This window comes from Tauraco erythrolophus, chromosome 6 (assembly GCF_009769465.1).
Source record: "Tauraco erythrolophus isolate bTauEry1 chromosome 6, bTauEry1.pri, whole genome shotgun sequence".
Classification (NCBI taxonomy): Eukaryota; Metazoa; Chordata; class Aves; order Musophagiformes; family Musophagidae; genus Tauraco; species Tauraco erythrolophus.
The window spans coordinates 33580980-33651815 of NC_141470.1; the positions used below are offsets into that span (position 1 = coordinate 33580980).

At 43.5% G+C, this 70836-nt stretch overlaps 3 protein-coding genes across 3 annotated transcripts; all 3 read left to right on the forward strand.

Moving 5' to 3' along the window:
* Positions 1-9812: 9812 nt before the first annotated feature.
* On the forward strand, positions 9813-27908 carry MED6 (mediator complex subunit 6). Its single transcript, XM_086614196.1, has 8 exons — positions 9813-9901; positions 13948-14107; positions 16223-16314; positions 23204-23286; positions 24014-24122; positions 24587-24702; positions 25470-25497; positions 26082-27908. Exons 1-8 carry the CDS (start codon positions 9880-9882, stop codon positions 26210-26212), a joined length of 741 nt encoding a protein of 246 aa, XP_086470322.1. The 5' UTR covers positions 9813-9879; the 3' UTR covers positions 26213-27908.
* Positions 27909-32920: 5012 nt separating this feature from the next.
* Positions 32921-35197, forward strand: LOC104383759 (disintegrin and metalloproteinase domain-containing protein 21-like). Its single transcript, XM_009991994.2, has one exon. The coding sequence runs from the start codon at positions 32921-32923 to the stop codon at positions 35195-35197; it is 2277 nt and encodes a 758-aa protein (XP_009990296.2).
* A 4658-nt stretch (positions 35198-39855) lies between these two features.
* On the forward strand, positions 39856-47820 carry SYNJ2BP (synaptojanin 2 binding protein). Its single transcript, XM_086612783.1, has 4 exons — positions 39856-39964; positions 43768-43904; positions 45428-45523; positions 46558-47820. The coding sequence occupies exons 1-4, from the start codon at positions 39895-39897 to the stop codon at positions 46696-46698; spliced, it is 444 nt and encodes a 147-aa protein (XP_086468909.1). The 5' UTR covers positions 39856-39894; the 3' UTR covers positions 46699-47820.
* The last annotated feature ends 23016 nt before the right edge of the window (positions 47821-70836 follow it).

Sequence of the window (70836 nt, forward strand, 5' to 3'; positions counted from 1 at the left end):
TCCCTCCAGCGTGTCCACAACACCACACAACTTGGTGTCATCTGCAAACTTGCTGAGGGTGCACTTGATCCCACTATCCATGTCACTAACAAATATGTTAAATAGCACTGGCCTCAGTACTGACCCCTGAGGAACACCACTCGTTACAGGCCTCCACGTGGACATTGAACCATTGACCACAACTCTTAGAGTGCGACCATCCAGCCAATTCCTTATCCACCGAGTGGTCCATCCATCAAAACCATGTCTTTCCAGTTTAGAGACGAGGATGTTGTGTGGGACAGTATCAAATGCTTTGGATAAGTCCAGGTAGATGATGTCAGTTGCTGTTCCCCTATCCATCAATGCTGTAACCTCATCATAGAAGGCCACCAAATTAGTCAGGCAGGATTTGCCCTTAGTGAAGCCATGTTGGCTGTCACCAATCAACTCCTTATTTTCTATGTGCCTTAGCACAGATGCCAGGAGGATTTGCTCGATGATTTTGCCGGGCACAAAGGTGAGACTGACTGGCCTATAGTTCCCTGGGTCTTCTTTTTTTCCCCTTTTTAAAGATGGGGGCTATGCTTCCCCTTTTCCAGTCAGTGGGAACTTCACCAGATTGCCACGACTTCTCAAATATGATGGATAGTGGCTTAGCAACTTCATCTGCCAGTTCCCTCAGGACCCGCGGATGCACCTCGTCTGGTCCCATGGACTTGTCCACCTTCAGGTTCTTTAGATGGTCATGGACCTGATCTTCTCCTACAGTGGGCAGTTTTTCATTCTCCCAGTCCCTGCCTTTGCCTTCTGTGACTTGGGCTGTGCAGCTGGAGCTCTTGCCAGTGAAGACTGAGGCAAAGAAGTCATTGGGTACCTCAGCCTTCTCCTTATCCCGGGTAGCCAGGTCCCCCGTTTCCTTCCGGAGAGGGCCTACATCTTCCCTAGATCTCTTTTTATCACTGACATATCTATGGAAGTTTTTCTTGTTGCCCTTGATGTCCCTGGCCAGATTTAACTCTATCAGGGCTTTGGCTTTCCTAACCTGATCTCTGTTTGCTCAGACAATCTCTCTGTATTCTTCCCAGGCTACCTGTCCTCGCTTCCACCCCCTATAGGCCTTCTTTTTGTGTATGAGTTGGTCCAGGAGCTCCTTGTTCATCCATGCAGGCCTCCTGATGTTCCTATCTGACTTTCTCTTTGTTGGGATGCACCGCCCCTGAGCTTGGAGGAGGTGATCCTTGAATATTAACCAGCTTTCTTGTGCCTCTCTTTCCTCCAGGGCCTCGTCCCATTGTGCTCTACCGAGGAGATCCCTGAAGAGGCCAAAGTCTGCTCTCCTGAAATCCAGGGTAGTGAGCCTGCTATGCACCCTCCTTGCTTCTTTAAGTATCTTGAATTCTACCATTTCATGATCGCTGCAGCCAAGGCTGTCCTTAAGCGTCACGTTCCCCACCAGCCCTTTTTTGCTGGTGAGAACAAGGTCCAGCAAAGCACCTCTCCTTGTTGGTTCCTCTACCACTTGGAGAAGGAAGTTATCATCCATGCATTCCAGGAACCTCCTGGGTTGCCTATGCCCTCTTTGTAGCTTCATAGATGATTTTTTTTTTCTTCTATGTGAGTGGTGCTATTCTGACACATTCTTGCACTCATAAACCCAGTGTTTATCTGCTCAACTGACTGTGGTCTCAGGGTTACGGAAATGAGAAACACAGCTCCTAAAAAGAACTGGACACTGGATATCATTGAGACAAGCCATTGCTTTGAAAATTTGTATGGGATATGACACAGTTAGTATCTGGAAAACAAATGGTGTAGCTAGTCACTTCCACTTCACCAGCAGAGAAAGGTAGTCAGGCTTCAGAAACATAGTATTCACAAATGGGAGAGTCAATGTCTCCTGACCTGAAAAGCCTGAGATCTTTGAGGTGAAAACCAAGAATTTACCACATTTAATATATTCTGTAGTTTTCCTGTAGACAGACTGAAAGATATTTTCAAATATTCTGATAAATAATGACTATAAAACATAGGTAGACATATGAATTTTAACACCTTAGGTGCAGTTTGAAATGACCAGTTATTCTGTCCAGAATGGAGTCCAAGGATTTGTCTCAAAGGCTAGTAAGACAGAAGCCATAAAATGTTCCTCTCCACTCACCCTTCCCTTGTAGAAAGGAACAACCATCCTGAGTTGCATAGATGGATAATATATATGGAAAAGATGTTGCAGTCAACCTGGAGCTGAAGTCTGAAGGATATTGTTCACCACAGCTCTGATAGTGGATTTACAAAGGCAAGGAAACTCATTTAGCTCAACTTTCCTTAAATCTAAATCTTGTTATAACTTGGAATTAAAAAAAATAATAATAATTATTGTGATTGAGAGATTTAGTAAAGCAGCAGAGACTAAACAAGAGTTAATGATATATTTTGGGGTTGGGTGAACAAGACCGTGTAGCTTGGTAAGGCTCATGATGTCCTTCATCAGTATGGAGCCCAGGCTGATTATGTAAAGGCATTTTCTGCTGGGTGAGAATGCAATTTTTCACAGAGGCAATTTTTTACTGATGCAGTGCTCAATATGTGAATGAAACACTTTGCTGCTGATTTGTCCCATACTGGGGAAGCCTGTTCTGGAAAAACAGCCCTATTGATGGAGGGTGCTCATTGCCCTGCCTTTTTTTCTATTCCCTCAGACGATGATCTACACTTCATGGCGCTGAATCAAGCTATGAAGGTCAGTCATGTGGTGTATTGCTGATGGTAAATGTTAATTTTCGACAGATTTGTAGGGCATATAGCTTGTCTGTATTCATCTCCTGATGTTCCTATTAGCATTATTTATCATGATAGCTTCTGAGTCCCAGTAGAGCCCCACTGTGCTAAGCACTATAGAAACACATGCCTGACTTTGCTATTTTGGCTTCTTTCCAGTAGATCAGCTATATTTGTGTGTCTCCTGCCTTGCTATCCTGATTTTTCCCTGTTCGACAAAGGGGATATTTAAAACACTGGGGAGAGAGAAGCGAGGGGAATGATCACATAAGATCTTTTGCTTGTTAATCTGCAAGTGTCCTGGCTCCACTCCCCATTGCACTGACAGAAAAACATGACTAGTTCTTTGCTGGATGTGTAACTGTCCCAGCATATGCTGTAAGTTGCCACATACCTACTGACTTCAGTGTGATCTGCAAAGCGGAGAGGTGCTGCGGTACTTTCAACTATACAGATGAAGCTCTGGTATCAGTGCAGGTTTGTCACTTGTTTGAAGCACATGCTGAATCTCCATGATGTGAGCTTAATTCATCTAACCTACTCTTTCCTATCGAGCTTTAATGTAAAATACTCACAACTGGTCCACTCTTGGCTGATCTGGTCAAGAGAATATGCTCAGGGATAAACCTGGCTTCTTTAGGACCATTCTGAAGCCAAAGATGAGATAATCTGTATTTGGAGAGGAAAACCTGTCATTTTTTAATGTAGCCTGTGATAGGAATTTTGCTACTCCTGCAGGAGAAGGGATGAGTGCTTCTGAGAATGGGATTCCTCTGCAAATTGCAGTGCAGACTATTTGAGCAGACTTAACGCACCTGTGTTAGTTCCCAGAGCCCATACTGAGCACTGATTCACTAGTTGTTTCCTACCATGTAGGAGACCTTCTATCTTAGAGGCTATAGGGCAACTAGGTGAAGCCTATAGTGATGCTCTCCTCAGCAGCTTCTGAATGGAAAAGGGAGAGGAACTCATACCTTCCCAGTCACACTCGCAGTGACCGAGTAAATCCTCTCTCTGAAAATACCTTGTGCAGATTAAGCAGGCAAAAGCCCCATGTAGCTGTTGAGCTGAAAGGTCCCCATAAACTCATGCCACCTGTACCAAACTGGAACTTTCCTCTCTCCAACACAGTGTCCAATTACCTCACAGATAACCTTTGATGATGCAGTATTACCTGGTAGAGAAAGAACACTTTGCTGTAGCTCATTTTTCACAGCCTCAGCAAATGCACCAAATTCTCCACCTTAGGTTAGCTCAGTCGTTAGCGTTAATTCTCTCTCTCTCTCTCCCTCTCTCTGGGTGCGGGGATGAGCAGCCCTGGCTACACGGAGATCACTAGCCTGGGGTCAATGCTTGGGTGACTTGTCTGCCTTCAACCTTGCGCAGTGTGGAGGCAGAGATGAAGAAGGGACCTAGCAGTCAGGATGGAAATAATGGGGTTTTATCACTATCTGTTGGAGGGGGAACACATAAAATTCCTGGGCAGGAAGCAGAGGTGTTAGGGTTACCAGGCAACCACCGGTAGGAAAAATAATGTGTAAGGAGAATGGGGAAGAAGGGATCCAATCAAGGACCTCCCTGGCCAATTAGGTGCCTTAGACAGTGGTGGAGTGAGAACATTAAGATTTCATAGTAGGTGAGGAAATCTGTTTCAGGTAGACAGAGGGTGCAGGGAAAAAAATGGGTATGTGACTAAACGGATAGAGCAGGGATAAAAATTCTTCACTGAAATGAAATAAAATCCTTTATTTTAAGCATTATAAGGCCTGAGCTTGTTCAAGCAGAGAGGTTTTTAGAAGTTTTGTTCATATTCTGCCACTGATGCTGCTTGTTGGATTTTGCAGCTCTCTCCAGTCTTGAAACACTGAAATTAAGCATTTCTTTTTCACTTCCTGATCTGGTCAGCCCCTCCGCATTTTGCATCCTCCCACCGGGTAGCACAGGGCTCGCTGCCAAACCAAAGCCCTGGTTTTTAATAGAAAATACAGTAAACCAGGAAAGCAAATCCTGATTTTGTTCATGAGACTAGAGAGACTCTTTATTATATTAAAACCTTCTTTCATATCAGCCAAGTGCCTGACTAAGGGCATAAAAATCAAGGACTTTGCAATTTGGCCATATTAGGGTTTATAACACACGGTAAAATGATGGCAGTCAAGGCTTGCTGAGGGGTGTTCTACAAACGCTAAATCTATAGTACGGTCGGGCGATTGGGATGATTAGGTTGTTAGGCATGTTCAACGGGGAGGCAATTGCTTTGCATTTGTTCCCTTCCTTCCCCTGGGCAAGCCTTGGCTGACAGCTGTCACTCACTGCCTGCTCTTTGGCAGCGAGCGGGGCCAGGGCTCTGATCTGCCCTGTGGAGACTGGGTGTAAATAAAACACCAGTTGACTCCCAATCCAGCAAACAAATGCAGACAAATAGAGCCGTCCAGGATGGAGGCCATGCTCCGGGGCCACCCGACAGCTTCAACTGCCTCTTTCCTAGACATGGGTCTGCGTCTCGCCCGTGCGGCTGTGGGGACACGGGGCAGCTTCTGCTTCTTCCACCGGTCCCCTCGGGTGATCCAACACTTGCAGATCGGACTTGTTGCATCCTTCTCTGCCATGGGCTTTTGCGTGGATAACGCTGATGGAGCAGCGAAGATGCTAACGTCAGAGACGTCCGCAGAAACACAAAAGCCAGCACCCCGACCTCCAGCGTGGTTTTAGTGCGTGACTGTGCGCGAGATGACTTAGCCAGTGCTTGCTTCTTTGCTTGGGAGCTCATTTCCCCTCCTGCCTGCAGTTCTTAGCAGCCATGTGGCACCCTGACATTTTGTCTTTATTAATTTCTTGACAGATAGCCCTTTGGGGTTTATTGGGAGATTAATTGGTTTTGGGAAGCTTTTAGACTGTTAGCAAGGTTTTATCTTTTTTTTTTTTCCCCATCCCTTCAAACAGGTGACTCTAATACAGCACTATGCGGTGTGTTAAAATGCTCTGAGGATGCCAGGAGCATCACTCTTCTCACTGTCCCCCAGCTTCTCTGCTCTTTGCAGCCCAGGGCTGAGAGCAACAAGAGGAGACACGGTTTTGAAGAGGGCACCAGCTGCAGCCATCGTTGCTGCCACTTCAGTTAGATCTTCCCCGTGGCATTTTTCCAGGAGAAAAAAAAAGAGCACACAAGCCTGGCTATTTTTTTTCTATAGTCAATGCATGTGATTAGTGGTATTTATAAAAACTGTGCAGAAAACAGCATCTCAGGAAAAGGAAAAGTACAGGCAGATGCACTGAACGAAAGGAGAAATTAACAGACTTTGAAGTCAGCAAAAGTGCCTGATTAGGGATTTGAAAAACAGAATTTTGCAATTTGGCCATGCTATGGGTTTCTAAAGCACAATTCAACGACAGGTTTTGAGGACTACTTGAAGCCATTCTGTAAATGACTGCATGTGTAGTGCCATCTGATTATACTGGCAACATTGTCATCATTTCCAGGGTGGAAAGAAGGAAACTTTACCAGCAAAAATGCAAAAAAAAATGAGGGGATGAACTCATAGTAGCCCACTCAAACCATCCCCTCTTTAAAACTTATTGATTTCAGCATTTTCCTTGCATTGCCCATGATTTTCTGTCACTAGCTTGTTCATTTTTCATATCTTTCTCCCAAACCAGAAGATAAGCATTTAAAAGAACATTTCCCCATTCCTATTTACTATACAACCAACAGCAAATGTCTCATTTCATAAGTAATTCAAGCCCAACAATTTTGCATTAGCATAGGCATTGAAATTTCTTGTGCAATTCACTGGAGAACTAGATTTGCCCAGAACACTGAACAGGACCTGGAGCTTGTTACTATTAAGCTGCAAATTTAGATGTAGGTTGGCAGAATCCAAGGTGCCATGATGATCTCGTCATTCAGCAGCCTCTAACATGTTTTGGAAACTGCCTGTAGTATGGTAAGGATACAGAGGCAATGCTTTTTACCTGCTGTGCACAGAGATGCTTTTCCTTCCATTTGTAGACATAGTTCTCTCAATTTAGTTGTGTTCATTCAAGACTATAGAGGGAGTCCTGGCTAGTGTCAGCACTGTATCCATAACATGATCGGAGTGCTCAGCGCTACCAATCCTGCAGCCACTGCAGATAATGAACGTTGTAGATTAGGGGCAGTCTCTTTTGGCATGTGTATGTGTAGTGCCTAGCAGAGAGGAGCATAGCAGGACGAGATTCCTCATTAGCTCTGATCAGAGAAATACTTAAAAATAATTCCACTGCGGAGAGGGTGACACTAAATGACATCCAAACTCTGGGGCATGAAAAGCTGTCAGTTTTTATCCAAGTATTTTTTGCGTTTTAAAAATACACAAATAAAATGAATATGTCTAAATATTCATTGCTTAAGGTGCCTTTCTTTGACATTAAAAGCAGTGTGCATAAATTCCTCATTTTACCTGATAGCTTTCACTAGATCTCTGTCCGTAATCCACACCTCCTGCTAACAAGGACAGAACCGCAATACTCATTAGGACTCTCTCTTTAGAGGAAGCCGAGTGAAAAAGCCCTAGACTTTTATGCTGCAGTAGAAGGTGAAAATATTACCAGATGAACAATTCTTTCCAGCAGTGCTTCGGCTCGTCTCATCATGTAAGTCAAGATTTATTGTGAGCCATCAAACCCCACTATTTCCCATCCAGGAGTCTTTGCTTTTCAGCCCCTCACTCATCCGAAGATGTACTTGCTGAGGAGAGGTGCAGAGTCAGCGGGAAAGATGGACAACATGAATAATTTAAATGGAGGTTGAGTTCCCATTTGCTGCTGAAGAGAAATGGTTTGCACAAAAATAGAATGTGACAGGACATCAGAGATGCTCCAAAAGGGCGACTGTTGTGTCTTTTGGCATTTCTGCACTCCGGGAGGATTGTTCATGACAGGGATACTTAAATATTGGGTTTTGAATGGCAAGCTATTAAAATATTATTTGGAAACACTCTGCTATGGATAACGCTAGAGAGGTATATTTGGCAAAGGTAGAAACTGCTAACAAGTAGTAGTTAACTAATTAGCGGGGATCTGCAGTGTGTGCACACGTGAACTATCCAGTGCAGAAGTATGTTATACAGGGTATTATCTCAGTAACAAAGACAAGCACTCAAAAATTAGAAAACCGAAAAATTAGTGTTAGCTTTGATTTTTAATGTAGTTGTGCCATTAAAGACTATCAAGAGCCATGTTTTCATGGCTTCCTTCTGTATTCAACGTTAAGGATGGACAGTGCTCACATGTTCAGTACTTTGTTTTCTTCCACTGTTCAATCTTGCTTACTTATTTTTTGCACATTTAGCAAATCCTGTTTTGAAGCAGAGGTTATTAATTTTCTCGTGACACTAACCACTATCATTATATTTTTGCAGACGTTATTAAATTTATTTTCACAAACTACTCTGAGTTAAGGGACCTGTTATCGCCCTCACCCCGTTTTAGAGATGCAGTCTTGAGGCACAGAGATTACAAAAATCTTATTTTGAGTGCTTAATCTTAGAGGGATTTTGGAGAACTTGATTTCTCAGAGTGCAGAGAATGATAAAACACAAAAAGCATGACCACCATTACTTCATTTGCAGTAAGGGCTCAGCACATCTATAGATCATATCCCTGGTTTCAGTCTCCCAACAAATGAAGGACTGAAATTACTGGATAACTGTGAAATGTTGAAGGCTGAAAAAACTTCACTAATATAATGTATGCCTATATCACTGGCAAGAATAGAGTCCAGTTTTCCAAAGCAGCATTCTTCTGCCTTAACTATTTGACCTCGTCACTTTCTGTAACCTTCACTTGATACCTTGACATCTTTCAACATCTGAAACACGTAAAGCAAGTGTTCTGCAGGCGGCTCTCCTTCACAGAAAACAAACCCAGTATACCTGCGAGTCATATAGTGACTCTAACATACTGAACGAGACAGGAATCCTGGGGAAAAAAAAGAAGAGTGTGGTTATGCAATTAAAGTCCATCTTCTAATGCATTGGTACGAGAGCACAGAGTGAAGAGCAAATAAGCAGCATCAGCTCTGGTTGCTCCTAACTTTATGACTGCTCTCACACAATAATAGTATTCCTTTTTTGTACCTTATACACACTGTACACATCTCTAACAGAAGAGGAAGAAAATCTGTGACCAGTTGCCATCCCAAGGTGCTGTCAGCAAGGTGACAACCTCTAGGCTCGCTTCACAGACCCTGCTGCTCCCAGCGAGGGAATGGCTGACCTCGGCAGCCCTCTGCAAAGGCTCGGCTGAGACAGGCACATGGAGCTATGCTAGTGGGACGCGGGAGTATTCGGTGCTCTGTACAGCTGACTGGTAGATTATGGTTGTCCACCCAGATCAGATAAAAAGCTTCCTAATCTTCAGTGCATGTATATTCTTCCACGCACTGAATGGTGTTCTTCACCCTATAAATGACTGCTGATATCACTTGAGTCAAAGTGCCAAGGACCAAACCTCAGGACAGGAACTGCGTGGTGTTCTGACGGTGTGATCTCAAGCATCCCGTGCTGTTCCCACACGTAATCTAAATCAGGGCTCCCCCAGCCGACTCGACCAGGGCGGGTGTGATGCTCAGCACGGGCCTGCAGCCCACATCTCTGTCACTGTGAAAGTGACCAGCAACTGCCAGAGGGACAGACCAGGTGAAAACAACCGTAAAACGCCTGTATCTCTGTTTTTGAAGAAACGGCTCGGATTTAGCCTTTAAAATGCACTTAATTTTCATCACTACTGCCAACGTTCTGCTTATGCATCACTCACGGGTGGAGAGCAGGTCACCCTGCGGCTGTCGTGGGAGGCTGGGGCAGCACAGCCCTTTACTTCACGCTTCCGTTTCCCCGTCCAGCAGCTGCGTGGCGGGACGAGGGGCGTTCTCCCATCGCATGCCACCCCACGGCACGGCGGGACGGGCCGAAGACCGCCTTTCCCCCCGGCCCCGCCCCGCCGCCGGAGGCCCCGCCCACCCTTCCTCCCGCCCCGCCCCTTGCGTCGTGCCGCTCTAGTCTCCCGTCTCGTTGACGGCGCCGCTCTATCCCGCTTCCTGTCCTCGCCGTCTCTCCCCGCCGGGCGGAAGTGCGCGGAGGGGACATGGCGGCTGTAGATATCCGAGGTAGGGCCGGGGTATGCGTGGGCGCTCGGGGCTTCCCGCGGCTCCGGGCCCTGGGAGGGAGGGCGGGCGGCTCCGTGTCGCGCTGTGGGCCCTGCCCGCCCCGCTGGGCTGAGCTCCGTCTGGGCGCCGCGAAAGCGTGAGCTCCCTCCGCGGGGCTGAGTGCGACGGGCCGGGCTGCCGGGGGCAGCTGCGGCTGGGGGAGCGGGCTGGGGTAACGGCCACTGTCCGTCCTGGCTGGCTGGAGGTGGCCCTGCTGACAGTATTCGCTCCAAGGAGCGTCCAGGTTACTGGATGATGAGGTGCGGCCAAAGGTGCGAGGGTGATAGAGCTGCTTCCTTTGTGGGTGGTCTGTAGGGCAATGGAGGTACTAAATTTGTTTGTCCGTCTTTGAAAACAATGCACAAGAGAGTTTAGGAGTGTTGCTGATGCATCTGTGTCATGAGAAGGATCTGGGAGGAAATGCTGTCCAAAAAGCAGGCTTTTTGGACGTGAGGTGGGTTAGGAGGGTGTGTTCAGGGCCACCTGGGAAGAACTAGCCTCCCGTCTGGTACGTTTCTGCCTTTTCAGGTGGAATAAGGAGGTTCTGGGGTGAGAAGGTAACATGAGGGAACAGCTGAAAAAGAGAGTATTAGCTCTGAAGTGTGGGGGAAAGTGGGAAACACTGACGTGTGGATTTGCATGAGGGACCAAAGCAGTGAGTTAAGCTGCTAATTTTAACAGCACTTCGGGTGGGTGTGATGACACAGGCCAGGTGTTAGAAAAGCCAGAAAAAAAGGTGAAGTAACTGAGAACAAGAAAGGTTTGGATGAGAATTCAGGGATATGAATAGAAAGAGAAAGTATTTTGAAGAAGAGGAGGTGATACCTGAATGAATTATTAAAGAAGATTTACATTGTAAACAAAATACAGGTTAAATTACTGTGAAGAGTTTGAACTTTGAGAGAGGAAGAGGGGGTTGAGAGGGGATGAGAAAGGAAATTATTTTCCTCCGTAAGAGTGTCTGAATAGAATCACACCAGAAGCCTGTGTGATGGAGTCGCAGGGAATGACCAAAACCAGATATTTAAAGGATAGCTCATGAGGGGTTGATTTTGCTACTGCCACAGATGTTACCCCCCCCCCCCCCCTTTTTTTTTTTTCCAGGTTCTTACTTAATGATGTCTGCAGTCCTGTTTGCTTTTCTGACTGCTTTGTTTCAGGTTGCAGCAGGGAGCTATGTGGACAATTAATGGCAGGAGTGCTGTATTAAGTTATTAGCTGGTGTGAGAACTTTCTGTCTTAATCTGGATCATTTAAACTTCCTCAGGTCTTGTATCTAATGTGGTTCAATATATTGAGTTTGAAGCATGCTTCTGTTTTCAAGCTATCAAATTATCTTACTTTTCTTTCAGTTTGTCATAGAATCATAGAATGATTTGGGCTGGAAGGGACCTTAAAGATCATCTAGTTCCAACACCCCTGCCATGGGCAGGGTCACTTTCCACCAGACCAGGTTGCTCAAAGCCTTGTCAAAGCCTAGTGCTGCGCTATCCAGCCGGCAAGACCAGGCACAGCACGTTGTGTGAATTGGTGGTCTTTTATTTTTTGCCATAGTTTGCTGACTTCCTCCCAAATTGTCCTGACATTCATGGCACAGTGGCAGTATTGTCACAAGCATGTCACTTTTGCATCTGTGATGCAAATTTCACAAAAAATGCTTCGAACAAGATGTCCTGTTTTTGAAATGAACAGGGAAGCAGGAACACCATCCTTGCTTTCTCATACCCAAAATAAACAGAAGTGCTCCCTTCTTAGTGAGAATAATAGGCATGTCAGATTCATGGTTGATTTTTTTCTTCCTCCTTTTTTTTCCAAGAATAGTTTAAGAGAACAGTCTTGCTAGTTATAAAGACAATTATAAATGTTGGCACTAAGCAGCTATGGATAGTTGAGCCATAGAGCTGAACTTTATATTCCAGTTTATGATGCGTTTATCAGTCTATATACAGCATTATAGCTGTATGTGTGTGTATATATATGTATGAAGCTTGCCTGACATTCCCCTTGAGAAATGTAGTTATTGTTGATCATATAAGCAAGAAAAGTTTTTATTTGAAATGTAATATGAGAATTTATTATGGCAAGAATGCAAGCACTTAAGATTTTGGTTTTGTTGGGAAGGAAAGCTTGTCTTTTGGTTTTGAAAGGCATTTAGGATAAACAGCACTACCACAGCTTAAGTGCTTAATAATGGATCTTAGCGCTTTGTTTCTGAGATTTCCTTTTTTTATAGTGAGGAGAGAGAATAGTGTATGTGAAATAACATGAATGCCTCTAGACTTTTGGTTTTTTCCCCCCTTGTTATATGAAGGAGTTAGGCTGGCAATTCTGAGATTAACGAGACAAAATGATTTACGCATGATTATGCTGCGTTTCTCCTAGTTTGCTGGGCAGCTAGTGTTATTTTATTAACTGTTCCTCGGAGAAGCTGCTAATAGTATGTGAGCTGACACTTTTGGAACTGATCCAGTCATCCTTGAGCATGCAGAGTTGTTACTAAAGTAAAATATTCACAGTGGAATGATAAGTGGGAGTTCTGGGTACGTATATAATGCGTGAATGTAAAGAAATGGTTCCTGTGAGAAGGCAGTTTCAGTTCTTCATTCAGTCTTCAATGACTTCTCATAACTTATGTTTTTTTAGTTCTATATGCATGCCTCTGTTTCCTGCTTTCTCCCGTCTTGGGATTTCTGTTTGCTCCTGCTGCAATTTAAAACGAGTTTCAGGGTGCTTTTCAAGGTGTCTCATGGATCTTCACATTAGCAAATTTGTTGACTGTAGAACTGATTATTGATACTGGTTTCTTTGGTGTGCTTGAGGAACATGATTTTGTTGCAATGTGATAATGAAATCCAGGGATTTTAATTCAAATGTCCCCAAATCTGTAGGAACTTATCTGGCTTATAATGATTCACAGGTTATAGAGTATATTTCATTTTAAAAGCTTGCTATTTTACGTAATTGTTAATATACCATAGTTAGATTCTGTAATATTCACTTGAGTTATGGAATAAGGAATTTGCTGTAGGCAATTTGGCAGATTAAGTGTAGCACAAGGAATAGAATCTGTTGTTCAAGACTACTGGGAACATCTACCCAAAGATAGCATCTTTGTATCTGCTGTCTTGTTTGTTGTTTTTTTTTATTATAGGTTTCACCCACATCAAAAATAATATTCTTTCAAACATAAGTTATCAGTTGCTATGATATCATAGAGATATGTACTTTAATAACAACGTCTTAGAAATATTAACGATCTCACTATTTTGTTTCACTCAGTAGTTTACTCTTTGGCTTTAGCAAAAGAAAACTCTTGGGTTAATTAACAGATCTTTGCAGTGTTTTACCTGTTTTCAGTATCAGCTCATTTACAGCTTGGAAACTAGCTTTGTAAGAAATAAACTGTTTTAAACATGAGCAGGCTCAGATTTAGTGTGGGGTGTATCACGTTTTTTTGAGGGTTTTTTTGGTGGGTTTTTTTTTTACACTGTTGTAACTGATCCTAACTTAGTTTAGTAAATTCAACTTACTTGCTAGAGACCTAGCTTTTAAAAGGAACCACTCTTTGAATTGTCCTTTCACTCAGCTAATGCTGTGGTTCATAAAATAAACTGTATATAATACTACTGAGTAGAGGTAGTGTGATAATATTATACACAGTATGAGAGCTAATTAACTCCCACCAACACAGCACACACACATGTGCACACAGACCCTGCTCACGTTCTTGAGACATACAGGTATACCAGCAGCTAGTGGTCAAGGCAAGAAAAGTGCAATAATAAAAAAAGACTGTATTTCTATTGTGTGCATACAACAGAACTGCAGAAGGTAAAGGATATCAATTATTTGAACTCTGAAAAATATTTTCAATTAGAACTGGTTTGCGTGAGGCTGTGTTCCACCTCCTTACCTTGCTATAATCATTAACTGGTGGCATTTTACTCTTGGAGGTGTTTGTAGTGTTTCTGGCTGCTTTGATACTCATTGTGGATTTCTCTTCTCAGATAATCTCTTGGGAATTTCCTGGGTTGACAGCTCCTGGATTCCAATATTAAACAATGGGAGTGTCTTGGACTATTTCTCAGAGCGAAGTAACCCATTCTATGACCGAACATGTAACAATGAAGTGGTCAAAATGCAGCGGATGACCTTGGACCATTTGAAGTAAGTTGTAATTTGGAACTGCTTCCTGTGCAGTGTCCCTTTGTCCCTCCATCCAGAGGCTTTGATGGTTATGGAAAAATAACAGAAAATGAGGGGAATGGAAGAACGCTGTTCCCCAAAGTTCAGCTTGCATCTTAACATAAGCTGTCATATTAGAGCAGCTTTGAGGCGAGACACAGTTGCTGCTCCCAGGAACGGAATGCAGTTGGCATGGACAAGGCCTGCTCTGGCCAAGCGGGATGTACGATATCCTTGAAATGGGGAGTAGAGTGGTACGAAGGTATCACGGCTTATCCCTGTTATCAGGGGTAGAGAGTGACTGGCAAAGATAACCGCGTAGCTGCTATCAAGGAAGATGGATCGCAACTGCTGCCTCAGCAGTGACGGTGAAATCGTGTCCTGTAGCTGAACTTTGCTCATTATAATGTCATTATAATACCAAAACACACCTCCACCTCAAAAGCTACCTGCCTCCGGGCTGCGACCACCTCTCACTGAGCAGGCGCCCTGAAACTCTTCTAGTCTATACCTTTAAAACAAAGCAAGGAAAACTTACACCAATCCTAACAAAGGTATGTATGACTAGAGTCACTCAGGCTCCACCTGAAAGTAGAAAACAGTATAAAAATGGCTTAAGAGAAGGGGATGTGGGGGAAGACCTCCATTGGAAAGTCTGGGACCAGTCGACGGGCTGGACCTCTCTTCCGCCATAGGGATGCCTGTTGGGTAACAGCTCTGTTACACACCCCTAGTTACCAACACCTTGCTAGCTATTTAAAATCATCACTGGTAAGTTCTGATGGTATATTGTTCCAATCCTGTTTCGCACTCAGTATCTTACCACTAGCTACCTTTGAACCTTTATCTTGTCATGAACATATATAATAAAATTCGTTTGTATATAAAAATAAGTTTCCGGAAACTTCAGTAATTGATACAGGGGATATAAGAGATTTTGTCTTGGTGTCACTGCCCATGGGAGTCCCTGAATAGGTTAGATGACCACCCTCTGACCTAGCGGGCTGTCCAGAGGGGTTTGTCCCAGTGACACTGTCAGCGCAAGCCTGACAGGCTGGTCAAATTGTAAAGGGTTTGAGGAAACCCCCCTTTCTGTCTTCTGTCAACACAATATCATGTCTTATCGTGACAGTGGTTGAACAGAAGCATGCTGGAAACCTCGTTCTGTTCTGTGCTTTTCAGTCCCACCACTTGCCAGGGAGCCCAACTTTTTTCTTGTATTTGGATGTCTTCTGCTTCCTCTTATGCCATTTCAAGGAGATGTTAAGCATGAAGGATTCTATGTATATCCTGAGATGCCAGTAAACCACCTTTTAGATATTTCTCTGAATTAGAAAAGGTGTCTTCTCTCATCTTCACAGCACAACAGAACCCAAGTAATGGTAATGTAGTTAAATGTTTTTCTGTGGTGAATAGGGTTTGTGTTAGGGGATACTTCGAGTTCATAAATAGTTTATGTTTCCATATCCCACTGGATATGTGCCTTAATTAGTACATCGTTCTACCAAAGAGCTGGCTTTTTAGTATGGATAATAAAAGTAGTGAGTGTTGTAAACAATCTGATCACAGATGGTTGTGTAATGAGATTGCAGCGTGCGCGAGTTAACTTTCTTTGCAGTTCCCCATCTGCTACAGTGAGCACAAATGAGGTATTTCAGAACTATTTAAAGACTGCATAATATGATAGGAAGAGTGCAAGCTGAGCTAAAAGTTCATTGGTAAAATCACTTGTGCACAGATGTGTTGTGGAAGGGCTTTCACATCAGACACACGGATGGTCACATCATACACCGGTCCTTTGTTTTTGTGTTTAAATTACATCTCTATGATGATAGATTGTCTTATCTTTCTTGCTGTTTATTTTTTTGCTAAGATGTTCTACTTGGATGTTGTGTCAGGTTATTGTAACTTCTTTTGTATAGGCAGCTAGATTTTGATAGCCAGCTTGGGAAATCCTATGCCTTTACTGCACATTATACAGAAAAGCTTCCAAAGTATTGGAACTTCGTCCATTTATTGCCAGGTCATTTGGTAGCTCTTAACATCCTACGGGTTTTACTTTGAGGAAGATATTTATTCTGGTTGCTTCTTTTTCAGCCAGATGGTTGGAGTGGAGTACATCCTTCTTCACGCTCAAGAGCCCATTCTCTTCATTATCCGGAAGCAGCAAAGGCAATCTCCAACACAAGGTAAGGTCACTCAGTTCGTGCCACTGTAGAAAAGGCAGATCAGTTAATCGCTTTTATCTTTTTCTAACTTGTGTTTAAGCACTTCTGGTTCCCCATTTCTGTCTTTATCTTAAATCTGAATAAAAAGGTATGAGGCTTTGTGGTGGGGTGGAGATACTTTGTCTAGCAGAGTGACCTCTAGTGTGCTAACAGCAGGGATTGCCATCTCGTGGTGAAATGTGAAGAGTGCAATGAGAAGGTGCTGCCCTGTGGTGTTTTTTTGCCGTGGAAAATTGATAATACCATTTATGCCATGTCATATTTATCTGTTAGACCATGCAAGAGTTTTCATTTTAATTATTTGAATATAAGGCTAATTATATCCTTGCTTGGGGCTGATGAGCTTAGTTTAATTTGAGCTGATCATCTGTAGTGGCTAGTGTGTGTGTTATTTATTTAGCCAACCTAATTTTGGTGATTTCCATTAGTTAAAGGAAGAGATCGTTCATGCTTCTGTTTGTGTCATGTCTCTCTCTTATTTAGCACTATTTCTACCTTCAGCTGTGGGTTGGTTATATTGCTGAGTAGGATCTTGTCAGTAGAAGACAACTCATGAAGAATGACCATGAGATACTGCAAATGCTTATTGTTTTGGTTATTCCTCTGGGAACTGAGTATTTTGGAATTGTGAGGGAATCTTGTGACAATAGCGCCTTGCCTTACTGTGTGATGACTTTTCCAAGTTTTAAATTAAATACTTTGGCTTTTTTTCCATTTCTATGCATCTGGCTTCATTATTCCTTTTTATCCTTAAATTTGTTTGTGTTTGTGTGATTAGTTAAAAAACTAACCACATTTCAGTAGTTATTGAGCCGTCTTCTGTGTTTACTGCATGTCTATGTAAAATAGTCTGGTTATTTCAGAGTAAGCTTTACAAAAAAGAAAGGCAGGTTTAATGCTAGTTCTTAACTTTTTTTTTTTCAGTGACTTAGGCTCTGCATATGCATTTTGTTCTTGTGCAGGACTTTGCCTTGTTTAGCAGTGCTTCTTATTTACTTGTATCAGATAATGGGCTCTTTATATTGCAGCTTCATACTGCAAAAGAACATATATATGACTCCTCCTTTTAATAGGTTTTTTCGAGTTGTTTCTTTATTAAAGGCTTTGAATCTAGCTTTCAAAAGGTGAGTATGGAAATATCATGAAGCCTTTAATTTCCTGTTTTGACACTTTTAAAATAAGAGTAGAGTTGGGGCTTCCACAACATGAGTGTTCAGACTTTTGCTGTAATGCAAATGTGTGTTTGGTGGAACTTAACGGGGACTTGTTTGGTAACACTTTTCCTGTTGTGACTGTACAGTTTGTGCTAGACACCTTGCTTGAATCATAGAATCATAGAATCGTCTAGTTGGAAGAGACTTTCAAGATCATAGAGTCCAACCGTTCACCCTGCACTGTCAGGGTCCCTAAACCACATTGCTCAACATCAAATCTACATGGGTTTTTAAACACCTCCAGGGATGGGGACTCCACCACCTCCCTGGGCAGCCTGTTCCAATACCTAACAATCCTCTCTGTAAAGAAATTTTTCCTGATATCTAACCTAAATTTCCCCTGGCGTAACTTGAGGCCATTCCCTCTCGTCCTGTCATTCATAACATGGGAGAAGAGACCGACCCCCTCCCTACAACTTCCTTTCAGGTGATTGTAGAGAGCGATAAGGTCCCTCGTGAGCCTCCTCTTCTCCAGACTAAACAGTCCCAGCTCCCTTAGCCGCTCCTCATAGGACAAGTTCTCTAAACCCTTGGCTAGTTTTGTTGCTCTTCTCTGAACCTGCTCCAGCACCTCAACGTCCTTCTTGAAGTGAGGGGCCCAAAACTGGACACAGTACTCCAGGTGTGGCCTCACCAGTGCTGAGTATAGGGTGACAATCACTTCCCTTCTCCTGCTGGCCACGCTGTTTCTGATACATGCCAGGATTCCGTTGGCTTTCTTGGCTGCTTGGGTACACTGCTGGCTCATGTTCAATCGGCTGTCGACCAGCACCCCCAGGTCCTTCTCTGCTGTGCAGCTTTCCAGTCACACTTCTCTAAGCCTGTAATGCTGCAGGGGGTCATTGTGGCCCAAGTGCAGGACCCGGCACTTGTCTTGTTGAATTTCATACAGTTGGCCTCAGCCCATCGATCCAGTCTGTCCAGGTCCCTCTGTAGAGCCTCCCGACCCTCAGGCAGATCAACACTACCCCCCAATTTAGTGTCATCTGCAAACTTGCTGAGGGTGCACTCGATCCCCTCATCCAGATCATTGATAAAGATGTTAAAGAGAACAGGCCCCAACACTGAGCCCTGTGGAACACCACTGGTGACCGGCTGCCAGCTGGGTTTAACTCTATTCACCACCACGCTCTGGGCCCGGCCGTCCAGCCAGTTTTTGATCCAGCAAAGCGTACACCTGTCCAAGTCATAGGCAACCAGCTTCTGCAGAAGAATGTTATGGGAAACAGTGTCAAAGACTTTGCTAAAATCGAGGTAAACACCCACAGTTCTTCCCTCGTCCACTAAACAGGTCATTTTATCATAGAAAGAGATCAGGTTGGTCAAACAAGACCTGCCCTTCATAAATCCATGTTGACTGGGCCTCATCATCTGACTGTCCTGTACATGACGCATGATAACACTAAGGATGATCTGCTCCATGAGTTTACCTGGCACTGGAGTCAGACTGACAGGCCTGTAGTTCCCTGGGTCTTCCCTCTTACCTTTCTTGTAGGTCGGCGTCACGTTTGCCAACCTCCAGTCAGCTGGTACCTCCCCTCTTAGCCAGGATTGTTGGTAAATGATGGAAAGCGGCTTGGTAAGCACTTCCGCCAGCTCCCTTAGCACTATTGGGCAGATCTCATCTGGCCCCATAGACTTCTGTATGTTTAAGCTGTGCAGCAGTTCACTTACTGTTTCCTTTTGAAAGAAACCTTGATAAAGCTCTCCATCTCCACCATTTGGTTCTAGAGGCATATCACCCAGTGAGTTAGTCTGACCATTGAAGACTGAAGCAAAGAAGGCATTGAGTACCTCAGCCTTTTCTTCATCCCCAGTCACTATTTCTCCCACTGCATTTAGCAAGGGATGGAGATTTCTCCCTAACCCTCCTTTTACTGTTAAGGTATTTGTAGAAGCTTTTCTTACTGTCTTTTATGTTAGCTGCCAGATTAAGCTCCAGCTGGGCTTTTGCCTTTCTAATTTTCTTCCTGCATCGTCTCACAGAATCTTTGTAGTTTTCGTGAGTGACTAGCCCCTTCTTCCATAGGTCATAGTCTTTCTTCTTGAGCTCTAGCCAGAGCTCTCTGTTCAGCCAGGCTGGTCTTCTGCCCTTCCGGCTCATCTTGCGGTTCACTTGGGACAGCCTGCTCCTGGGCTCTGAAGATTCCCTCTTGAGAATTGTCCAGGCTTCCTGGACCCCTTTGCCTTTCAGGACCAACTCCCAAGGGACCCTTCCAACCAGTCTCCTAAGAAGGTTGAAGTCTGCCCTCCGGAAGTCCAAGGCAGCAGTTCTGCTGACTCCTCTACCCACTGCTTCTGTGACCGAAAATTCTATTATTTCATGGTCACTATGCCCAAGACAGCCTCCAACCTTGACACCGTCAATGAGTCCTTCTCTGTTGGTAAACAGCAGGTCCAGCAGGGAGCCTTCCCTGGTTGGTTCCCTCACCAGCTGTATCAGGAAGTTGTCTACCAGACACTCTAGGAACCTCCTGGACTGTTTCCTCATTGCTGTATTCAAATTGCAGCAAATATCTGGTAGATTGAAGTGACCCACAAGAACTAGTGGTTGTGATCGTGAGACTTCCCCTAATTGTTTGTAGAATATTTCATCTACATCTTCTTCCTGAGTGGGTGGTCTATAGCAGACTCCAACTGTGATGCCAGCCCTATTGGCCTTCCCCCTTATTTTGACCCACAAGCATTCTACCCTTTCATCACCATTGCTGATCTCCAGGCATTCAAAACCCTCCCTAACGTATAGCGCCACTCCCCCTCCTCTCCTGTCTGGCCTATCTCTCTTGAAGAGCTTGTAGCCATCCAGCACAGCACTGCAGTTGTGTGTATCATCTCACCATGTCTCCGTGATGGCAATTATATCATAGTTTTCCTTTTGCACAATGACTTCCAGCTCTTCCTGTTTGTTGCCCATGCTGCGTGCATTGGTGTAGAAGCACTTTAACTGGGCTAATGATCTCTTTGCCTTTTGTTTGAAAGGAGAAGGCCTGATTCCTATTTGACCTCTCCCTGTCACTGCCTCGACTCCTGGCAGGCCAGTGACCATTGTGTCTGACCTATCTCCGAACATAGTGCACTCAGTCTCTGCTGGTGCAGCATACCCATGTAACTCTCTGGGACATTGTCCGATTAACAATGTTGTGCAGCTCTTAGGTTTAGTCCTAGCAAGCCAGACTGTATCCCCTTCCCCCTTCGAATCTAGTTTAAAGCCCTATCAATGAGCCCTGACAACTCCTGTGCAAGGATCCTCCTCCCCTTATGTGTCAGGTGTACCCCATCAGATACCAGCAAACCTGGTGCAGTAAAAAGCAACCCATGATCAAAGAACCCGAAGCCCTGTGCAAGACACCAGGCTCAAAGCCAGGTGTTAACCTGGTGGGTCTTTCTGTTTATTCCCTCTTTTTTCTCTGCCATTAAAGGGATTGAGAACACCACTTGCGCTCCTGATCCCTTAAGCAGTCTCCCAAGGGCCCTGAAATCTCTTTTGATTTTTCTCAGGCTTCTTGCTTGGGGAATTTCATCACTGCCTAGTTGGAATCTTAGTAGCGGGTAATAATCAGTAGGCTGCACAAGAGTTGGAAGCTTCCTCACCACATCTCTAACTCAGACCCCGGGCAGGCAACAGACCTCCCTGTGCAGTGGGTCAGGTCTGCATATTGGGCCCTCAGTTCCCTTCAGAAGAGAGTCACCTATGACAATGACCCAATGTTTTTTCTTTGTTGTAGCAGTTTTCAAGTTAGGCTTATTTTGATTGATCCTAACTGAAGTTTCCCTTCTTAATGATTTATCTCCCTTTTGGTTGGTTGACTCAACCTGCAGAGCCTCATATCTGTTACTTATGGGCACCTGGAAGGGTGGGGGACTTATTAAGGCAACATGCCTGCTACATTGGGCACGAACTTGTTGCCATTGCCCCTCATCATCCTGATCGTTATGTTCACCCTGGTGAAGATGGGACAGGGAGCCTTCAGTATCTTGTGTTTCTGTAGTTAGTGGGATCTGTCCCAGGAAAGGCAGGATACTGTCCCAGTAATCAATCTCCCGCTCACTCACCCTGATGCTCCTCAGTCTGTCCACTTCCTCTTGAAGCTTTGTCACTAGTCGAGGAGTTCCTCTACCTGGGCACATCTCCCACAGGAATGCTCACCACTGCCATCCTGTACCGGTGTCGTATCGGGGCACACTCTGCAGCCTGATGCCTGGGTGGCTGCGTGATTCCACTGCGCTTCTGTTTGTACAGTTGCATCGGTCATGGTGGGTGTAGCTCTTGGTGAGGCAGCAGGTCTCTGCCGAGTGTACACCATTCCTCGCTGACCTGGGTAATCAGCGCCTCAGTGCCCTTCTCCCGCGAACTGCCACACCACGCCCTGGCTGCCCGTCCTGTTCACCATGCTCCTCCTTGAGTCACATAGCTCCCTAGCTCAAATGTTACCCATGTATTTCGTTTTATCATGGTACAAATGTTACTGTATTTGAGACACGAGAATGAGGATGGAAGACAAATTTAATGAGTTCACAGCAGGTGTTGAGTACTCAGGTAGAACTGGTGTAGGCCGGTCTTATAACTTCTATGTGGTTGTTTTTTTTTTTTAAAGTATATTGATATTTTAAATTCTTTAAGCTGTTTTTGCCATTTGAAGATGTTTTGGCAAAATCTTTAGATCCAATGATTAGTAAGAGTTACCTGTATAAGAAAGTAGGCTGCTCTGGTACAGAGCTGTGAGACAGTAAAGCTGCTGTTCCGTGTCTTGCTCCACTTGTAAGGAAATGCTGAGAATCCTCTTTCTTTTGAGGAGAAGTTGGTACTGGCTGTAACATGCACCCAGCTGTCTTGGTCTGTTAATTTAGGCAGGTGTCCCAGCTTCACAAAATGCAAGTACTGGAAGAACTGGGTCTTGTCAGTAAAAAAAGCTGAGATAGAATGTCTTAATACAGATGGAGGAACTGGAACAAATCTGTGCACAGGTAAGATCCTTAGGGATGTGAGGCTGATAGCTTCACTAGAGTTTCTCAACTGAAGAATGTTTGGCAAAGTACTATGAAGACAATTGTGATGTTCCTCTGCACTGCAGCTCTAATGAACAAGAACTTCTGATGGGTCAGTAGAGGTTCCAAATCTAATTTAGCAAATGCCTTTGGAAGGCTGTCTTTTTTGGCAGAATGTTATTAATTTAGAAAGGCATAGTCTGTGTGTGCTTAGCTGCTGTTGGGTCTGGGAAATCTAGCTAAGAGGACTGTACAAGTTGAAGAAAGCTGAGGCCAGAAGAATGAGATCTTATGTTCTTGTGGGTTTCTACCAATAGCAAAGGCAAGTGGAACTACTTCCAGTGCACTCTTCTTGTGTAGCTCTGAAAACCCTTCTTGTAAGGTCAGTTATTTGATTGTAGTAGAACAGGACTTAAAGCTGATGCTTTTCTCTCTGTAAAGCAGCCCTCGGTTTTTTTCCTCCTTCTTATCAGTCTGTGGCTAGGGTGCAAATAAAGCACCTTGAAGGAAAAAGTTAAAAAGAGAAAAACTTGTTAATGAGATGAATGTTGCAATTTCTGTTGTTACTACTGAAATTCAGCAGCAAATACACAGCCTTCAGCCAGAGTACTAAACTGATCCTGCTTTTTTTTTCTTTTTTCTCCCCACAGTTATTCCGATGGCTGACTACTATATTATTGCCGGAGTGATTTATCAGGCGCCTGATTTAGGGTCTGTCATTAACTCCAGAGTTGTAAGTGTTCTGTGCATTTGATGCAGTTTGTATCTGCTTTTACTTTTGATTGTTCTTCAGACTGTTCCAATTGCTCCTTCAGTCTTTTGAGGAAAGATCTTGTGTAGTACACAGTAACTTAAAACAAATCCATACGGTGTGTGCCCCACATGGAAATTAAAGATCCAGAGAGAGTGGTCCAAATAGTAGGATACGTTGTTTGAGGATGAATGATCAGAATAACTGAATCCGCACAATTGGCAGAACAACATGAGGTTTGAATAATCAAAAGAAAAGTTAAATGCCAAATACTTATGAAATAGTAATTAAATACATATCCAGCGAAGCTTGCTTTGGAATGATAATGTTAAAATAATGTAATATTTCTCTTTAAATGACGCTTATGTTTTTAAGTTAATGTGGTATTTCGTTTTAAATTGGATACTTGGGTTTGTTTTGGTTTCTTCTGTTCTAGTAAACTACTACTTCTGCAAGTTTTTTTCTGTCATTTTAGGCAAGCACTTCAGAAAAGGTCTTGTAAGACCTTTTAAATGTAAAGGAACGTTTAAATGTTACAGGAATGTAATCTCTATTAAAGAGATGGATGTCCCAGAAAACTGGATGTCCCAAGTTCCCTTCCCAGACCAAAAACAAATATAGAATACTAATTTTAAATCTCTGCTTTCAAAAACTTATACTGTATTTGTTTTTAAATTCTGAATGCTGCCATATGTTCTTTTTCTGAAAGCTCACTGCAGTGCATGGAATTCAGTCTGCTTTTGAAGAAGCCATGTCCTACTGTCGCTATCACCCATCCAAGGGCTACTGGTGGCATTTCAAAGATCAAGAAGAACGAGGTATGATTCCTAGTTGCTCCTGCATGCTTTGGGAGGGAGAAGGTAATGTAGGGAAAAACTTGAGGCAATGCACAGTGATAGTGTAGAGATGAGGTTAAGTGTCTGTCTGTCTGAAGAGTAAGTTGGTGCTCCTTATCAAGTAGAAGGAATCTTGCTGTTCTGTGCTGGTGGGGATGAACCATTGAGGCATGGGTGAGAAATGAAAACAGTGAGCCATGTGTCAATAAAGTGGGTAACTCTTCAACCCACTGGAGACCAAAGTACGTTTTCAGAAGCCAAACCAGTTTTTCAGGGGGTAAGAATTGTCCTTAATCTGTCTTACACACAAGAAAATAACTGATGTCAAAGGGAAAATGTAGGTGAAGTTTAGAGGAGAGGTGAATAACAACTTGTCATACAACAAAGAGTTGCTAAGAGAACAGAACTTTTAATAAAACTTTCTCTTACGTTTCTGTGACTTGCAGAGAAAGCTAAACCAAAAGCCAAGAAGAAGGAAGAACCAAGTTCTATTTTCCAAAGGCAACGGGTAGATGCTTTGCTTTTAGACCTAAGACAAAAGTTTCCACCCAGATTTGTTCAGGTATGACATTTATAAGCCATCATATTACTGTAACTTACTTAGAACTTAAGGCAGTCGTAAGTACTTGAACAGCTGAGACTGAATGGGAATGTTGTGTGCTCTCTGCAATGGTAATGTGGATTAGGTAAGAAATTTGAAATAAAAGGCTCTGATTGGAGTGTAAGACTCTCCTTTGTAATTGCAGGAGTCATTAAGACTTCGGCAAAACCACGAGGGCAAATTTTATTATACAGATTCCTTATCTAATTACAGAGGGTCTGTTCTTGTCGGCTATCAGATTGTGCTGCTGCTTCCTGTTTCCTGCTTTGTGAGCTCAATCAAGCCAACGCCACAGCTATTCTGTTTTAGTTACTCCATTGTTCTTGAGGCTTATTAATTTAGTGTGGAAATTCTTGGCATTCTATGAAGTTGTTGTGATTACCTCTGATCGTCTCTAGTAGCCGTTTATTCTACCAAGTCTTCTGCTTGGGAGGAAAGGAAATTATGTTTACAGCACTTCACGAAACTGTTTACTTCTCAGATGTAATTGAGGCTAACTGTATTTTTTTTGCTTTAGTGCTTTTCAGTTGTCAGTGGAAAAACTGGAAGTTACAAAATGTTAATTGGATTTTGTTTAAAATGTATTTAGTGATCCATTCTACCCTCAACTCTCATGTATAAGGGTGCATTGCTTGGTTTATATTCCTAAGTGAATAGTAGGAAGGGTTAAGAATTATGACTTTGGTTCCACTGATATATGTGTGTTTGTTTTTTTTTCTTCCTCACAGCAAAAGCCTGGAGAAAAGCCTATCCCAGGTAAAACTCTAATATTCTCACAAGACTTACAAAATAGACTCTGTGTAGCAGGGTCTTCCAACTGCAATATAAGCTCCTTGCTTCTGCTACTGAAGTAGTTAGGAGTTCTGGCATTGCCTAACTGTGCAAAGTACTAGGTTAAGAGTTATCTGTGACAGCCAGAATGAAGATGAAAAAATGTATATTCTGCTCCTGCCCTTTCTGTCTGTAAAACTGTATTGTCTAAAGGTTTAAATGCAGGAAATAGTCTTCGAAAGGAGAAGGAGGGTAAAAGGGTGAATGAGGGAACAGTCTGGTCAGTTCAGCATCTTAGTGATTTTGCACGCTGCTACAAGCTCGGGAAAGCATGTGAAGGCTTTGAGTTGATCATAAGTAACCTTAAAACAGGCAAATCACAAACTGTGTCTCTTCAACCTATCCCACTTTTTTACCTGTATAAGTATGAATTGAGTCCTTGGTTATTCTTATACCTTTGAAATTATTTTTTTTCCCCTTTGACATCAACAATGTTTTCTAAGTACTCTGAACAGTATTTTAGGAATAAAAATCGGAGGTTTAACTTTCTTTTGCTGTTACTTCTTAAGTGGATCAAATCAAGAAGGAACCAGAACCAGCCCCTGAAGCTGTCAAGCCAGAGGAAAAAGAGACTGTAAAGAATGCTCAGCAGAGTGCTGGTGCTAAAGGACCACCTGAAAAACGGATGAGACTCCAGTGAGAGGACAAGTTGTTACACGTCTGGATTAGTCAGTACCTGGAAAGCGGGAGATTCTTGCTCCCCTTTATTTATATTTAAGCTCTTCAACTAGACTGACGATTCAGGGACTGAAGTCCCCGTAACAGCTTTTTCTGTATAAACCTGTCACGCAAACGTTAATGTCAGGATGTGAGCTGCCTCAAAGAGGTTTTCAGCCTTCATCTTATTTTGAACGTTGGCTTCTGAGAATCGTTTTTTAAATGGATGTATTTTGCAGCCTCTTGAAATCTTTACAAACTCTTGCATCCCTTGTGTCTTAGTTTCCTATGTAAAAGCAAAACTTTTATATGTTAAAAAAATAAATCTGAGTTCTTGGTAAATAAAACCTGCTGGAATGCCTTTCTAAATGTTTACTTTGTTAGTAGAAATATGCCGTATGTGCTGGCAATATTTTTTTTTTTTGCTTGGATATTGGCATATATTGTGTGTTATTTTGAGGAAGAAAAGTTCAACTAAAGGATTTAGCCTGCCTCCTATAAATTTCTGTGCCTTTAGTGTGCTTGGGATCCAGATAAGATTTGATAACTGGAAGCTGAAATCCATGTAATTAGATGTCAGACTGCTCTGAGTCTTAAGTGTTCCTGTGCGCTCATTTTACTTAATGGCTAAGCTGGTATTTTATTATAAAACCTAGTGTTCTGAGAGATTTGTGGTGACATAAAACAGGCTAAAATGTCTTGCTGTTGCATACTCAGTAAAGCTGTTTATATTTCTCTTTTTTCACTGTAATTCAAATATATCAATTACATCTCTTCCTCTGTGCTTCTAGCACCTTCTTGCTGCATCTGATCACCTGGATTAGTCATCTGTCTTTTAGGCCTGAGCAGTAGCGCAGCAGAAGAGAAGCATCACTGACAGCTATACACTTCGCTATGTAAGCATGTTGCTTGCACAAATGATTTTTTTTTTTGCAGAAAAATTCTAAGTCATCCACTGCAAAGAAATGACTATTGGTTTGGTGTCACTTTTCTTCATTGAAGTAATGGAGCAATCCTTGAAATAGCTTGCTTTCACAACTGTTACTTGCTTTCTTATAGTAAACTGTAGTAAGCAAGAAGAAGGTCTGTACATAGCAAACAAAATGTAGATAGGAAGGAAGACGAAGATATGCTTAGATAACTGCATCAAATTTGTTTTGAGGTTATAAGAGACTTTTTTCTCTTTTAGTAACTAATAAACAGCTCTGGGTAGCTATTGAATAATAGAAAGACTCACGTAATTTTTGTCCTGTAATCCAAAGCTGTAACATTAAAGATGTAGATAAGCCAATAGCTGTTTGCTGTTGATGCGAATACAGACCTAAAATTCATATATCAGTGTACTTAAGTGTGTATTAGCTTTATTTCGTACCATGTGGGTCAAGTTTGAACAGCTGTTTCTCCAAATGTTTATAGATAATGTGCTAGTGTGAACTTTTAAATTAAGTGAAGACATAGAAAGCAGTTATTCTGGGATGCTTAAAACAAGTCAGAGCTAATTATTCAGCATTGAATAATTACAAGGTAGTGTGAATACACTTAGAACAAATACATGTTGATTCTTTCTTGTATTAAAAAATTCCTCTGAAAGCAAGGAGCTCAAGAAGCACCGAAGCCATCGTCTCATTCACCCCCGTGATGGAAAGGGGATCTCCAGAAATGAGGCATGAGTGGTAAGGAACCTCAAAAGTCCTTGCTGGATTTTTGATGTTAAGAATAAAATCCTTGAAAATGGCCATTAAAGGAGCTGAATTTCTCTGTAGTTTTTCATATTACTACAAACCTGTATGTCATTTGAAAAAACTTAAGCAAGAAAGATGACTAGACTGTAGTGATTACTGCATTGTAATGAAGATCTAGGGTGGTGTTTTGGTTTGGTTTCTTTTCAGGGAGGAAAAAGTAACTACTGGTACACTGAGGAAAGATTTAACATTACTAGCAGAAGAAAGATCTTGCTTATTGCTGAAGGCACATACAGCTGTGGTCAAAAATGAGTGCTAGAACACACAGTATGAGCAGGGTGTTCTATCCATCACTGGACTTCACCTGAAATAGTGTGTTGTGCAGCTCAATGTCTGAAAAAGAATTCTCCTAAAGGAGAGGAGTTTGAAGAAGGGCAATTAAATAACTAGGAGAAAGCTTCTCCGATGAAGCCACTGGGAGGACCAAGACTTTAGTTCCTTAGGAAAGAAAAGATAAATATTGAGTCTTTATAAAACTGAGTGCTGCAAAGCAAGTAGGAAAGTAGAGAACTCTTGCTCTGTCTTGTAGTACAAGAACAGAGGGACAAGTTAATGAAGCTGAATTGGGGTTACATTTAGACCGAATCGTTATACTCCATACTCAGAATTTGAGCTGATTCAGAGATGAGAGTGGAGCTTTAGGAGCAGACTGTCCTCATGTCTGCATCTCTTAGCCTTTTTGCTTTCTGCAGAAATGTCTGGTATTGGCTGGTGTCAGAGGGCATGAAAAAGGATGGACTTCCGGTCTCATCCCATCTGAGCTAAAGTGTCAGCATCTAAGATACTGAGAGGACAGAAAACAACTTCCATGCATAAAACAATGCATTCAAATGTGATAAGCCTCTTCCAGGGGAATGATCTTTTCCTGAGAGAATTATATTGTAAATCAGTAAGGGATGTCACCAATGAGTGTGGTGATTTTCTTAATAGCCATCCTTCAGTGCTGAAGGTTTCTCACATGATGCAGTGAGAGACAAAAATATCTTCTGATCCTGTTATTTGCTGACAAGATATTCTAAAATAATTTTATCAGTAAAGTGAGCTTTGCTGTTAACTTACTCAGGTAGCATCATGTCAGATATTACTGTTAAACTCCAAGTAATTTACTGTCAGAAAGCTGTTAAGCAGCTATCTCTGAGTCAGTAATGTTTTTCAGCATATGAGAATCTAAGCCTTTTCTCTCTGGTATTTATACACTGTCTCTTGGTTTGGAGCCTGAGCACCAAAGTCCTTCAAAGAACCTTCAGTATTTGTAAAGCTTCTAGATGAAAGGGATTTTTGAAATTTGCCCTGTGCGTCACTTTCTTTTTCATAAAGGAGAGATTTGGTTGTACGGGAGAGCTATCTCTACTTTTGCTCTTAGATAATAAGCATTCAGACTTCAAAAGGGCTTTTCTTGGCCTAAACCGCAGGGTAGCAAGAGCTAAAAATTACCTAGAACTCTGTTAGAAACATTCTCCTGAGAGCCTGAAGGTACACATAAATTTGTGTATACACATGGAGATATGCATACATGTATGTATATGTGCACATATAGAATCATAGAATGGTTTGGGTTGGAAGGGACCTCAAAGATCATCTAGTTCCAGCCCCCTGCCACACATATGTGTATATTATATTATATACACATACACGCAAAAATCCAGCCAGATTGTAGGAAGAGGGGCAGTCTAGCTACCTCAGTTCACTGTGTAAAGCTAATGGTGTCTCAAAGGCAGCAGAAATACTGTCTTTTTCTACTCTTCCCCAAGTAAGATCTGACCAGGCCATGTGTTATTCTCACCCATTCCTCTTTGCTGCTCTGCCCCTCCTAGTTTGTGTTTTGTTAGCCTTTCCTAGCAAAGAGAGCTAGATGCCCTTTCAACAGTCGGTATGCGTTGTCTGTCAAAGCAGGCTGTACTTGGAGCAGGGTTAGAAGGGTGTAGGCAATAGGAGGGATAAGGCAAAGGAGAGAGATGAGCTTTATTTTGAGACGTAGAGGCGCCCTGTGAGAAAAATGGTGAAGATTCGCTACAGAAATAGGTTGTGGCTTCACTGAACCAATGGATAGCTTCTGAACAAAGCTGATGTGATGCAGTTCAGCTTTTTTCATTGTTTTTTCAATGGCAAAGCAAATGATGATAACTAGGCATTCGAGGTTCAAGACAGTTTTTTCTTGGAGGGGAAGATGAATTTTTGATAGCGTGTTGCTTTGGTCCTGTAATCATGCACAGAATAAACAAATAAATGGTCATTTACATGGTAAGTGTCCTTCCGTAGCCTAACGTTGGATCATAGATGGAGAGGTGGTGGGGAGAAATTTTCCCAGTGGGATAGGTTATGATGCATTATTAGTCTCTCAACAATCAGAAGACTTCATTTCTTTCTGCCAGGACAGTGGATTTCAACCTGTGGTCCACAAGGTTGCGGGCGGTCTGTGACATCATTCTAACGACTCAACAGAAGGTAGATGAGAAAAGTAAACATCTTGCTGGTAGGTTTCAATTCTATAGGAGCCTGCACCTTCACTAGAAATTTCAGGATACTACAAAATTTGGAAAAAAGTTTGAAAAACACTAGTGAATCCTGAGAAAGCCAGTTACACCTGCCAAACAAATGTTTCTGCTGTTGAAGTAGCTACGGATTGGTGTGATTTTTCATCCCTGCTGTACTGTAAAGTCAGTAATTTTTTTCTTCCAACCTGTTCATTATCATACAGTGGGAATCTTTCCCTCCTTCCCATTTACTCTTTACTCTTTACCTGATCAGGGTACAGAAGTGCAAGGCTCTGGTAACCTGAACACAACAGTGTCATCCCTTTTATGTTACCTTGGTGCTGAAGGGCTTGCATAAGGGGCTCAACACAGTGTCCCAAACTTATGTTAACACCATCTCCCTCAAAATAACCTTCCATGAGTTCAACAATGGAACCTGAATACTTTCTAGTCCTAACTGTATACTTACGTATATATTAAAAGAGAAGGAAAGTAGTACGTAACTACATGTCTCTAGCAAGTTGGCAAAGTGATTTAGCAGGGGCTTTTCTGTAACCTAAGGAGTGGCCACACAGCAGAAGTCTGCATTTAAAAATAGCACTACAGACACTGCACACAAAGATTACGTAACAGGATCTTTCTATTTTAGCTATTGTGGCCTGAGTTATATTTATTTCAAAAGACATAATCTGACATAGTTCACAGCCCTGGAATCCAAAACTGATAAGTGAAAAGTAGCAGGCAATTACTCAACAACTAACTGCATGTAAAGGGCTTCACAGAAAAATAGTTTCTATAATCCTAAAATTAAAACTAATACGAACATAAATACAAGGGTTACACAGGCCACGAGTTTGTTCACTTTTAGGTGAAGCAGTGATAAATTTCAAGCAATTCACAATTACGGATACCTAGAGAGAAGCAGGCATCCTCCTCTCTTCTTTCCTTTAATCAAAGGTACTGTATTACAAGGTGTGCGCTACCAACACCAACCACGCTTGCAATGAATGAATGAGGTACCAGTTCAGAGACTCTGAAGCCCCTTTGGATGACTGTTGGTAGCCTCCGCAGCTGTTGGTTGGGCCTGCCACGTGCCCAGCTCAAGGTACCAGCCCGCTCTGGACCGCAGAGCACAAAGCAGTGGACGGAGGCTCTGAGCACTGCCAGCTGCTTCTCTTCCTGCTCAGCCTCCCGAGGAGCAGTGCCGGCCTCAGGCAGTTTGAAATGTTAGGTGTTGCTGCCTGTGCTAGGGTGATGGTCGGCACACAGAAGTTGCTGCCCAAAGGCAGGACCCTTGGGAATGGAGATGAGGTGGTGGGAAGGTCCACCTCCTGCAGCTGAGAAAGATAAGGGCCATAGCATGTTGGACTTCATCCCAGACATGCTTTCAGTGCTGAAAAGAAAGTTGTGAAGAGTTCCCAAAAGATAACAGCTGTGGCTGTGTTGAATCCAAGCACTATGTGCCAAAGAAAAGCGTGCATAGCTGTGCCATACAGGACATCTTGTCTTCCCACAATCCAGATCACTGTCTTATAGCTGTGTCTTGTTGGAGCTGTTCCCTAAAATAGCAATGGCAGCCCAGTGGTAGATGTACCTGTAAGCTCTCTCTTCCCAGTGCTCCACGAGCACAAACCTTTAGGAAGACCATGACGTCGAAAAGCGGACGTTGCGTCAGGGATGTCTGTAACTAAGGCACATTGCTGCAGGTGTGCAGCAGCTGTGGTGTAGGTAGGCTTTATGCTTTTATACTTAGTGCTGTTAGTTGCCTCTGTATTTTTGAATGTAGTGGAAGTGAATTCCTCCCTGGTTCTACCTTTTTCCTTGGAGGGGGTGTGTGTTTATAGCTGCAGTGGTTACAGTAAGGCACAGCTAAGAAAGGGCACCAAGGAGTGCCATGTCCTAATAACCATCTGGGAGACTGGTGTCTCTGTACACTTTTGTTGCAGACCCTAGGCTTTTCCAAATATTCTTTTGAGCTGAAATAGTCTGTTCCTGATCTCCACTCACAAATCATCCTTTATTAAAAAAGTGAACGAAGGATAAGCCAGCCTTTGAGCTATTAAAACAGAATTTCCCCCTTGTGATCAACTGATCCCTCTGCTCAACACAAACACCCGTGACGAGGAGTGTGAAGCTGAGCTGGGGGCCCCTCCTCGCTATGTCTGCTCGGAAGGAGGAACACTCATTAATTTGAACACGAAGACTACAAAAAGCCGGGAATGTACTTGCGGTAGGCTAATTTATTTGTTCCTGCCCACAAGAGCCTCCGTACATGCTGAGGGAGCAGGGGAAGGACGCCTAGAGGCACCCCCGCCGCCCTCGAGCGGTGCCGCCGGCAGCAGGCGCCGCTTCCAAGGGGGAAGGCGACGGGCCCGCTGCGGCCCTCCGCGCTCAGCGGCAGTTGGAGGCCTCGGGGGCGGCTCGCCCCGCGGCACGGCCGTTGCAGGCTCCGTCCCCTCGGGAAGCGGGGCGGCCATGGCGGCGCTGCTGGTGCTGCAGGTGCTGCTGGGCCTGGCGGGCGGCTCCGCGCCCCCCCTACCGGGGGACCTGTCCGGGGAGCTGCGCGTCACCGGCACGTGGGTGACGGCGCCACGGCGGCTGCAGCCCCGGGCCGGCACCGACCCCGGGGCCGTGTCCTACCGGCTGGAGGTGAATGGGCGGCCGCGGGTGCTGCGCCTGCGGCCCAGGCGGGGCCTGGTCTCCCGCCCCTTCACCTTCGTCACCTACGGCGAGGACGGGGCCCGCCGGGAGGAGCACCCCGTCGTGCAGGACAACTGCTTCTACCAGGGCGAGGTGCAGGAGAGCCCCGGCTCCCTGGTGGCCCTTAGTACCTGCGGCAGGGGCCTCCATGGCGTGGTCTGGGTGGAGGATGGCACTTATGAGATAGAGCCCGTCCCTGATGATCCAGCCTTCCGGCACATCATCTACCGCATGGAGGAGGCCAGCGACCCCCTGGGTCCCACCTGCGGGCTGACTCGGGAGGAGCTGCAGCGCCAACAGGCTTTGGTGCCCTGGTTCAAGGTCCTGCGGGTGAAGGAGGAGGAAGAGGAGGAGGAGGAGGAGAAGATGCTGAAGGATTGGTGGACACATGTCAGTTATGTGAAGATAGTAGTGGTCGTGGACAACGTGCGGTTTGTGAAGTCGGGCAGGAACGAAACTGAAGTCTTGAGGCAAGTCATAGAAGTCATCAACATTGGAGACGCTCTCTACGAACAGCTTTCTGTTCGGCTGTTTCTTGTGGGATTGGAGATCTGGACCAAAAGCAACCTTATAAACATTACGAGCTCTGTCAGCAAGGCACTTGACGACTTTAACAAGTGGCGAAAGTCAGACCTGTCTCCACGGATGCGCCATGATACCGCTCACTTGTTTGCATTTCAGAGCTTTGGAAGGAGCCTGGGATTGGCATTTCTAGGGTCCATATGTGATAACCAGTGGTCATCAGCAGTTGCTTCCTTCACCAACAGGAGGTTGTCCTCATTTATTACCACATTCGTCCACGAGCTGGGCCATAATCTTGGAATGAACCATGATAAACCGGGCTGTAAATGCAGACGAAAGAAATGCATTATGTACGAAAGTGACGTTGACACCGATGCGTTCAGTGACTGCAGTTACAAAGACTACTTTGACCTGCTTGGGAGTGGTGCCAACTGTATTCGTCAACCACCAGCACCTGGCACTTTCTACACCTTGAAGCAGGAATACTGTGGGAATAAGATAGTAGAAAGCGGAGAGCAATGTGACTGTGGTTCACAATCAAAATGCAGAAAGGATTCTTGTTGTCACCCGAACTGTACATTTACTGCAGGTTCAGTCTGTGCTTCAGGAAAATGCTGCAAGAGCTGTCAGATCCTTCCAGCAGGAACACTCTGCAGAGCAAGTACTGGCGACTGTGACCTGCCAGAGTATTGCAATGGGACTTCCCCTCAGTGCCCGCCAGATGTGTACATACAGGATGGAACCCCTTGCAAAGATGATGCTTACTGTTATCGAGGCAAATGTTCATCCCACAGTAAACAGTGCCAGCATCTCTTTGGCAAACAAGCCAGGGCCGCTCCTTTAGATTGCTTCAAAGCAGTGAATACTCAAGGTGACCGTTTTGGGAACTGTGGTATTCGTAACGGTATCTATTTTACAAAATGCAGTATTGAAAATATCTTATGTGGTAGGATCCAGTGTGAAAGCTTAAACAAGTTGCCTTTCTTGCCGAACCATGTATCACTAGTCCAAACCCCCGTTGGAAGTAAAAAGTGTTGGGGTCTCGACTATCACGTAGGGATGCCAATAGCTGACGTGGGGGCTGTGGAAGACGGCACGCCATGTGGTACTGATAAGCTTTGTATCAACAGGACATGTACCAGCATATCGCTGCTGAACTACGACTGTAACATGACAGTGTGTCATGACAGAGGAGTGTGTAACAATCATAAGAACTGTCACTGCAGATATGGCTGGGCTCCTCCATATTGTGAGTGGGAAGGGTTTGGAGGAAGTGTTGACAGTGGACCCCCTCCAGCCATGACGATTTTTCAGAGAACAAAACCAGCAGTAATAGTACTTAGCCTTCTTTTTCCCTGTATCCTTGGAGTAGCCCTTACCATGTGTTATAAACAGGACATAATTGGATGGCTTAGGAGAAGGCAGCCCAATTCCACAGAAATAGCAACTGTTTCGAATAGCATGCCAGCAGTTCAGCCTAAAGGAGAGCACCTGCTGGTGAGTCAAAATCCACTACAAAGCACTTACTGAAGACCAGCAAGCAGTTGCTTTGGATGCTGCTGGGGAAATCTCCCGTGAGCAGAGCCAGCTGATAACTCATCAAAACAATTCAACACATTCTGAATAGTTCTAATCTCATGTATCATTAAATGCAGAGTAAATGTTATCTTTGTTTGTTTTAAGTTAATAAATGCAGGCGGTAAGGCATGCTGTTCTTTTCTTCTTTGCACCTCGAGCTCTTAAACTGAACTAGTTAGGCAAACTGTAGGTATAGCTTTTATGCTTCATATCAAAAATTTATAAATGTAAACTTCTTAAAACAGGTGCAAATAAATTAGTTGCTCCATTTTACTGCTTCATCTAATGTTCAGGGAGAGAGATGTTTGTGAACATCTTGCTTCTGTCATTTGTTAATCACCAAACAGAAAAAAAAATTGCTTTTGCAGTCTCCGTTTAATTCACATCTGTGACACGCAAGCAGGCAAGAAACGGGTATTGCAGTGAGATGCAGATACCTGTGGTATAAGCCCTTCCAAGTATTTCCAGGGAGCAGCCCTTCAGGGGGGATTCAGATCATAGGGAACAGGGTCTTCATTTTGTGAGACAGTAGAGAAGTTAGTATCCAGATCACACCACTAAGCATTACATTTCTGAACCATCAGATATACATCAAGAGCGTAGTGACACCAAACCTGACATTTCACAAGAACAAATTGCCTTTCTTTTCTGGAAACTTTCCAGTGCCTTGACTGCTGGGTTCTTCTGAGAAGTGCTATGTATTTTATTGTCGCTAAGAGGAGCTGTGTGTGAGGTGGCAGAAGTTAACTGGATTTCTAAAATATTTAGAACTATTCTGCAAGTCTCCCCCACCTAGAATTCCTGTAATATTCGATCGATGTTTTATCTAACTATATCAGGGGGTTTCTCTTGGGTTTCCTACGTGGTTGGTTCTTAAGCTATTACTGAATGTGTCCCTGCAGCTCTATGGAGTACCGTACAGAAGCATTATATGTTTCATTTTTTAACAGGAGATAAATGTGTCTAACTTAAAAAATACAAGGAGTGTGGAAATACCATTCAATAAGTTCTATTTTTATTATTATAGCAGTGACTAGATATTTCAACCAGATCAGTATAAAAAGGAGTCTGCAGTCCAGATTTATTTTAAAGTACTGGTGTTTCTGGGTGAAGGACTATAATGCACTTGTCTGCTACCAGAAGAATGACTTATATTTGGAAAGCAAAGACCACGTTTTTATCAAACATTCTATAAAGGCGGGATAAGTACTCCAACTTGAAACATTTGGGAAGATGTTGGTGAACCAACACATGATGGTGGTAAACTCTGGCTGCCTCCCAAGTATGACATTTATGGTTTTAGAATACATGTTTTCATGTACGTTTGTTTTTGTTTTTTTTTTAATAGTTGTGTTCTGCATCCAAAAATGGCTGGTTACATTATGATTAGATGTGAAATACAGAGGATGTGATTCACAGTTCTTCATGGCTTTTTGTCTAAAGCAAATGGGTCCTTAAATTGTTATTTATATTTGCCTGGGGAAATGAGGTAACACATTGTTTGTTCACCTTATTGTCTTGACACAACATGAATGGTTTTGATTAGATGAAGAAAATTTAATCCTGTGTTTATGTCAAAAGACAAGATAACTGCCCCTTGACTAACACCTCAAAATTAGTCATAATCAGAAACTTTTTTTTTTTTTTTTTGTGGGGGAGTGGGGTGGGGAGGGGCAGGAAGAGGTGGTTGTGGTTTTTTTTTTTCCTTAGAGAAATAACAGTTCAGGTGTGAGAAGCATGGGATATGTGACTAACAAGGGGAATGTGGATTAGGTGAAAGATAGAGATAAGAAGTCACTGAAGCACTACACGCAGCACCTTCCAACTAGCTATACACAACTGGTAAGTACTGGCAGACTTTTTTTATTATGCTTTTTAAATACATAAACATCAGTGGCAGAATTCTCAGGCTGCCACCTTGATGGCCTGCTGTTGTTGATGGATAGTATACCATAAATGGCCAAATATAGATCTATGCTGAGACCAGAGAAACACTTAGAGAATCAGAGAGTTCTTATTTACATATTTGCATACTGAAGAGACAGAGGTATAAATGAAAGCACAGTTTAGGCTGGAATGCTTACTTGCAAATGCAGTTTTGGAAAAGACAAAGCAATAAAATGCTACAATTTCCATTTTTCTCTAGGCTTAAAGATCGATCTAAAAACCCACGTCAGCAAGCTTTGGACAGCAATGTTTCTGCATGCTTTTCTTCTATTTCTGCTGAGGCCGTATGAGCAAGACAAACATGCATCCCAACAAACCTAGTCTGTGTTTTATAAAATGTGTGAGCTCCCTCACCAAGGTTTTCTCCTTGAAAATATGGTTGTTTCTGATTTCACCATAGCAACAAATAACTTGATACTTCCGGTGGTTTGTTAGAAACATCCCGCTACTCTGTTGCGGTATGAAAGTGCAAGTCTAAGTTCAGTCCCAATCTTTCCGGATCCCCCCCTCTTTTTTTCCCCAAGTTTTAATTGCCTTTTTTAATGTTTTAAATGGATGCGAGAACTTGGCTAAGTCACTCGAACATGGGAGGGGCAGCCTGCCAATGCTGCTGGACCATCTCCCGAGAGATGTGGGTCAGCCTAGTATGTGAAACGGTGCTGGAGGGAAGCGTCTGTCTATGGAGGCGCATGAAATGGTCTGTGCCAGTGCAGCAAGGTGTTAAGTCTTAGGCAGCTGTCAATATGTGGTAGCCAGTAGTGGTGGGTGAAGCCTGGAGCTGCCTAGGAGAAATTTACAACAATGATTTACCCATGTTTCTTGCTTGAAGTCTCTTCCTGGCTAAGTAAGACTTAAAAAAACCCTCTTAATATTGCAGTTATCTCAGATCAAGATAAAATTGGTTTTGTTCTAAGCCAAGACTGTCATCTCTAAAATACATTAAAATTCCTCCTAGGGAACAGTATGTATCTTCAAGGAATTTGCCAAGTACTGAATTAGCGAACGTGAGTTTGGAGGAAAAATAATTGATGGCCATCGTGCAAGTTTTGCTTTCCAGTGTTCTTAATCATTGGCAAAAATAAGTATAGATATCCAGGGCAATATAACTGTGGGAACTGGACTGAAACAGGTGTGAAACTGAATGTTGTGCTTAATGGCTTAAGAAGGCCCCCCTGTGATAGACAAATCATGGTTTTGCTCGTCATCGCAGGTGTAATTGGGCCTTGGATGCCTGTCTCCTACTTCTGAGGCAGGTGTTCTAACACTCGGTTTAGCACTAAGCATTAATGTTGTTGCATTAAGGCATATGGCATACTCTTCCTCTAATCCAGAGATCCATCACCCAGGCTGCCTCTCCCTATTAAATTCAGGAATCCAAAAGTGCAGGTAATCTTGGAATGAATGCAGTCGAAAATATTTGTTATCCATCCTGCAATACCGAACAAACAAATCAGTAGTGTAACACCAAAGACCAGAGCACCTGGTCCTCCTTTTCATCAGAAAAGTTCCTGCAGCGTGTAGACATGGCTGTCCTCATAGTACCAAGCAGTTAGGTGATTAAATTACACCTGGGCCTGTTCATTGTTCCCTGTTGTTGTTGCCTGTACTGCCACACTTGTATCATGTGCCGAAATAGATAAAGTTTAATGAGGACATAAATAGGGATAAATTTTGCCTTGCTATCTTTTTCCCAATAATCTATTGGTTCAAGAACTCCCTTAGGTACAGGAGTCTCAGGTTCAAATGGGGCTCCCCTGTTAGACAGAAAGTTGAACTACTTTGCCTTTTATTGCTAGGTAATTACCTCTTCTGTAGAGTTCTGAGGAAATTTCCCAAATCCTCAAACTGAACACCTTCTACAGGACATAGTTAAGTATTTATTGTTCCCAGCGGTGGTGGTCAGCACAGCGGTTCTGTGCTATCTGTGGTTCTGAATGTAAGGCTTCCACTATATCCCATCGCGGGATAACCAGGAGTTGGCATGGATGCTCTTTGTGCTACCCATCTGCATTGGGTTTTTGCTTCTGCCCGTCACGGTCTGATCTGCTTTTCAGTTTGCTGTGTGGCCAGTTAAAAGGGCTGGGAGCAGGTCACACATCTCTCCATTTCTCTGCTACGCCCGCCCTAGCAAACTATCACCCACTCCGCAACCTTCATGAGAAGCCCACCTCCAGCCTGGGGAGCGAAGGCCAAGATGCTGTGTAGGGGCAGGGGAAGGTGCCCAGGGGCAGGAGGACGCTGTGTTGTGCACCCTGGCAGGCAGGGAAGGTTTCCCGGGCCTAGTCCTCTCCTGCCTCGGCGGTGAGAGCTCATCACAGGGGGCATGAGGGCGAAGCCCCCATTCCGCAGGCCGCCGCAGCTCCCGGGCCCTCAGCGCGCAGGATGTACCGCTCTCCGGACGCGTTCCGACACCGCTTCCGATGGCACAGCCGCGGCGGGCCCCCCGCCGGCCGTGAAGGCCGGACCCCGCGGGCAGAGGCCAGTGCTGGGCCCCGGCGCTCCTCCCCGGGCGCAGCCTCGCCTGTCGCCCCGAGGCCCGGGTGCCCGCGGCGAGCCGGCAGCGGGGCCCCGTCCCCGGGCGGCGCGACGCGGCCGGGCGCGGACTACAACTCCCAGCGCTCCGCGGAGCGGCCCTCCGGCGGCGGCGGCCGACGAAACGAAAGCGGCTGCCCCGGGAGCCGGCTTCACCTTCAGGCCGCAGCATGAACGGCAGCGTGACGGGCGGCGGCGGCTTTTCCGAGGAGGTCATCAGCCTCACCCGCAGACCCTCAGGTGAGGCGGAGGCGGCTGCCCCTCGCTGGGCCTCCGGTGCCTCCCGGGCCGGGGCAGCCGCGCCGAGGCCTGCGCAGCCCCCAGTGGGGCGGGAGGCCGGAGTGGGAGCGCGGGGTGGTGGCGGGGGCAGGCTGGGGGCGCTTAGCGGGCACTGGGGCGGCGGCAGGAGGGTCCCGGCGGTGAGGGCAGAGAGCGCAGTGCCCGTTCCCAGGCACCGGCGCGGCAGCCCCGAGGTTCCCGGCCCCCAGCGGCCTCTCCTGCCACGGCGTGCCTGTGGAAGTCGCCCGTGGCGGATACGCTGCTGCGGGAGAAGCCCGTGACTGGCGTGAGGGGGAGCTCGCTCGGCCGGGTGAGAGCAGCGGCCAGGGGCACCAGCGGAGCTGGTGTCTCGGGTGAAACAACTCAAATCTAGTTTTCCCAGGAGTTGCCACCTCTGGTGCAGCTCCTGTTGCTTTCAAGTGAGGTGGCAGGTGCTCAGCGCTCAGCCATGTTGGGTACCCAAAATCAGGGGGCGTTTCGAAAAACTTTAGTCAAAGTGGCTGTACCCTGTGCTGTCAGCTTCACGTTGGTTGTTCGGGATAGCTTTGGAGAGGGCTTTGGGGTGGTGAGCGAGGGGAGAGGGAACAGGGCAGTCCATGGGGCGTGCTTTTGGCTTTGCTTTTCATGTCACAGCAGCGAGTGCTCTCGTGGAAGCCTGCAGATGCCTGTCCGATCTTGTGTTTTTACAGGATTTATGATGCCATTCAAATTGCACTTTCAGAAGTGCGGCAAGTTAGCACCAAACGTACAGCTCTGGAGCAAAGTCCTGGCTCCAAAGGACCACAGGCTCCAGGGAGGTTTTGGAGCTAGAGCTGTACTTTGGTGCGCGAGCCCTTCTCTTTAATTAAAACGAGCACGAAAGAAAACGTGGCAGCTCTTCTGGCCGCAGAACTGCTGGGTGCGGCTGCTGGCCGACCGTGGCTCCACATCCCCCCCAGGGACCCGCAGCACCCGCATCACTGGCCTGCGTGCCATTTCCCTTTCTCCGGGGCGAAGGTAGTTCCCATGCAGAGCTGGGGTCAGTCTGGCCCCTGTGCCAGCGATTGTGACCCAAAGGGTGAGCCCAGCGCGCAGCCCTCTGCCTCCCCTGCTCGCCAGAGCGGCCATAGCCCTGCCAGCAGCAGCCACGAGCTCAACTTGATGAAGCCATGCTTGTCAGTGAAAATTATTTGCAAAATGAAGTCAATTCTGATGGGAAAGCTCTTTCAATGCATTTGGGAACCTAAATTTTTGAAGGAGGTAGAAAGGGATGTTGAAGGGCAGAGTTGAGAGGTCTTGAATGTGGCCATGGCAATTTAAATCTGATTACCATGAGCAGCATTTGTGCCATCATTAAAACAGGGTATGTATTTTTCGAGTTAGGTTTGGCGGGGGTGTTGTCTCTTCTGTTTTTCAAATTTCCTTCTGAAGTACTAGGCTGAAATGAGGCAGAAAAATCTGGTTTTATGGAAAACTAAATAACATAATTGTTTCAATTTGCAATATTATTAAATCTCTCTTTTCCTAATCTTGCAAATCGTGATTTTTTTTTTTTTAATGTCTTTTTGAGGGACTTTGACGTTTCAGGAGGGTAAATGTGGCATAGGGAGGTCTGCAGCCTCAGGGAGTACCAGGAGTTTAGCCTAGAGTCTGCTTTTAAAGCTCTGCCATTCCACTTCGGGTCCCTTGTAGAAAAGGGGTTTAGAGCTATGTGCTTTCTTCTTCCCCTTGCGCCTTTTCTCCCAGTTTGCGCTGTGTCTTTCTATGGCTGCATGAGCTGGAAGGGGAGAATAGCGGAGAGCGCAAGGAATGATAGGGAAGATATTTTTAGCCAGAGTGGAAGTTTAAGTGCTGGAAAGGAAAGACACAGTGAGAAAGCTCTGTGAACACTTAACTTGGTCTAGCATGAACGGCTGCCTCTCTTTGTCACAGAGATCTGCTTTTGTCTCATGTTGCCTCTGCTGATGAGGCAACTTGATTATTTTTTCAATTGTAGGTGAAAACTTGCAAAATGTATACTTTTTTCATATATATATTTGAGGGTTTTTATATATATGAGAACCAATGTACTCTGAAACTCTGATTCCTTCTTTCTAGCTTTTTAATAAATGTTGATTAAACCTTATGCTTTCTGTAGAATTGCTCCTTCTGTTCCCAAGTTATTGGATTCATAGCAAATCATTTTGAGGTCTGTGGATTTTCTTTTTTTTTTTCTTTTTTAAAATTCCTATCAAAGGATGTGTTATTGTGCATAACTGTCCTTTCTTGCCATTGATGTTAGTCTAGCTGAAATGTCAGTGCTTCTTCAATCTGCTGCTGCTTCCATTTTCTTCCTTGTTTGTCTGAAGCAGCCAGGAAGGGGAGGGGAAAAAAAAAAAAGGTGTAACAAGATTGCTGTTAGTATTTCTTTACTTCACAGCTGTAGATGCACACTTAAAATAGCATTACTCATCATGTACATCCTTTGATCTCCTATGACTGTTTTGAAATGCTGATTCCCAGAAGGCACGCAGTGGTTTTACTTTCATTTCAAACTCACCTTCTCAAAGTTTCTAGTCTCAGCTTTAAGAGAAAGTAAGAAAGAAGGAGAAAATAAATAAATCAGCCTGCCTGAACGTGGAGACAATTTGCCTTCAGTTGTTCTTGACAATAGGTTTTGGATGACTGGTTTATGCCAGGAAAAAAAAGGTTGGATTTTTTTTCTCTGTTTACTTTGATTGTATATTTGATATTTTTTTTATTTTCCATGATTTTTCTTTCTTTTTTCATTGCCAGCTGCTTCTTATGGAATCTTTCCCATCCTGTGTCACATATCACTGTTTACAGAGAAACTTAGCTGCACGTGCAATGGGGAGTGTGCTCTCGAAACATGTGGTTTTCCAGATTTTGAATCCAATTTGTTCTTCTGGATTTTGATGAAACAAGAAGTCTTAATCTTTAATTACACTTTAATCCAGCAGCTGATTCCAGCTAGAGATCTGTAATCAAGGTTTACTTTAAAGAACAATACGAAACGTAACAAAAACATGAAGTGAACATCAGTTCTGTTTAATGTATGTGTATTCCTTTTTGGTTTGCTTTAAATCTGAGAAATTTGTCTTTATTTCCTTTAATTACTAAACCAGAATGAAGTGATTACACACAATTTGAAGTAGCTGCATCTAAGCTAATCTTATTCTTAAAGGTGAAGGACGGCATTTCCAGCTCCTTAGATTTGGAAGGGGGAGCCTTCCAAGCTCTAGGTGCCCTTGAGCTGGTAGCACAGTTCCTCTTGCCTGTTTCCTCATCCACAGACAGGGTCTAATGCTCCTTGCCTTTCCTAACTCTGTTTCCCAGCTCATGAAATGCTTGTCAGGCATGATTTCTTGTTGCTCGAAGGTAATGATTTACTATAGCTTCCTGTGAAATACAGAATGCTTTCTTTTCCTCTCATGCTGTGCTGAAGAGGCGTATTCCTGCTGAGGGCTGAATCAGCATCTCAGAAGTGATGGCGTGTCCCTCAGTATTCCCCAACACCCACCAGAAAACGGCTCACGGATGCTTTATGGAATGAAGCATCTGGGCTCTCAGACATTCAGGCTCTCTCCTCTGCTTTCAAGACACATTTCATGAGAATAACTTTTCTGAACAGTGATAGTTGGAAAGGATGATGCAGGTATGTGTGCTGTGAGTTTCAGCATTGTGAAGAAAACAGGACAACATGGGAGAGTATAGACCCCAACAACAGCAGTAATGTCTGAAGCTTTGAGCTTTTTCTCATCAGCTTTCTCTTTGGCTTACCTTAGGGCTGGGCTTCAACATTGTTGGTGGGACAGATCAGCAGTACGTTTCCAATGACAGCAGCATCTATGTCAGCCGGATCAAAAAGGACGGGGCAGCTTACCTTGATGGCCGATTACAAGAAGGAGATAAAATTTTAGCGGTAAGCCCTTTCTTCTATCGCCCTGTGTGTTCGTGAAGTGCTGTGATCGGTGATGTGATATGAGATGCAGGTTTGCCATCACAGTGCACAAAGAGGAAGGATGTCATGAATGCAATTAGGTGATGCTGAGCAAACTCCATGGTAGGAGCTATCTTGGGGGTCTGATGACCGCTTTGAGCACCAGGGTGCCTCTACACATGGGCCCGTCTCTTCTGCCTTCTTGACTTGTCTCGGAAGCACTCCTTGGTGCTGCGTTTGTATTTCCTCTGTGACTTGCTCCCTAAGGTTTTAGAATCCATCAGACCTTCTCTTGCCCACGATGGATTGTCATTTACACATGTGTAAGTAAAGGAATCAGTCTCCCACCTCTGTTTCCATTTTTTGATTGGTAGTCAGTGATCACTGATCCTTGTGCTCCAGGGGATTTTTAGGCTATAAAACTCGTAGGCCATAAAACTGTTCATTGCAGCTCGTCAGGAATAATACAAGCTGCTTCTCCTTTTAGAAAAATGTTTCAAAGTGATTGAGGTTCACTCCGCCTTGTTCTTCAGACAGTTGGCAATCATACAAGACAATATGCTGTACAAAGTGATGAGTGAAGATGTAGCCTCTCCTAGTGTGATACATGATCTTAGAATACTCCTTAATTTTATTTTATACTTACTTATTATGTTCCACATGCCATCTTTTTAGCCTCTATAGAGTGCCTTGCACTAGCTGGAGCCTGTTATTGATCCAGACACTGATACTTAGTTAATTGGAGAATATTATCCTATCTTTTCTTGACAGTTTAATATTTACATACTTGTGTTTGGGGAGTCTAAATATCAAGAGAAGGGAGGCACTGGATGTGATCTCAGGGGATACATTTAGGGGTAATGGGGACGAAAAAAACCTAGGATGAGTATTATCACTTGGTAAATGAAGTCAAGTAGGTTGTAAAAACTTCTGCCATGAGATATTATTTTAAATTAAGAAAAATGCTAACACTTTTAAGTGGATGCCAGTATGTGTGTAAGTTTTTGGGTTTTTTTGTTACATCAATATGCTTTTAAATGTATGTTTACAACACTCTTTCAAACAGGAAGGTTTCAAAGATAGACCAATAGAGGGAACAACGTGGGAAAGAGACTCATAATAATAATTTTGTCGTAACTGCTTTTTTATTTTCATTAGCTGTCAGAATTACACCTTTGATTTGTTTCCAGTAAAGCAACAGTGTAAGCAGCTGCTGTTGACACAACTGTCTTCTCATATTCTGATTTTGCTTCTAGGTAGCTTTTTTCCAGTACTTCTGTGTTTTGACTTGGGGTTTCTCATGTTATCTCTCAACATATGAAAATACATCTTTAATATGAATAGATGGATATGGATGTTGCTGATTATTGTATCATGCCCCAGTGCAGAATTTTGTGAAAGAGGAAGATTTTTATCTCCTCTCCTTCCTATGTTAGCCTGCATTATTAAAAAAAAATCTGCTTTTTGCCCATCGGTGACTGGTTCTCCTTTTCCTTTTTTGCTAGGTCAATGGCAGAGACTTGAAGGATTTGCGGCACAAGGATGCTGTGGAACTGTTCAGGAATGCAGGCTATGATGTGTGTCTGAAAATTCAGCGCAGGGTATGTTTTTCCTGTTTCTTAGGGTTGTTTCTGTCTCAGTCTAGGCTGGTTTCTGTGGTTGATAGCTATCTGTTTCAGGAGGCACAAAAATACCATGTCCAGGTGCACAGTGTGAATTATGCAGATAAAGATTTTGTTTGAACTATGGTCTTCTGTAGTCGACCACGGCTGTAATCATCTGTGCATTACTTGTGTGTAACAGTATCAGTGAAGAGGTGAGTTTGGAGAAGTCCCCAGGTCTTTGTTTTGCTGGAGCATGATGTGTTTTCTCTCAGATCTCCTTTCCCAGAGGCAAAGGTTTGCCTGTGAAGACAGAATCTCAAATTCTCCAGTTTTGCTTCAGAGGCCAAAATCTTACTGGACACAAAACTCCCCTGTTGTTTCAGAGGTCATCGTTCATGTTAGTGTTGAGACGTGTGTGCAGCCCACCACAAAGGAGCAAATGTGGGCTGCTATAGTTTAAATATTACTGACACCATTTTGGCTGTAGAAAGAGAGAAGTCCTTAGGCCACTGTTGTCATTTGAACATCCCTGTCTAGCATTGAAGTCGACGAAGGAAATACTGATCAGCCCGAAGCAAGCTGGTGGGGAGAGATGGGTTGAGGCCTCTTTTCTACTCTCTTGATAAAAGCAGTAAGTCTTATGGACCAGTGTACAGGGCAGGTGAGAAAACCAGAGAGAATTAGTGATGCCTCTTTCCTGGTAGACACCAGGAAGTGGTGTGGTGGGAAGTGCCTCAAGGCATGACTGGGTATGTGTGCATCATTGCTTCTGCTGTATGAGATCTACCCTGCTCCAGCTGTTACAATCCTAGCTTATCCTAGCTTACAGCGTGGCAGAAAAACAGGAGGGTGCCTGGGTACCTGCAGTAGATCTCAGTCCGTCCAAAGCTGGTTTAATCCTACCCTGTGCAGAGTGTGTGGGCACCTGGGGAAACCGTCTTGCGCATCCTCACAGAACCACCGGGTCCTGACGCAGAACTGGGGGCTCTCCTGGGAAGGGCTCTGACACAAATACTTTTGTTTCCTTGTAGTTGCAGCCACAGAATGGCCCTGTGGGTCATCGAGGTGATGGAGAATCAGGTGGGCTTCCTCTAGCAGCCATTCTTGTGCCAGGCCTGGCGCTTGCTGCGGCAGCAGTCTGGATCTTGCTGAGGTATCGACAGCGGATGTGAAGAGTTCACGTTTTGGATATGACTGCCTATTTTACACAGCTATGATATAATTTAAAGACAGAGAATCAACGATCTTATCACAGACTGATGTCAAAAAGGATCATTGCCTATCATAAAGCTGCTGTTGATGTTATTTGTGTATTGATTTTGTTGCAGGGTAAAAGGGTGAGAGAGATGACTGTGTTCATGTATAGAGTGGGATAGCTGGTTTTTTGACTAATCTGAGGAGGTTTTGCCATCCCCCTCTATTTTGCACCATGGACTTTCAAACACACTCATCTATTCTATGTTTTAAGATGTGACTTTTGGTTAAAGGGAGTGGGGTTTGGGGTGGTTTTAAATCAAAAACATTTGCTAGAGGCCTTGCCTTCTTTTCACTGAATTTTTCTTGAAACTGATGATCCTTGTCTGAACCATGAATAAAGAGAAGCAATGCAGAGGGTATGTTATTTTTTGCATTGAATTGTTGTTGGTTGTTGCTAAATAAATGCCTTAAGAAAAATGTATGAAATCCAATCTGTGGTTTCAAAGGTAAAATCATCCATGTAGCTGCTGCTTTAACAGTAATATGCAGTACCAGTGAGGTATTCTACGAGTTCTGGAAAGATAGAAGATAGCCTGCTGCCAGAAAAAGACTTTGATTGTCAGAATGACTGCTCATTCTTGGGTCAGAGTTGTAACAGAAAGCTTTCCACAAAATGCTAGCATACTGGAGAGAGGCAGGCAGACAATTGAATAACAAGGATAAGCAGTGGCAAGAGATTTGGGCATGCTGAAGCTGCAGAAGTGTCTTTAAATTAGTAATGAAGCAATAGTCCATCCATCAAGTGGGTTGAAGTCTGCATCTCTCAGGTTACGGTTATGGTTTGGGGGTTATTTTGTGCGTGGGAAATACTTTAGTTACAGTTTTCTGTAGCAGCTAACTTGCTCTCTGCAGTCAGAAAATATTATGGTGATTGAAAGAGAGAAGCCGAGAGCAGGCTGGGATCATTCTGGCTGTTTCTTGTTCATGAAGACTGATGTGATGTTCAGGAGATAAACTGGCGAGTGTAAGCCACGGTAAGGCTCAGCGAGTAAAACCAGAGGGAGAGACCCTCGCTTCGGAAAGCGTGTTGCTGAATTTACCTGTGGGGTCTCATCTCCTCACTGTGATTTGAATAGTTTTAAATGCCCCAGCCGACATGAGCTCTATGGAGTAAGACCTGTTTCTCTTGTCTCCAAGAAATCAATGTGTTTTGTTCTTTTTGTAAAAGAAAAGCAAAATGCATCGCCTGGTCTGTATGATGCCAAAAAAAAAAAAATCGCGTATGCAATATATGTGTTCAAACAAAGAAAAACTGGTGTCTCGGTGCTTTACTTATCTCTGTTCTTTATTATTCTAGCAGGACGTTGCTGATGTATTTGAAATTGAGTGTTTGCTGAGGGCTCTATGCCTGCCGTCTGCTGGAGATAGAAATGGTATGCTGTTATACATGACATTCCTGAGTCACCACGGAGTTTCAGAGCACTTACATCACATGGAATCTTGCTTTGGCCTATAAACCGCTCTAGCGCAAGGGGAAGAGGAAACAGGAGGAATTTTGCTCCATGTTCTTAGAGGACTTTGGGAACAGACTTGAGGTCTGGTGAACGTATATTGGTGTTGGATGGCCTGGGCTGATGCATGCAGTGACTTGCAAACCAGTTATGCCTGATAGCAAAAGGGCTGCTGTTCAGACAGATCTTTGCAGATGCAGCGTGAACCAGCTTGCTCGTCTGTGACCTGCTCTGAATGTTTGACTCTGGTGTCCATGTGGAGCACACACATTATTAAGACGGATGATTAGAAGTTGATGCCGTTGTATCACAGCCATTGGAATAACGATGCAGACAGTAAAAAAAAAAAAAAGGTCAGTCTGGGACAAACAATCTTGTTAGCCCTTGCCTGAGTTGAGCTTCTGTGAGAGGGAGTATGTGGAACAGGCTGAGGATTTGCGGAAGGGTGTGGATAGTTTTGCTCATTTCCCATTGAAGTAAGCAGAGAAAGCAAAGCCTTTGGGATTTTTTTGGTTGTTGGTGTTTTTTTTTTTTTTTTTTTACCCTTCAGCTTTGAGATTTTGATACTGTTCAGACATGATTGCCGTCTGTTGCAGGCAGTTTATTATGGGGGCAGGGTTATATCCAATGCCCAGATAATTGATGTGGCTTACTGAGCAAGAAAAGGCCCTTCTGGTGCATAGTTTTCCTTTGGATTTCTTTTCACAGTTACTGAATAGTTTTAATACCACAGTGTTAACTCAGTGGCTTTTCCAGAAGTCTGAAAAGTAGTTTATACTCAGAATTTAAACCATCCTTAGGAACACCTTTCTGTGCCTGCCACCTTCAAACCAGTGCCTGAGGAGTACCAAACAATCTCTTTTCAAATCCTCAGCCACCTCTTGTCCCATTTGTTGACAAAATCCTATGGAAAATGCACCTCTACCCCATACTCTCCTGTGAGCTCGTACTACTTTCTCTCAGCAGCTGGACTGTCTCACTTAAACTTTGTGTGTTTTCCAAAGTCTTTTCCATCATGAGGTTTCTGTAGCCTTGAGTTTCATCTTTACACTGAATGCTGTATACACATTTTCTGTCTTTGTGGAAGAAATGAATTAAAAAAACGTCTAATGAGGACAGCTTGTAAATGCAAGTGATCAGAGAGGGTTTTAACTTTTGTTACAACTTAAATCTCTAGATTTTGAAAAAAAGATATATTGAAATCTTGAAGACAAACATAAAAAGCATCCTAACTGTAATTTGTGTTTGTTTTTTTCAGGAACTCATTTGCCATTAATACCGAGGGCAGCTGAAACTTTTAAATTCCCATGTTTTCTCTCCCTTTCTCATCTGTTCCCTCAACCTTGTGAACTTACTGACCTGCTGAAGCCTGGATTTTCATATCCATAATTTAAAGACAAATCCACCTAGTTTGTCTTCCTGTATATTATAGGCATTTGTGTCTCTCAGAGTCTCCTGAATTGTATGTGTACAGGTATTTGACTTGGGCTTTACAGTGAGAAAGAGCAGCCAGACTTGATCTGAGGATAGGAAGATGCACTACTTCTGGCACTTTTTAATTAAAACAGACTAGAAAGGAGTGTGTGGGAGGAAAAGGTGCCTTGCTTTCAGTTTGCCTTTAGGTTTCAACAACTGGTTTGTTAGGTTGTTCTGTGCTAGATTAAAGAAGCCTCTAGTAACTGATAGTCCCTCCTTGTGAGGGGATTTGTGCGTTTTAATTGCCTCACTGCTCACAGTATTTTTAAGAAATGAAGCCAACTGAACCCTTTCAGGTTCTCAGTGTAAAATGCTTTGTCTCTTAGTTTCTGTGGCTTTCTGTGCCCTTGCCAGTATTTCTGTATTGCTTTGTAAAATCCAGACACCCCGACCATGTGTGATGTCTCACTATTGAGCATGCCAATGCCGTATACTAGGAGTTTTCCATATCATTTTTATCTGCAAACCCTTAATTTTTTTTTGGTGAAGGTGCAGACATGTGCAAAGTAAGTTTCAGCCAGCTCCTAAGAGCTGGCTTTTCTTAAATAACTTTTACAAATCTCTTAGAAGTGGTATGCAGCTTTCCTCCCCTTCATTTGCTTTCTCAAGTACCCTAAGGAATCTGTAAACCATAGACTGAACACCATTGCCACGTGAGAGGTGAAGTCTCTTAATTCCACTTTGTAGAGCAAAAGAGCAATCCTTTTTGGTCATAGTGTGACACTAGAAACAAGCATTGAGTGTCCATATATTCTGACTTCTGAACCTCATCCGTACCGAGATGTGACCTGCATGGTGTGGATGATGGTGTCTGACTTTGTGTTTTGTTGAATAACTGCATCTCCTGTTTGAACTGGCTGCGCATGCTGACAAGCCGAGATTACTCTCGCTCTGCCTTGTCTGCTGTATTTTTTACCAGCCCACTGTCTTTACCAGTACTGGTTTTATCTTCGGCCAGATCATTGGTGAAAACACTGAATGGAGTTTGGTACAGAGGCAACTTCTCCCTGTGGTTATGATTTTTCAGTAACTGTTGGTATCTCCTGATTATTGGATTCTTTGTCTGTTTAACAGATGCATTTTGATAGTGTATAGCATTGATTGAAAAAAAAACCCCACATGTATCGGCATGTTGCATAGTACTAAGTAGATTACATCTGAATGGTCAGTAAACTTCATCTGTTCTCTTGCTGGCAGAAGCTCATACAAGGGTAATAATCAGGTCAGGTGAGCTTTATGAGCCAGGCTCCCTGCCCTCTTCTTTCCTAATTTCTTGATGTGGGCTTTACCTCTGAAAGTTGTTTTCCTCTACTCAGGTTGAAGGAAAGAGCAGGTAACTTTCTATGAGACAGTATCTCACAGCCAGGGTTCCCAAGGGAATGGTTACATGGAGAAGTCTGAAGGAGGGCCTTAACAATACCCTTGTCCTCAGTGTTTTCCTCATGACTAGCTTTAGGGAGACTCATGCTGCATCTGTGCTGCCATGCTTGGCACGTGTCCTCTCTGGAGCTCTGCTCTGTCTCTCCCCATGTGCAGCTGAGGAGGACTCCAGGCCTTTCAAAGCTTCCTTGAAGAATGATCCACATACGATGAGAACGTACACTGGTTAAAATGAAGAGCAATGTCGTGCAGACTCAAACTGGCTTTTCTTTTCAAATTTGAAAGTCCTTGCTGCTGCAGCTGTAACTGATTGCAGGCAAACTTCACTGTAGAGTGAGCTGTATATCTCTTACCTGGCTACGAAACCCAACTTTTCTAGGCTGGCACTCTTAGTAAAGAAGAGTAACTGTGCTAAGTTTGCAGGATAGGTATTCAAAGTAGCATGTGAACGACTGGAGATCCTTCACCAAGCTTTCATGCTTGTGTTTTTGTGTCCAAGTCTTCCAGCCATGTTTCCCTTTGGTATAGTTCTCTTCCCTCTCATCCCTCTTCACCACTTCTCAGCAGCCTAACGCTTGTGCCTGGCTTGCATTTTTTGCCATGATACAAAAGCGATTGTCTTAGAAAGATTGCTGCTTTTGCTCTGTGTCAGCAGATACTGGTATTTGTTAATTCGACTGTGTCCCCTTAGTTGCTCTGAACTAGCCATTGGACGTAGTGTTACTTACTCCTTTTCTTTTCTTTTTGGAAATGAGTGTTGGCACTTAGTTCTGCAGCTGCCCTCGTTCTGCTGGGTTTGTCAGGTGTTGGAGGACGCATCACCAGAACACCAAGCATGAGCATGTTCTCTGAGGTAGTGGAGGCCGTACAGTGAAAGGGTCTGATAAACTCTGATCTGAGCCCGAAGAATCATAGAATGGTTAGGCTTGGAAGGGACCTCAGAGATCATCTAGTTCCAACCCCCCTGCCATGGGCAAGGAAACCCTCCACTGCACCAGGTTGCTCAAAGCCCCATCCAACCTGGCCTTGAACACTTCCAGGGATGGGGCACCTACAACTTCTCTGGGCAACCTGTTCCAGTGCCTCACCACCCTCACAGTGAAAAATTTCTTCCTTGTATCTAATCTAAATCTGCCTTCTTTCAATTTAAAGCCATTGCCCCTTGTCCTATCACTCCATGTCCTTCTTGTGTTGGGGACTCCAGAGCTGAACGCAGTATTCCAGGTGGGGTCTCAGGAGAGCAGAGTTAGAGGGGCAGAATCACCTCCGTCGACCTGCTGGCCATGCTTCTTTTGATGCAGCCCAGGATATGGTTGGCTTTTTGGGCTGCAAGCGCACATTGCTGGCTCATGTTGAGCTTCTCATCCACCTGTACTCCCAAGTCCTTTTCCTCAGGGCTGCTGAAGAAACCCTGAGAAGCTTCATTCTGTGATTATGTGGACACTAGAAGCTCTTGATAAGTATCAGTATTTTAAGCAGGATGGTCCAGTCTCCACCACAGTAAGGGCTGGATTTCAGTTTTGGGAATGCCTCTGAAGACCTGTGTTGATGTCATGACAACCCTCAGCTCTAGGCCTGCCCGTTTTACCCTTACAGTGTCTGTCTCACCTTTCCAAGTTCCTGCTTGGGGTGATGCTGGGAGGAAAGACGTTTCCAGTCGTTAAAGTGTGGCAGTCTGCTACGGATATGCATCCAGCTGGTATGAATTTGTAATTATGTAATTAATTAAGGTTTAGGCCCTTCCTACAAAAGGTGGGCCATTTTCTCCAGGCTGTGGGAGATGCAACAACCTGCTGTAGAGTTGCAGCCTATGTTGGTGAGCAACATGTGGTGACCCTGACTCCCTTGCCTGAGCCAGAAGAGCTGGAGCAAGAATTCCTTTGACAAAGAAGGTAAAGCTGCTACCCTGACAGAAAGAGGGAAGCGAGAATTTATGGAGTCAGAATGTTAAAATCTTTGAAGCTATTTAACTGGGTCTCTGCTCACCTTAAAGCCTTAAAAAACTGGCAAACAAAAAGGGGGAATTATGGATATGCATCCAGCTGGTATGAATTTGTAATTACATAATTAATTAAGATTTAGGCCCTTCCTACAAAAGGTGGGCCATTTCCTCCTGGCTGTGGGAGATGCAACAATCTGCTGTAGAGCTGCAGCTTATGTTGGTGAGCAACAGTCCACCTTAGAGCTGTACCTCATCTCCTGCTGTGGGTTGGATGAGCAGGATAAGCAGATCTTAGAGCTCACCAGTCTCTGAGACTGTGTCTCCCATGCCTGAGAAAGTGCAGTTTATGCTAAGCATGTCATTCTGCTAGGACAGAGTATTTCCTAGTGATGGGGACTCTAGTCCCCAACTAGAAAGTTTAGCAAAGGCAAGCAGAGTTTTGGAAAGACAGCTGTACTTGTGCTTGAGAGCTGGGTTGTCTGTATATCTATCCATGGCCGACAGTGTCTCTGGGAAAAGTTTTTGGTAGAGGCTTAAGAGTGAATGAGAAAAGGGCTGAAGAAAACCTGTTTGTTCTTACTTACAGTGAGTGGTGAGGGAAGTGTTCTCCTGAAGAAAAGGAAATGAGATTTGAAAGAAATGATGGCTGAACCTGGTGCAGTAGGACTGCTTGGGATGGGAGGGGGAGGGAAAGTTGGGGAACACAGCTGGGGCTGGCTGATTTAAACACAGTGTGTTCTGGGAATGGAGAAATAGCAGTGTAAGGTATAAGCCATGCAGGTTTTTCATCTTTGACAGCCTCTTGCTTCAGCTACTTTAACTAGTGATAAGCACTTGATGAACCATTAGAACTACTCTGGGTGTTAATAACATTCATGTAAATAGGCTAGAAGGTCTGTTTCCCTCAATCACTTAAAATGTAGAGTTCATAGATAGTTTTCAAGGTAGATTACTGATGTTAATTGAAGGACATCAAGCTGTTTAATGGAAAATAGTCAGTTAGATGGTTCTGTGCTTATTTAACATTCATTAGTGCCAAGCTTGGGTTCTTAAAGGTGTTTATGCAATCTAGAATGTTAGAGATACTAGCAATCCCATGTTAAAAGTCGTTAGCATGTGGATTCCCAGGTAGAACTGGAGACTGTATGAAAGAAATTACTGAGTTAACTGGTGAAATATTTGCTGTCTCACTGAAGTACATAGGCTATATAGGAGTCCAGATGCAATACATGAAATCGTGGGTTCACACTTACCCCAAACGCTGGGGGTTTTTTTCTGCATTTTTGTGTTCATCGCTCCTCAGGCTGTTTTGTTGAACTTCTAAGTCACTGAAAAAATGAAACATGGCAGGAAAGGGGATAAAAGAATTGTAATATTTAGGTTTCTTTTCACTTCCTTCTTTCTAAATATAGCAAGTATAGTACGAAGTTTGGGAATATAGTTCAAAAATTTAATTTTAGAAGGTCAGTAGTAAGCCGTGATTATGTGGATTTTTTTTTCTTCTTTCATTATCTAAAGAATAGTCTTCAGAAGGGTTTCTAGTGAATTTAGAGAAGACACTATGCAGCTCTGTTTATGCTCCTCCACAGACTGTTGTCAGCTGATGCACGAAAAGGCATGCTGGTCAGGTACTTGAATGGCAAAGACAATACCTTTGACTGTAAAGTGCTCTTATACAAGGGAAGGATTCACGTTTTCTTGGCTTTGCCATATTGGACTCGCATGGGAAGAAAGCAGAAATCGGGTAGGAAATAAGGCTAGAAAAGACAGAGTGGTTTTGCAGAAGCAGGGTGGGTATCAGTGGGACACATGGCAGAGATGCGATCTGCCTGGCATAGCAGCACTTCTCTACGTTAGGAGCTTCCCTGCAGAAACCAAACCACTTGGCCTCTTCATCCAGGTCCCTGCAGCAGTGTGGGGCTTCTGAGTTGCAGCTGAGCTGTCACAGGCCACGTGCAAGAGTGCCACAAAAACCTAATTTGTCTGCCAGCCCGGCACTTCAAGATCACAGTTCTGCAAAGAAATTTTAGTCCCGAGTTGTTTTTCTTACATTGCTTGATTTTTTTTTTTTGATTTTTTTTTTTTTTCTCCTCCTAGCGATGGTACCAGCTTTGCCAGTTAACTACAAATCACTGAGGAAGTGTTGCATAGGCATTATCAAGGAATCAGATCTGTTAAACACTCCCTTTTAATTACCATTAGAAGAAAGTTAAATCTGTTCCAAAATTATACAACACAGTGGTTTGTGGTCTCTACTGTGTTTTGCTCAGAGGCTGAAATGGGACTTCAGATGTTCTTGTTTGAGCTCTTAGACACACTGAGATGAGGAGGAAAAAGCCTTCCCATTCCATATTCAAGTTCTCCCTGCTTGACGAGCTTTAATTAATCTTTTCTTGAACTGTTGGTATCTCCCATTTTGGCTACTGAATTTGTTTGTAGTGTATAAATAATTATAAAAATCCTAAACAGAGAATATAAGAGCACTGATCAGCTGAATGAGAATGCATGATTCTGAAGCTGTGGTATGAAGCTGGAAAATAAAACCAAACACAATCCAACATATGGACTTCTGTGGCCATGCTAAAAAAAAAAAAAAAAACAGTCAAAGTGCTGTTTTAGGGAAACCGCTTTACTCTGCTACTGCCATCTCTAAGTGCTATTTTAAATGTTGGCATCAGAACATGTATGGTGGTACCAGTTTGAGGTGAACAACACAGTATGGACACGTGGGCTGGATGTGAAAGGCACTGATTATAAAAGATTGGCTGGAGAGAGAGAAAGATTTATGCAACCCCAAGGACTCAACAGTTGTTGCTGAAGGACTGAGTTTGAGCCGCATTATTGCGCTATTTGCATGTGCCTCGGTCAATGTCTTGTGAGTATCTGTGCTGATTCTCGAAGAAGCAGGCTCTATTTTCCTAATTGCAGGCTTATTTTTTGCATAAAGGCAACATGCCCTTGATTTTTATAGTGGTTAAAGTTAAAATGATTCGCTCTCAACAGCTTCAGCTGACTGAAATAGTTTCGGACAGTCGTGATATTTAATGTTTTAAAGGTGAGATTGTAGGCTGCCCTTTACTAGGGGCAACCGTCTCTCATTCGGTGCTAACAACACGGGATACAGAGGATGAATGTCTTGCATGGAGAAAAGAAAAGCAATATTAGGCCACGCTTCTCTTGGCAGTGGGGGCAGATCAGAGGAGGAAGAGGATGGCAGAGTTGTCTCTCTTGCTTGTCAAATGCTCATCTGTTTTAAAAGCACCAAACTGGAAACTGTTCTCTAAAACTTTGCTTTGCTATGGTCTTCTAATGATTTTTTTCAATGCCTAAAATGTATTGCTTTTTTGCTGGGCAGCCAGCAAAACATACCTGACCTTTCTCCACCTGATTCTGAAAGCTTTCTGCCTGTCACTGGTGCCTCCACGCACTGGAGGGACACAAGAACTTTTTCAAGCCTGACTTGGAAACCACAAACTTGAGGCTAAATACAGGCTGATGTGTTTTCTCTGAATTTAACTTTGTTATGTTAATCAGTTAGACGACTTGAGAGAGAAAAGTGTTTTTTCCTTCTGGAGAAGAGATCTCTAGTTGCCCTTACTGAAAGGCAGAGAGGTAATTATCAGCTGTGGGACAGGAAAGGGTTAGCAGTGGGGAAATCCTAGTGTGCCCCAAAGCTGTCCTCTTGAGACTCTGATTCAGAGATGAATTTGAATTGCTTGACTTGCCTTTCAAAGGTATTCTGTACATCTTCTGTATAGATTAAATCTAAGGCTTTGGAAGTAGGATGCTTTTTTTATGAAACCACTGGTAATGGTGTATTTCTGTCATTTAACAATTGCCCTGCTAAATCCTTTCTGATGCGTAGTATTTGTGTGGTTTATCCCCATACTTTTCATGAGGGCAGGTGAAAATATTTTTAAGTGTGTAGTAGAGTAGAGATGGAAAAAAAAAAAGTAATACTGTGTACATGCAGAAATGACCCATCTGTACAATCACTGCCTGTTGAAGATATGTAGTCACTGAGCATTATTGATTAATTAGCAATTCTCAATTCATTGGTTCCCAAGATGGCAATATCAAATCAGTGCAGTGTTCTTGGTTATGATGAGTGGCTTGTCTAAATATATGTGTTGATGGTTGTTTTATGGGGAAGGGTCAGACAAATGTTCCTGCAAGTTGGGAAGTATGAATGAGAAGAAGAATGTGGAGCAAGGAAAATGAGGGATTAATGCAAATGACATGTGGCAGATGGTGAAAGAGATGAATCAGACTCGGATGTGCTAATAGTTGTTATTGATGAAGGAACTCTTTCTCAAGCACTTGTTAGTATGGTTTAAGCTTATTATTTGAGGGCCTGTGTGTTTATCCCCAGGCTTTAACAACACAGACTGTTCAAGAGCTGAGGCTTGTAGCCACGTGTTCACAGCTGCTTGCACACATGGCTGCATGGAGAGGGTCTCCAGCAACCTGATCTATGCCGGAATCAGTAACTGGCTGTACTGTTTTCCCTTGGCTGAGGATACGTGTTGGTTGTTGAAATAACCTTAAAAGAGCAGGAAGAGAGCAGAAGAATGGAGAGCTTTAATATTTTACACAGCACATCTTCAACTTTGCAAACCTGAATAAGTGGCACATTAGAAGTGTATAGTTATGTATCTACCAGGAGGAAAATCTGCCTGTCAGTGGAGTTATCTATGTTGAAGAGAGAGGATGTTCTTCTTGCCCTTCACTTCTCTCACTGTCTCAACTGTGCTTCTCCCGTTTTAGAAGAGGCTGCATTGATTGTGCTTCTTTCAGGACGATAATAATGAACTTTTCCATAGGAGGGACAACTCCAAACTGGGGAGCTGGGTCCAAATGTAATGCAAATACAAATAGACATAGCTGGACCAAGTGTTTGTTTAACAGAGTGGAGACTTTGAAAAGCTTATCTAAGTGGAGAAGGCCACACCTCTCTAAGCAATAGTTCATAGGCACCAACTGTATTCTAGGATTCTGGTCTTTATCCAAATCCCTGCTGTTTTTTGATTTGCAGAGCTTCTGTTGAAGCCCTACCCTGCCTTTGAATGAGACCTTCACACAGATAACTTTGCTTCTGGTCAGCTGTTGCAAAAGATGCCTCAGATACTTACAGGAGAAAAGGCACAACTGCCCTGCAGCAATGAAGATGTGTTCTCACGTGCAAAGAGATTTGGCTATGAGTCTGCCCATGAATCCTGCTACAATAGTACCCCTAGAATACCGAATTCATGGAAGAGTCATCAATATGAAGTACATTTAGTTGCTCTTTTGCCCGTGAGTAGTACAAGTTATTGAAGCACACCAAGAAGATCTAGAGCTTTTGATATCTTCTGAAGCCAAATTCTTATCTAGAAGACAAGATAAACTCTATTATAGTACTCCTGTCATGAAACACTGTTTTTTCTGGCCATAGAGGAATAAATTTTTCTCTGGAATGGAAACAAAATTTGGCTTCTAGCTTTCCTACCAGAGAAATGGTGCAGGAGGAAGTGTACTTAGCTTCCAGAATGGCTCTTGGTTACAACCCTTGCTATTAACAATACAGAGCTGCTTCGTGCATTCCAAAAGGTAATGGGGAAGCTTGATCAAACCTCTTGGATATTTGAACAACAATTTCCCAACAGCGAGAGCTAGTGATTGAATGAGCTTAGTGTTACTTTCTACCTGACTAGAGGCTTAACAGAAGGGAAAATTAAGCCATTAACTAGAAAACCTGCTAAGTGATTTTTATCTTTTAAGCTTGCATTCGGTATGAGCTGAGTATATTTTTAGGTCCTGATTATCACTTTTTTCTGTGCTTATACCTGTGCTGAATTTAAAGTTAATTAATTGCTTAATAAAGAAATGAACTGAATTTCTGAGCTGTGGGAATTCATCTTGCAGGTGAGATATGTCAGCATAGAATGTGTTTCTCTACTAGGGGGTGGATTCCTGTTTTGAACTCTGAATACTAAGTCCATTACTGCCAAAAGAAATGTAGTAGTGGACACACTTGGGTAAAATAATTTTTAATAGATCGATATTAAAAAAGCCCATGTTAGAAGATAAGTGTGATGATCTAAGTAGAGTGTGTGTCATGAAAGTAATAGGGATAGAAGTGCTGCTGCTCTTGAACAGTTCAGAAATCCTTCCAGTTCAGGACTGATTCTGGTTCCAGTCTGTGTCTGGGACCAGTGTTGGCTGCTTCAGATGAAGATACAGTGGACCCCTCAGGAGGCGTTGAGGAGATGGTCTTTTTTATACACATCTGTAATTAGTGATTACCTTAGGTTTTGAAGCATCAAAGTCACTCTGAAAATCCTCCTCCTAAATTCTGTTACTGGTAGTACTGTTATAAACATGTTTATGTACATATACAAGTGTGGCAAGTTTCATAGGGAGATGTTAGTATCCTTTTATTTGATCAGCTAATAGAATTGAAAACAGGCAGGCAGGTCTGAGGAGAGTTAGCATGCTGGTTGTTTTCTGCCAGCTGTATCCATTAGTCAAATAAAATGCATCACCTCCCTGTATAAAACTTGCTTTTCTATGTAATGATATAACTTGAAATACTGCAATCATATTGCTTGTCTTCTCTTCCAGTTCACTAGCAGGTATGTTAAAGAAAATACATCCAAGGATTCTGCTGTTGACCTTCTGTCCTTGAGGAGAATTGGTCATTTATTCCCGTTTTTTTGCCCTTAATCATAGATCAGAATGCTCAAATTATACTTCTTGCAGCTCAAACAATGATTATTCATTACTTTGCCATGAGGAGCTCTTCTAGATGCCTTCCAAAAATAAAAGTTGGTCACTAATTCTCTCCTGCTAATGGTTGTATTGATACAATCAAAGAATTACAGTAAAGGATGCTTTTTCTTTGCATCGTACTCCTATGGGGGTGTCTTTAGGATTTTGCTTTCTAGGAGCTATACAGCTGATTTAGTCAGAAGGTGAGCAAGGCAAGGTCTAACTTGCCCAGATTACAATCTGAGCCTTTTAAAATTAGGTAAAACAAACTTGTTTTCCCGTTCTCTGGAAGAGATGCTGGTTGTAATAAGGCTGCATGCTTTTACTGTGTATCTACTCACTTGAAAGTTCAGCTTCTAGGCCTCATCCTTTGCTGCTCACAGTCCAAATCCCTTTGGGTTGTTTATACTAAAGAAAATTGATGGTAGAATTAGGAGTCTTTGATGTTACCTTCCAATTTACAAAAATGTTCAAGATCCTTTCTCTTCTACAGCAGGTAGTGTCTGTGCTCTCGTCTGTTTCAAGGGGGATACCTAGATCACCTCCAAAGCTCCCATGCTGACTTGTTCTCTGAGCCATGCTTCTGCTTGTTCTGCTAGGGTTTTTTCCTTTCTTCTCCTACTCTGTGCTGGTTCCTGCAGTCTTTCTCCTGACTCCTCTTTCACTCTCCTACTACCGTGCCCTCTACCAAAACCAATGTACACATTAGCCCCTTTTCTAGAGTCTCTGGGCAGCCCCAGAAATGCTTTTGTTTTGAGCAGTGATGTATGCTCATGTTTGGAATGGAGACTGCTAAACCCTTTTAGATAGCGTCTTAGATAATAAGTCCTAGTTTTTCTACTAGTTTCCGTACATATTATGTTGACTATGATAGGCTCTTACCTTTGTTACCAAGCTTCAAGTCAGCTAAACTTCTGATGAACTTCCACGCATGGAGATATTCCTCAGGGTGCTGACGTGGCTGAAATGTGTCATTGAATGCAAAAGTGGTTCCCAAGAGAGTGCTCTCGTCCCCTTCTGTAGGTGAGCTCTGGGTAGAAACTCTTAGTTGCTTCACCCCTCTATGAACTTCACTTCTCCCTCTTCTCTCATTACTAGAATTTACCAGGAGGAAAAGTAAGATTTGTTCTGCTCACAGTTCTCCAGATTCCTTCCTGTACCTTTTTTAAACATCATACAGTGTTTTCTACACTTCTGTCCTCTGGAACAGAAGCTGATCTAAAGAGATAGCATGACTTTTGATTGAGATGCCAAAGGAAAGCTGCACTAACTCTTAAGTGTTTTTACTGATGTTTTGCAGGTCAGCAGAGTGCCAGCCCGAAAGATTCCCTCTGGAAAGCACTGTACTGCTTTTTAAGAAACTCTTCTGGGCAGCTGTCAGTGCTCAGCTCATCAAAAACCCACTGACTTGGTTTTTGTGACTCCCACAAGCTCTGAAATTGTGTAGCAGTCAAAGCCAACCCTTTACAGATGGCAGCACCCAGAAAGATTCAGGAAGTAGTGATCTAATAATATTGCAGTTGAAGCAAGTGGAAGAGCTCCCAACATAGCAGGTAGTGCTTTGTCTTCATGGACGGTTTAATAAAGCCGTTAGCAACTCTGTAGTGTTGGGAGACTAATACATTCTTTAGAGGTAGTTATCCGTTATTTCTGTGGAAAGCCAAGTAATTAGTAATGTTCTAACAGCTCCTTTCCATTTCTAGATTGTTCAGCTCTTGTATCTTGTTCGGAGTTAAAGATCACTTAAGAACATTGGTAGGTAAAGATCTTTTATCCACAGAATGCTCTCTGCTTTCCTTGTCTTTATCTTTCCCTCTTTCAAACATCAACAGTTACAGCAACAGGAAGGTTGGAGGCAAATAAGCAGCTGGTAGTCTTCCTAATGGGCAGAAGCACAGGCTGGAGTCTCTCCTGAATTCAACAGCACAGTTGTAGAATCGCAGTAGCATTGCTAGCAGTGGCACAGAGTGCATTTTGAGCTTTCAGGGTAGCTGGGTTTAATGAGGTGAGATATTGCTCATGCTAAACCTTCTGCCAGAGCTGAACAACGTGATGCATACAAATGCAGAAAACGTGGTCTAAGGTTTTAAAATGGATTTCAAGTTATTTATTTATCAGAAGAAAATGGTAAAAGATAGTCTGGGTTGCAAAACTAGGACTGAAAGAGCTGCTTAGTTGCTAATTCTGGATTACTTCAAGAAGAAAATAAAGGGATGTAGCCTAGCAAGTTTTGCACAAATGAGAGAGCGAGAGGGGGAAAAAAAGTATGCAGTTAGTGTTCCAGTGTTTGATTTCCAATATACCTGTATCGACTCCCTTCTGCTGTTGGACCCTCACTCTGCAGACTGTTTTCTCTGACATACCTATATTGTGTTTCAGTGCATTCTTTTTTTTTTTTTGTCAGTGCTGAGTTTCCTTAGTTCCGACAGTTCCCAGTTCTAGGATAAAAAAGATATTTTTCAATCTATATGCCAATAAGGTGAAAATATTTGGTAAGTGCTACTTTTATTTGGCCCTGATTTAGATTGTACAGATTTACCGGGTCTAATGGAACAGATTCATTCTTGATGTGATTGGAAGGCTGAATATGTCCTTAGTATCTGTGAATGGAGGTGAATACTCCAAATTTGAGATCTCAGTCCTGCTCTCCTGAACTTCAAAGAAGTTTTAATTGGAGTTTCGATCCAAACTACATTGCTTGGCTTTATCTGCCTACTGGTTTGAAATGAATCCAGAGTTAAAACACCCTCCATGCTTCAGGGAAGTTCAAATTTGAATTTCAAGGATGGGGAGGATCAGGAGAGAGGAAGGAAGCCAGTGGGGTCCCCTAATTACTAGTAATGTTTTAATTAACTGGAATAGAGCTGCATGAGTTTGATAATCTGAGTTCCTCTTTAGAATATTGCTGTCTGCTAGGAGATACCTGCACTGGAATTGGATCCTTCTCATAGCACCGCAGTTGTGAGAGAGCCGTTTTATCTTGTCACTTTCATTAAAAGTTAAACAGGAGTGATCGTTTTTGAAGGCTGTCACTTCTGGCTGAGAACTACTTCTTCTCTGTTTTCACGCACTCAGCTTTATGGTTATAAGCTTCCCCTGCAAAGGTACAGCTTAAACATACAGACTTCTGCGTGCCTGTGCTGCATGGGGGCTACCTACAAAATCCATGGAGAACTATTGAAAAGTCAATGTTTAGATTTGCAAGATATGAGAGTGTGTGTCTGTGTTATTTGGTGACAGACTTTGGACTTAATCCTAGAATACCTGCCAGGTTGCAGCTAGAAACATGGCTGCTGTTAGTAGTGGGTAAGGCCAGCTCAGCCTGCGCCTGCATCCAGTTATACAGTGGCACGTGTCAACAAAATCGCTCTTCAACAGTCACAACTTGTAGCACTATTTTTAGTGCCGGGGCATCCCAGAATACTGCAGCTACTGCTGCTTGCACTGTTAAGGTCCCTGCACTTTACTTTGGTCTCTGTCAGCTTCTGCTCCTGGGATCTCTTACTCCTCCCCTGTGATGGAGTGGCCATGCAATGTCAGTCCTGCAGATAACACCTAGTGCCCCTGGGTTTTGGTACTGAGCCATCTCTAGAAGCAGAGCAGAAGGAATTGGAACCTTTACAGCAGCATGGGGTTGGAAAGGCAGAGGAAGCAGAGACTGGGCCTGTCTGGACCTGCGTACCAGTGGAACTTTACTGAATGGATTTCTGCAGGGCTCAGAGCAAGCTGTCACTGTGCTCCAGGTTTCAGGACGTGAGGAGCAATTACAGTCTTTACAAGCTCATCTAAAAAGCGTAGTGGTGCTGGTGCTGCTCACTTACAGCCTGTGAGTCAAAGCCTCACGGGAGGCATGTTTCCAGTTTGGGGATTGGATCAGGAGAGGCGCAGATGGGGATCAGCTCTTCGGCAGCGTGTGCAGGGGGATGCTGCCCAGGGCCTGTTCTGTCCTGCCCCCCAGAGTCATGGCCATGTCCAGCCTTTGCTGCTGTCTATAACCAGCGTGGTGAGTTCAGCTAGGCTAAGGGGGCACCAGCCGGTGGGCACATGCTGAATACTGCAAGAAAGCCCCATAGCAGGGAGAATAGGGTCATTCTCTCTTCTTTTCTGGAGGGAATAATTTGCAATTCCTTTTGAAGAGCATTCTATTACAGGGGCGCTGCAGCTTCAGTGACCAGAGACTTGGCACCACAAGATATTCTCATGGCTGTCCGAGAGGCCCTCGGCACCTTGCAGGATTGAGCTGCACTTCATCACCCACATTAGACTGGAACATCAGTTCTTCCTTTTTTCCATACACCTTGCTTTGCTCTCCTTGTGTGGTAGGACACTTCCCCTTTCCCCATGCCATGATTCTCAGACCCGTCACATTGCTGCTGTTTCTTAGCACTAAAATCCGTTCTGCTGCCTCTGTCTTTTGGATCTGCTTTTGCTTTAGAATTCAATGGTGCTTCTGTCCATAGTTTCAATATATTGAGAGGGACATTATTTTTAAAAAGCAAAGCAAACAACATGAATTCTGAACAGGAATGCATTTTTAAGGTGTAATTCATTTTATGGCAAAGTGCTTTCGAGCTGTATATAAAATAAAAATCCTAAAAAAATCCTTCAACAACGCAAAGAAAAACAAACTTGGCACATTGAATAACATGTTAATAAGCATCTGTAAAATAGATGATAGTTTCAATCTGATATGACATTTATTTTTCAGTCCTGTGGAGACAGCTGATGAATCATACATGGTTATGGCACTTGTGAATTACAAGTCTCCTCACGACTGAAGGTAAATGTCAAAGACACCATGTGTTAGAACAAGATATTTTGCTTGGCAGGTATGGCTTATTTCGGAAATAGGCTTCTGTTTTATACATACACACTCTACATTGCTCAATTGAGTGTATCAGGTCCTTGAGCACCCATCCTGTAACTGTCTTGTGTGGTTGAATACCTCCTCCTCATTTAGGTAAACAGCATTTTCTTTCGTAGACAAGCAGGAAGAGGGTATGATCGGTGAATTCTTTCTCTTTGGCTCTCTTCTAGTAAGCAATAAGCAGAACACATCTGTCACCTGTGCTGTTCAGAGGCACAACGTGAGCTGGGTTAGAACCGAGTTGCCAGAAGGCAAAACGTTTGTGGCCGTGTCCTCTGCTCTTGCTGACTTTGACTTCCTACCTGAGTGGGATCAGGTTTCTCTCGTCAGCACTCAGAGCTCTGGCCTGGCCTTTTTCCAGCAAACTGAAGAAATTTCAGACATTCAGGCTGAGCAGAGGATATCTGCTGCAAAGCTTTCATTTCCTGACCTTCCAGGGCTTCTCTGAGAGAGGCAGAAGCTTTCCTCGAGGACCTGGCTCTGAAATGGTTCCCTGGAGAGTTTTAACATCTCGTGGTCTCTTTTAGACTCTCTTTGCTATCAACACAGAGCTTATTCTGGGGATAAACCTGACAGACCTGGTGCTGACTTTTGAGAAAGGAGCAGAGAGAAGTGCCCTCCCTGCCCTCTTTTTGAGCAGGGACAGTTGCAGTCAATAAACTGCTCAAAATGAGCACTGTTCTTGTCAGGCCGATCTGCGGGCCGATCAAAGGGGAGATGCAAAGAAAATGGAAAATGATTTCATGCCTGCAGCGCTGCTAGTGGAGCACCCTCCAGAGAATATGCTGTATCCATCAGAAACACAGCACAGAATCTTTTCCTGCTGAGCCTACGTGTTTTCTCCCTTCACCTGAGAAACTAGTGTAGCTCAAGGAGATTGGGAGACCTCATGTACATGGACCATCGTAACTCTAGGACCTGTGTGTCACTGGTGTCTTACTGACTGTGTATGAAAGAACAAAATATGCTTTGGGCTGGGCACAATAGAGGGATGAGATTGGTATGAATGAGAGTGAAGGTACTGGTTTCCTTATAGCTTCACCTCAGCAAGTCAGACATTGGACAGGGTATGACTCTTGTTGACTACATCTAAAGGTTAGATTACCAAAGTATTTTGACTCTGTAACTGTTCCAGTAGAACACACGTCAAGGAAAACTAGAGCTTCAAGATGTGGCAAACATCTGTACAAAGATGAGTCCCTAGTAGCCCTGAGTGGACAGAGGTGCCACACAGCGTGTAGCACTGATCTTCATGCACATGTGAAACGTGCCTCTGCACCTTGATTCCTGTAGCTCCATATTCTGTCTCTTTCCTTCCAGATCCTCACCTCTTGCCTATCTGGTCTACCAACAGCCACTGACTGCCACTGCTCTGCTGCTGTGTACCACAAAGAAGTGGTCCTGAGCCAACCTGTGTAACCTCAGGCACTCTGCTGGATGATGTTTTTGAACTATCCTACTTTCTTCTTTCTGGATGCCTCCCTTACAAATTCCTACAGGATGATGTTTTTGAACTATCCTACTTTCTTCTTTCTGGATGCCTCCCTTACAAATTCCTACAGCTGTGATGGGGCAACACAGGGCAGTTTATAGGGAACTCTTCAGATTATTATTCTGTTGTGAATTCTTTGGTTCCTATAGGAATGACTGATCCCATCTTTCATTGTAGTCCCAGAGGAGGTAAGCTCATCTTTGGCCAGTGGTGAGTAATGGAGTGGATACACAGAAGATGGGGATGTAGCCCTGATGAAAGCCTTGTTGGAGTGCAAGGTAGAATTATTCCTGTGCTGTTACACACCTTACTACGCGTATCTAAAAAGACCTTATGTGTAAAAGTCACCTTACTGCTAGCAATGAGTTTCATAGATGCAAAAGTCAGATATTTTGCATTGTTCTGAGTTGTTACAGGTGTATCTTGGCAGAAACATAGCTGAACTGGTGCAAAGGATGTTGTTGACTGTCCCTCAGCTGCTGGGGTCAGGATACAATTCTGGGTTGGCTGAATTTAACTGAGTGGCAGGAACAGGGAATGCCACTAAACAGATTTTAAGAAATTTCCTTTAAACCAACATTTTTCAGAATCTGACATCTGAATCTCTGTTCTCGTACCATGTACAAGAGATGTGATTAGCAGAGAGATTTCAAAAGCAATGTAGTTCAATATAATGGAGAACACCTGACCTGTATCTGATTCCATTTGGGATCTCAGTAGCAGCTGCAAATAAGGCCAAGCTGAATTCCATCAGCATAGCAAGATCTCAAGAGCCTCTTTGGAGTATGGCTGGAATACAAAATACAGCTAATCCTCTTGCATTTATTAGCCTGAAGTTCCCTGAGTGGAAGAGAGAGGATGTGTATGTGTGTGACTTGGTGCCTAAAGGTGGAGTTGTGCTGCTTAAATTTCTAAGGATGAGTTCGTTGAGGCCTTGATGCTTGATGAGGCTGGGATGCTTTTAAGCTACGGAAGGAGAAAAGTTGAGCACCTGCTGGGATTCCATTTTGCAAGTGGTTCCTTTCTTTATAAGGATAAGAGTTATTCTGCTGCAATGTACTTTTAGTAAAAACTGTTTTTTTCATCCAAAAGGCTAGGTTGTGGTTTTTTTTTTTTCAGGAAACATTGATTTCCCACTCAGTCTCAGTGGGAATTACCAAAAGAAGCAAATTCCCTTCTTCTCCGTTGTCCATGCAGAGACTGTGGGGAACAGGTAAAGGGATTTTAGCAAAGTGAGAATAATAATGCACTGAACTCTTGTCAAAAGTTGAGGTTTTTTATATGTCTGTGAGTCTATATGTACATATGAATATACACTCACATGCATATATATTTAATGAAACCCTGAACATCTTTGTGAAAAATATCCATGCTGATATTTTAAATTTCATCAGACTTTCCTTTTCAATTCTAATAATCCAGGTTGCTTGGGAGATGGTCAAAATCTGCACCTGTGACTTTACCCTTCAGTTGGCTTCAGCCTGTGTTGGATCAAACCCATTCATTGTCTAGCCCCCCTCTCCCTCACTCTCTGATGATGCATTAAGGTCTATAGCTTCTGCATCCTTGTGTGCTAGAATTGGTGCAGTCTCCTGCATCCCAGAGAGGCCTCCAGAACATTACAGATGGTCATTCTGGGGCAGGATGGCGAGGCCTCATGAATTAAAATCATATGCTTCTCCTTCATTACCCTCCACTCACCTGGTTCAACACAGCAGATCTTCCCATTGTATCTTTTTAAGTTATTTCTTTTATTTTCATTTTTTTCTGCTGATTTGGGCTGTACCCTTGATTTAGTCACTCCATAGTGCTTTCAGTATCAGGAACATGCCCTTGTGTTACAGCAGAGCTTTGCATGGCTTAGCTCTGCTGGTTTGGCACTGGGAGAACTGTGTCTGCTTTCTCACCCAAATAGCAGCATTTCCCCTTGGTATAAGCACATTAATTGCAGTCTTTGTTGTTTCCCACTTAGAGAGGTGTGTCCCAGGCAGTATGAGGCTGGTGTGTCTGCAAGCCAGGGTGTTCTGCTGGTAATGCCAAGGTGGCATAGTGCTCATCTGCTTCTTTGGCACGTCTTAGCCAACCAAGGGTTTGTGCTGATCTGTTACTGCCCAACAGCCATTTTCATCTGTCTTATTTAGTGGTGAGTGGGAAACAATATAGGACGCACCATTTGGGTCTGTGTATCCCATAAGGCTCACAAAGTTGTGAGGATGAGCGGTACTTCAGGAAAAGTAGGCTCCTATTGGCTGTTCACTCCAGGACTGACCAAGCAAAATTATATACTTAGGCCTGTTGCCTTCAATTTTTCAGTGACTGAGGGTTGAAGAAATCTGTATTGTCCATGGAACTGTTGATAAGAATACCAAATTCAATTAATTCCTGTAATAATAAGCTAGTCCATTAGCCTGCAGTGCCACCTAGCCTCCTCGTCCTTTGGAGAGCAGAAAGTATGGCGTGAATATTTAGAAAGATAAAAACAGCTTGAAACCATTCATGTAATAATCTTTTTTCCTCTTCATTTAAAGATACAGTAAGTCAATCTCATCAGAAGATTTTCATCAGTATGCTGAAAACTGTTGTCCTGGTATTAGCCAGTGGGGGAAAAAACAGGAGAAATAGAGATTATTTTTCTTCAAAATGTTAGTTCCTTGTTCAATGCAAGTATTACTCATAATTTGTAAGGTCTGAGCTTGGTGAGGAAGCAGCCAAGCTGGTGCATGACTATTAAATATTTTAAGTCTGATTCATCTCAAAGTGATTCAGAGACTATTGATAGTAGTCCTGTCAGGAGTTGCCATCTCTGTGGTGAAGTTGGAACTGTTAGTGACATACCAGTAGTACTTTGTGGCATTGATAGCATTCACGAGTTAAGAGGATGTGGGGAAATGAAGGCACAGCAGGTGGAGTTCTGCTGGGATGCTGATATTAGCATCTCTGCCACCTGAAGAAGTCATGCAGAATTGGCTTCTGTCCTCTGGCAGGTCCCAGGGCAGACTGCTGAGGGGAAAAATGGCCCTATGAAAGGGGAACCAAAGCTCTGCTGCCTACCCTACCCATGCGTGCCTTGGGGAGCTGGGGCTGCTGCTGTCCCATTTCTCCTTCTTCCCTGATTCTTCATTGGGTGAGAGGAAGTCCGTGTACTTGGATTTGGAGAGTCACTACCACAGGATGGTTGTTTGGCTGTGTTTCATGGGGAACCATGCTCCTGGAATTGGAGGAAGTGATTGAGACACTAGCAAGGATGCAGGATGTTAGTGAAGGGTAAGAAACATGTTCTTACATCTATGAACTCCACCAGCTCTGCAAGAGGCCTCTGCCTCTCCCAGCCTCTCTACCCTATCTGCCAGTTGAACCTTCTCCATCACTGTTGCAAGACAGAATTGGTTTTTTCCTCACCCTTTGGCTGGCTAGGTTTACATTTTTTGCTTGCTGTTCAAGTGTTGTTCTGACTTTTTTGTTACAGGACTGTTGATAAGTGATGGGGAAAATAAATTCAAATAATCCATTTCTGACCAGTACACTTCCAAGACATCTGTGATAGCTTCTGCCTTCCTAAACAACAAATGTATTTAATCTGAAGCTTGGGCTTTCTGTAGCTCTAGAAACAAACACACAGCTTTTTGTTTTGGCACCATTAACCAGAATCTCCCTGCATTTAGACTTGAAAGAGTTTAACACATAGCTCCTTTGTGAAAGACTGCAGATGGTGACTAAACCTGGGGCCAGTCTCATGGTGTGAACGAAAATAGGCAGAAAATGGAAAATGTGTGCTGCCACAGGCTGCCTTTGTGCAGTGGGCTCTTTCAATTAGTTCGTCATTGCCAAGTAAGACCTCAAACTAAGCTCAGCAAACGTGGGTGGGATGGGACACCATTACTGGTTTTGTTTGATATGGATTTCAGCTTACGTTATAGAAATATTCAAAAATGTTGGTAGCCAGGTTATGTTATGTGTACCACTGCAGGCTTATGCAAATTTGGCAGTGGTAAGAGGGAGAGTGGGGGATGGAATCTATTGAGTGCCATTTCCAAATCCTAGATTTTCCTCTGTGTCAACAGACATTCCGTCACTGTTTGATGATCTTTATATATAAAAACAATTTTGTTTGAGAAGGTTCTGTAGTGCGTTTTGGCTTGACTAAATAAAGTAGTCTGAGTAGTGTACACGTGTCTGATGGTTAGCCACAGCCTGTTTGCTCATACAGATTACGTGCAAGGGCCTGTTAGAGCCCCCAGGTATGCCTTACAGAGTATATCGGGTTAAACAAAACCTGTCACTAAGCCTTGTAAAGCTGTAACGTGCTATCCACATTCAGAGATCCAATGAATCAACTTCATTGGTCTAACACTGAAGCCATACCCTCCTGTTGTTTCAAGAGAATGAGCTATCTTCTCTCTGTGTCTAACCAAACAAGGGATGAGGTACTCTGGGGGGATTAGAGAGCTACTATCTTTGCTTAGGCACAGATTGATATCTCGCTCTTTAACAGAGGTTTTCAAGTGGCAGGGCTTAAAACTAGTAGAAAAATGACCCAACTAAAGCTGGCATGGAGCTACCACCTATATGTGGTGCTGATCAGTAGAGCATAGTAGTCTTGAAGGTGTCAGAAGGTACTTGTGGATGCACCTGCCATCAGATATGAGTTTTGGTGTGTTAGTCTAGAAGCTAAAAGGCTGCTTGTGTTGTCTGGAT

Bases quoted from the DNA above. Each gene is read 5' to 3' on its own strand.
- MED6 (XM_086614196.1), top strand. From the start codon at position 9,880: ATGGCGGCTGTAGATATCCGAG. The intron at 9,902-13,947 runs GTAGGGCCGGGG...TTCTCTTCTCAG, and splicing joins GGCGGCTGTAGATATCCGAG to ATAATCTCTTGGGAATTTCC. The intron at 25,498-26,081 runs GTAAAACTCTAA...TTACTTCTTAAG, and splicing joins TGGAGAAAAGCCTATCCCAG to TGGATCAAATCAAGAAGGAA.
- LOC104383759 (XM_009991994.2), top strand. From the start codon at position 32,921: ATGGCGGCGCTGCTGGTGCTGCAGGTGCTGCTGGGCCTGGCGGGCGGC.
- SYNJ2BP (XM_086612783.1), top strand. From the start codon at position 39,895: ATGAACGGCAGCGTGACGGGCGGCGGCGGCTTTTCCGAGGAGGTCATC. The intron at 39,965-43,767 runs GTGAGGCGGAGG...GGCTTACCTTAG, and splicing joins CCTCACCCGCAGACCCTCAG to GGCTGGGCTTCAACATTGTT. The intron at 45,524-46,557 runs GTATGTTTTTCC...GTTTCCTTGTAG, and splicing joins GTCTGAAAATTCAGCGCAGG to TTGCAGCCACAGAATGGCCC.